We start from the raw sequence: 71,981 nt of genomic DNA on the forward strand, positions 1-71,981 counted from the left end.
CTTTGAGTACTATATTGAATAGGTAGGGAGAGAGCGGGCAGCCTTGTCTAGTCCCTGATTTTAGTGGGATTGCTTCAAGTTTCTCTCCATTTAGCTTGATATTGGCTATTGGTTTGCTATATATTGCTTCTGTCAATGACTTTTATTGTTCCAAGCCCCTCCGTGCCCCCTTCGCCTGCGAAAGAGACAGGAGAGGCAGTGTTCGGGTGGTTACCACAGTGAGGCTTTATTCTTGTATAAGCAGAAGCGGAAAGACCCAAAGCCCAGAAAAGGCACTGCTTATATACACCCTAGAGTGACAGGTTCACTTCTGATTGGCTGTTCACTCATTACCCATAATACGCCCCAGGATGGGCAGTGACTTTGGCGAGCTTTTTGCCTTTTGCACCTGCGCAGTCAGTTGTTTACTAGTGGGAGGACAGGATGCCTGTGCCATCTTGTAATGGCGAATGTTGTCACGCTCACGCGGCTCCTAACATTTTATTAATCCCAAATGCATTCAATCCCAATGTATAATTCATCCTGGTTACTTTTGTTGGAAACCATTTGAATTTGTTATATTCCCTGATAAAAGCCAGTATTCCTATGTCCTACTATTTTTGTTTCTTTGGAGAACCCTAACTAATCCAAGGAAGTGGACCCTCACAATAAAGTTTTAAAATTGGTTTGTTCACATATTATGTATAGTTTTGGTTTCCTTGAGACTGTATTAACTAACTAGCCCAGGCTGTACTAGAACTCATTATATAACCAAGGCTGTCCTAAGATTCATGACAATTTCTTTGCTTAGGTCTCCCTATTTTTGGTATTACAGATATTAGCCATTTTGACTGTCTTTGGGTATTATTGTTTTTTAATAGAAACATAGTACAAGATAGTCACTGAATGAAATGATACCACTATTATTTATTTCATCACCAGAGAATGAAATGTAGCTGAAAGGCCAGGAAATGAATGTGTCTGGTGGGATACTTAGTCTCTATGATAATTAAGTTTCTAATAAAACTTACAGAGTCATCTGGCATGCTATTATAGCTTTGGAAATCACACATAAGGAAAATGTACATTAAGAGCATGGATAAACTGAATTAAAGAAAAGCAGTTCTTCATAGCAGCTTGGAGAAAGGAGCTCCTCCTGTCTAACAGTTGTGCAGTAGTATTACATTGTTCCATTACATTAGTGAGATTATTTGAACCTGTAATTGAATGATTTCTAGAAATGTAATAGATCTGGAGCCTGAAGTGTGTCCCTTGATATACAGAAGACCTATCTGCTATTGTATCATCTAAATATGGGAATCAATTGATTGTACTCCCACCTATAATAAGGATAACAAGAACATCTGTAAGACACTATGTATACCTGGGTAAGGCATGGATATTGAAAGAAAAAAAACTATTGTTTCTGTGCTATTCTTTGCAAACCACAGCCCCCCACCTCCACACACACAAAAATCAATACTAGCGATATAGTTAAATATCATCAATTTGACAGGATGTAGAATCACCTGTAGATAAGCCATTATGTAGGTATGCCTGGGTGGGGGGGGGGACCATCTAGATTATGTTGACTGAGGTGAATGGCATCATTCCATGTGCTGAGGTCCTTGGCTGAATAAAAAAGGAAAAAGCAAGCCGAGCATGAACATTCATCATTAGTTTCTGTTTCCTGATTGCAGTTGCAATATGAACAGCTCAAGTCCGTGCCTCCAGGAGTTACCTGCCATTATGGACTATAACCTGGAACTGTGAAGAAACTCTCCCTCTGAAAGTTTCTTTTGTCAGGGTATTTTGTCACAGCAATAAGATAAGCAACTAACATGGGAAGGAAATCTTCTTGACTATTACATTCTGAGAGACTGTGTCAACTTCTTATGAAGAATCTGATTAACAGAACTCTTCTACCTGTTTTTGAAGAACTTTACTACATTGCTTTTATGCAGTCTCTCCTCTTCTTTATGAAATCTAATTTTATATATAACTGTGCCCATGATATTGTCTCCCTACTTCCTTCTAAATTTCACACTTAGCTAAGTCTCTGCTTCATTTTGAATATCTTATTCAAACAAATTTTAAAAATTTTTATTAAATATCATTTCATACAGTATACCTTAAGCAGATTCCTTTCCTCTCCCTAACTCCTCTCAGATCTTTCCCACTTCTCTACTTACTAAGCAACATGCTCTCTCTGTCTCTGTCTGTCTGACTCTGTGTCTCTCTCTATCTCTATTTCTATCTTTCTCACAATACAAACAACCAAAAATGAAAAATCAAAATAAACAAACTGTAAAAAGAACACCAATATAACAACAAAACAAACCCCCAAATCATACAAACACAGAATAGCTTTTGTGTTAGTAAACTATTCCTGGGCATGGGGCCTGTCCTAGAGTGTGCTTGATATACCTAGTGACATACCTAGTGATATACCTAGAGTGTGCTTGATAGACCTAGTGACACTCTAGTGACACTCAGGAAACTGGTTTCCTCTTTCCTAGAAGGTGTCAATTGCAATTAACTTTTTTGGCTAGGGGTGGGACTTTGAGTCCACTTCACCTTCTCAGTCCTGAAATCTTTTTCAAACCAATTTTTAATTAATTCATTTTGAGACAAGTTCTTACTATGTAGCCATGGCTGACATTGGCATTGAATACGCTAGGTAGACCAGGCTGGCCTCAAAGTCACAAAAATATGGCCAACTCTGTGCTCCCCCATCCCCAACAAATGCTGAAATTAAAAGTGCATGCAGCATCTAACCTGAACCAATTTTTTGTTTAGATTTATTTTATGTGTGTGAGTGTTTTGCCTGACTATCTTTATGCACCAGATTTATGCACCATATGAATGCCTGGTGCCCACAAATTTCAGAAGAGGGCATTGAGTCCTTTGGAACTGGGGTTACAGGTGGTTATTTGTCAGTAGATGGGTGATGGGAACTGAACTTGGGCCTTTTGCAAGAGCAACAAGTGCTCTTAACCACTGAGCTGTCTGTCCAACCTCTAGAACAACTTTCAAAAAAAAAAATCTCTAGTTTAACCTCCAGCTTTGCTTCAACTGGGGTTGTATTTATTTGCTGTTAGTGTAGTTGTACTTCTGGAAATTCTATTTGAATTTTTAAACTAGCTTCCAGTGGTTGGATAAAACGGTCAGTCTTGTTTTTCTTTTTATATCTTTGAATGTATTAAACAGCAATTTTAAAGTCTCTCTGAAAAATTGTACCATCTAGATCCTTAATGTGCTCTTTCCATTGTCCCCTGGTTATGATAATGTGGTTTTGTTTCTTTATGTACCTACTTGTGTTTTATTGTGGCCTTAATGCATGTGAAAAAAATATAAACCTAATTTGTAGCCTTTTGTTAAGGTTTCTATCATCCAGAAATAATGGCTTTGTTTAGTTTTGTTTTGTTTTATAGCAGCTGCCTAGAGGCATCAGTGAAGTCAGACCATCGTAATCCAACTGCAGGGGTAAAGTGATTTAATACTGAACTTTGGTAACTTCATAGCTCTGGTGTTTTCTTCTTCGCCTTTAATCCTTAAGGTTATTTTCAACCCAAAGTATGATTTCTTTTTTTCGGAACAATTTTTATTGAGGTTCATATAACCATAAATTTTCTGGGGTGATCATGGAATGATTAGCTTTGTGTAAAGTTTCTTAAGATTTTTAAAATTAAATGTATTTCTTGGATTTCATAGAGTGGAATTTCTGAGGTACAACAGGACACGAGAACACCACAATAGTGTATAATGTTTGCCCACAGATAGGATTTTTTTTCTGAGGGTGATAGGAGCTTAGTTGAATTATGGCATATTTTCATGAGTGTTGAGCCATGCAGTTTTCTTCAATAGAGTATCACTGGCTATATCAAGCACACTCTAGGACAGGCCCCATGCCCAGGAATAGTTTACTAACACAAAAGCTATTCTATGTTTGTTTGTGTGTTTGGGGGGTTGTTTTGTTGTTATATTAGTGTTCTTTTTAAAGTTTGTTTATTTTGATAAACTGACACTGTTTTGGAGCTATATTTTCATTTGTCTCACCTACAGAAACCCCCAAAGTATGATTTCTTACCAGAATTCCCCACCTTGGCATGCCACAGAATCTAATTACCTTATGTCTCAGCTCATCCACAGCTTCTTGGCACCAGCTGAGAAACTGATTCAAATGCCACGTTTTGCTGTCTTCCCATTTTTTTTGTCAACATTGTTAGTGAAAAGATTGATGCTCAGTCTTTAGTTCACCACTAGATAGAATTTAAATCATTTATAAAATGTTTTAAATGCTTTATTACATAAGATTTCCCAACACTAATTTGAGACCTACTTGTAATCTTACTACTTAGGAGGCTGAGACAAGAGAACATGAGTTCCAGGCCAGCCTGGACTGCAGAACGATTCCATTTAAAACCATCACCACAAATGTAAGCAAAAAATATTTAAGATAAAATAACTCTTTAATGAATTGTTAGTATCTGTTACATACCTGCAATCTCAGTACTCTGGTAGCTGAGGTAGGAGGATTGTGAGTTCTGTAGAGTCTGTCCTGAGTTTCATAAGCGAGACCTTGTTTCAAAAAGAGGCAAACAAACAAAAACTACTTGAGCAAGGATGGCTTATAAATATTTATAGCCTAAAACCAGATCAAACATGTTTAGAAAAGCAAAACCGTGGGTTTCGCTAAAAAAACAGTTTAAAGATTTTCATTTGAAATATCTGGCTAATTTACTTGAACACCTTTTCTACTTTATTTTTTTTCCTACACAACCATATAAATAAATTTAAGGATAGGCTCTATAAAGATGAACACACATGTCAGTAAGCTCACGTCTATGGTTTTCTAAAGCACACATGCACTCACGTATAGTTTAAATAAAGTTATGCCACACTCAGCTGATAATCCTCTCAAGAGCCCCAGACTATGCAGCAAAACACCCCAGTGGAAGCCAGAGATCAATATTGATATCTTCCTTAATTGCTCACATGTTAGTTTTTAAAAGCAACTCTCTCCCTGAGACCTGGAAATCACCATTTATGCTACACTGACTGACTAGCAAGCTCCAGGGATCCTTCTATCTCTGGCTCTCCATCACTGGGATGTATTAAGCCATATCCCCAACCCCATATCCATTTATACCAACCATAGGGTTTTTTTCCTGTTTGTTCTATAAAAGGGGAAAAAAAAATCACATGGGTAAGTCATGACCAATTAGGCCTGAGGAAAAGACTCCTGGAGACTAGAAAGATATTGCTGATGTTCTGAAGACAAAACATAAACACCGTTACTTCAGTTTCTCCTACTCGGGTCTTCTGCTACTTGTAGCCAAAGGAGCATACTAATAAAATTACAATGATTTAAAGTGCATTCTCAAAATTATTTGATACTTCTCTCATTGAAAGGTCATTGAAGTTGCTTATAGAATGTGTGGGCGTGTTTCCTTGAACATATGTGCGCCTAAGGATTCCGTTAACGTCTATATAGGCTTCAAGTTACTTCATGTCTCTTAATTCCTGTTTTACTTTCAAAGTAATAGAAAGGGATTAGAAAACTAATAAGCCTTCTGACTTTGATACTGGGGAACAAAATAGAAGTCATTGTGTTGGGCTGAATATGTTTCCAAAACATATCGACATTTGAATCCCAGAACCAAGCAATGTCTTACCTTGCATGGCAAAAAGCATTTTGTAGGTGTGGTTAGGACTGATACAGGAGAGGTGGTGGTAACTTTGAAGCTGTAGGAATGTAGACAGTTACTAAAAGTTGTAAATATCGAGAAACTAAGTACCTGCTAGCGAGTGGTTCCCAACCTTCCTAATGCTGCAACCCTTTACTACGGTTCCTCATGCTGTGGTGACCCCTGACCATGACATTATTTTTGCTGCCATTTCATAACTCTAATTTTGCTACTGTTATGAATTGCAATGTAAATATCTGTTATGCAACCCCCAAAGGGGTCATGACCCATGGGTTCAGAACCTCTGTGCTAGTGCCTCCAGAACCATTTTAGATATGTGACCACCTTTAGAACTACAAAATAATGGTTTTGGTGCTTTAAACTACTATGTCTGCTGCGGTAATTTGTTACAGCAGCAACAGGAAGCTCACAACACTGTTGAGGGACTTGAGCTTTGAAGTCAGACTGCAATAATCAGGCTGATAGACCTCTTCTGCCATACTGTGGCCTTGGGTCAGTTACTTCCAATTTCTGCATTTTAGCTGTACCAACAATAAAGGGAGGAAAAATCTGAATCACTGAGAGTTTGAGGAAAATCTCAAAATCAACTGCACTTAGTAAAGTAATACTAAAATAAATATAAACACAGTACTTCTAATAAGGCTTATAATTCCATTTAGGGCATTTGCTTCTTTCTCGAAAGTCTCACACACACACACAGTCTTAATGGAAGAGGGGCATCAACTTTACGAGTTGTGTGTACAATATCTTATTTGATCTTTAAAGCAAGTCACAAAATAGAGGGTTTTTTGTTGTTGTTTATGATATGGGAAAACTAAATCTGTGGAGGTTTATATTTTTCAGAATCAGTAACTAGTACAGGGAGAAATCAAAGTTACTCGCTCAGCTGCTACACTCATTTGCTGGATAACTGTGGATGAATTAATTTTGTGCACAGGACCATAGCAGGAAGCCCTAAACCACTTGTGCTGAGTCTAGTCGGGCTGACACAAGGTTATCCTAACTAATCCCCATGGAAGCTCTTGGAGCTCTCACCATGCTTCCCTTATTTTCAGAAAACCAGCCTGGTCTGAAGTGCACTCTAGACCTAGCAGGTACCCTTAGCCCCGCTAAAGGGCTCAACTCAGACAGAGTCCCTCCTCCCTGTCCTTTAACCCCGCCCTCGTCAGGTCCTGCGACAGAAGGGCGGGGCCTACGTAAACAAAAGCCCTGGGTCTTGAGTGGAGGTGGGGCCTCCCCAGAGGCCAGTAAGCAACTGAGGAGCTGGACCGAAAGTTTGCTCCGCCCCCGGGACGAAGAAAACCATCATGGAAGGGTACCAGCGGCCTTGCGACGAGGTACCGCCCCTCTGGAGCCAGGAAGAGCCCCTCAGCCCTCTCTGACTGGCTGTGGGGACACTGCGGGGTGGTCTCTTAGTGCTGGGAGAGTTAAGATTCAGCTTCTTTTTAGTCTGGGTCCGCGCTGCGGGGCCTGGATCCTTCTTCCCCTTAGGCGTTTCCCTCTTCCCCTCCCCCTCCTCCGAAATCCTTAGGGTGGGCTGAAAGTCTCCCTGGTCTGAGTGACCGAAAGCGCTTGGGGGCAGTCGTCGGGGTCTACGAGGGCCGAGGGCCGGGTGGGTGTAGGGAAGGCCTATCTTGGGATACACTGGCAGGCGTTGGCGAGCCCCGCCCGTTTGCGATCCGGGCCTGGGAAACCGGTCTCTGATTCCTCCACCCTTCTCAGTCTCCTTGAGCTGGTGCTGCAGTGTGGCTCTAGTCCTGGGAACTCTCCCCAGGAATGGCTAGAGGAAGTGCTTTATGGATTAAGAGCACTTGCTCACTGATTCAGAGTTCCCTAAACCTCATCAGAACTCTAGGATGTCTGTTATTTTTCTGTTACTGAAGGTAACTGACTTTTTTATGGCGACCAAGTGATAGGCCCCAAGTTAAAACTGCTAGGAATGACAGATCTTCCATTTGAACCCAGGTCACTGACTTCATACTTAAGCCCTTATTTCAAGGACTTGGAGGATGAGGCCTGTTGAATTGTTGCACAGCCTATAAGAGTTTGCAATGACAGAGTAGACAGATTTTTTTTTTTTTTTTTTTGCCCAGCAAGAGCCGCTGGTGAGTGATACAGGAAAATAAAAGATGAGAGGTACAATGTGACATGATCCTTGTAAGGAGCTTCTGGTCCAATGGGAACTTTTAGGGTATGAGTTTCTGCACAAGATTCTGGGCTGCAGAGAGCATGCATACTTGTAGGTCAGTGGTGAAGCATACTGATGTTAGAAATAAAAACTTGTCCCCTCCCCCATTTACAGGGTTCTTCCTCAGATTTACCTCCTAGCAAAGGTGCAAAGGGATCTGTTTTCTACTACTTCCTAAATACATGTAATTTCAAAAGAAATAGGAGTGGAGAAATAGTCCTCATGTGCTTGGCTAGCACATGAGAAGCTCTGAGTTCATAGCACCAAAATAATATGCATCCATATTATTAGGTAACTTTCCAAACTGTAGTGACATGTACATCCTTTATTTCTTAGTCCAATTTTTGGATGCGATTTTGAAGTAAAAATGATATTTTATTATAGGACCAAAATATGAGACCTCTTTTCATAATGTCTCCAACTATTTAGATATTTGTTCCTTGTTTTTTTTTTTTTTTTTTTTTTTTTTTTTTTTTTTTTTTTTTTTTTTTTTAGGGGAATGGTGGGAAATTTTATAGGATAGTTAACAGAATTAAAATACGGAAATCTATACTTAAAACATAACTCTGGAATTTACTTATTTCAAGTAGTTTGAAGTTGCACAGTGGTTTTGAAAACACAGAAGTGCTACTTTCCCAATGCACCCAAAATATCTTCATGGAAGTAATTTTGGTATTACCTAAAGCATCTTGGCTGGTATTTCAGTCTTATCACATAATCTAGTTCTGCAATAGAGGACACTTAGATGCTATTGAAAATTGCTGTTAATCTAAGGTTCTAACACGCTACTAAAAAAAAAAAGAAATAGCAATTTATACAATTAAAATAACATTAATTTCTAATGACAGAGTATTGCCACAATCTTTTATTTGGGAAAGCAATGGTTTGCCTCACATCAGTTCAAAACAAAATTGGAAATGACAGTTGAGTATACTCTTATGGTCTACTTTTGCTGAAATGATTTCCTGTATACTGATAGCACACAACAGACATTATTAATAGCTACCGAATGCCAGTATCTTAAGCTTTATTACGCAATGATTATCTAGAATATTCATTACACTCACTATTGTAAAAGCACTTTTCAAAGCGATATTTGCCTATTCCCTGCCCAATGGCTCCAAACCTACAGGGAATAGGTTCAGACTCCTCAGTGGACCCAGTGCTCCTAGCACTATAATCTTCTGTTGCTATGGTTTTCTTAGGCCAGATGAGGGTATCCTGAATATTGCCTATGCTGAAAGCAGTTTTATTGTGTTTTCTTTTTAGGTTGGCTTCAATGCTGATGAGGCTCACAATATAGTCAAAGAGGTGAGTTATGTTTGCTGTTATCTCACAGCTTGTTGTGTTCCTGGAAATCTCGTAAATTCAATTAATGTTAAAATACCAAGATGTAAATTATTTATTCCCTCTTTGTAGGGGTGTGTATGTAGTGCAGGCAATGAGGCTTACTTGGACTTTTTTTCTGAAAGACCTGCCGAAGCTCGGTTTCAAGTCTACAGAAAGAAAAGATACTGAGGCCCCTTATTGATCCTAGCGTTATCACTATAGACTACACTGTGGGTGAGGTACTTTAAGAGTACGCTAGAGAGTCATCATTAACTCTGCCAAATCCTAGGTTAAAAAAAGAAAGAAAAAACCCTGAGCTGGCTCAGGAGACTGGCTTCAAATTGTGGGTGTGGCTCTTGGGGCCTGTGTCCTAGCAAACCCTGACTGAGTTCTGTCTGGGCAGGATTGACTCCACCTTGTGTGTGTGCGCTCGAGCTCGCACCATCAGTTTCCCCAGAGACAGTTCTTGACTTGCCTGACTGCTTGCTCTAAGGGTATAGTCTCATCCCGAGCTCAGCTGGGCTGACCCTGTAGAAGTAGGATCATCAGTTTAACATCTCAGAGGGCTAGGCAACATGAAAAAAAATTCTGTATTTTAATAGTTGAAGAAGACTTATTAGAATATTTAATTATTTGAAATATCCAGACTATGATATATAGACGTATATTTAACAATATTTAATTAAAATAAATGCATATGCATTCAGTGCCTTCACAATGTCAGCACAAGGAAGAGCAATTAGAGGGAGATACAGCAATAATCTTATTTTTTTTAAGTAGAATGTCAAAAGACATTAGTCGTTAATTGTTAGTAGACATGAAAGAAAAGATGCTGAGTCCTTGGAAGAGACACTTTAATATATTTTCCTTACCCAAATTTTGAACCATATGAAGAGGCAAAAGCATCACTTGAAAGAGTGAAACACAGCGTTTATTGTCGATAAAAACTAGGTTGATGACTGTATCATGTTATACTAACCCCTCCTTAGTTCAGAACTTGCAATACTGGCTTTGCATGCACACAAGGGAAAGTTTGAGTCAGCAGAGAGAAACAGGATAATGTGTCTCTTTGGTCTGGGCGGGGATGGAAGGAAAAATGGAAACCCAAGTTCATGACGCCTGGTTTGCTCAGGTGAGTCAGATAGAACAATGCTGACCACTCACCAACCGGATAACTTATCCATCTCCCTAGGAAGGAATGATGGATGGAGTAAGAGGTCAAGAATGTTAAAGGCATGTGTGTGTGGGGGGAGTGCGGGTGTGTAAGAAGTATGTTTCTATCAGTGTGAATATGTTGAAATCTACTGAGACCTCTATCTTGAGAAGAGGTGGGGGGAGCTAGTAGGGAACTAAATGTTCAACTATCATAGGAGTTCTAGACAAGCCTATAGCTCATAAAGCAAAACTTAGTGGTAGACATATTATTTGGAAATGTATAAGTAATTAGTTTTTAAACTGGTATGTGTGTGTGTGTCCATCTCTGTCTTTCTGTCTCTGTCTGTCTGTCTCTCTCTGTCTCTCTCTGTCTCTCTCTCTCTGTCTCTCTCTCTCTCTGTCTCTGTCTCTCTCTCTCTCTCTCTCTCTCTCTCTCTCTCTCTCTCTCTCTCTCTGTGTGTGTGTGTGTGTGTGTGTGTGTGTGTGTGTGTGTGTGTGTGTGTTAGAGGGGTTAGGTAATATTAGAAACTACCAAATGCATTTTTATTTTTTCTCTTGTTTCTTGTTTTGTTTTGTTTTGTTTGAGATAGAGTGTTGTTAAGTAGCCAGAATAGCCTGGCTCCTAGTTTTCATATTCCTGCCTCAGACAATCAACTGTTAGGATTCCAGGCACACACCACAGCACCTAGCTTACTAGATAGATACATTTTACAGTAGGACTCTCACTGAAACATTTCTGAGAATGTGGTTAGCTCTATAAGCCATTTAACTGAAAACAGTTTGATACCAACTGAACTTGAATTCTCGACATGAAAGATGGCACTTAGGAGAAATCTGAGGCTATGTACATGTTGCTTTGGGGAACTTGTGTCTGGTCTCCTTGGTCTTTCTTTCCTGAATCACCTTTCTATGCCACTAAAATAGTTCTGTTGAAAAGCTGGAAAGGCTTAAAGGTACAAGTACGGTTTTAAAACATTTCAGACCATCCTAGATAATTCCATAATTTCAATAGGCATGTCTGTTTTATTCCATACTCCGTCTCGTTCCTTTAATTTCAGAGTTTGATTTGGTTTGGTTGGTTTGGTTGTTTTTGTTTTTATTTTCAAGACAAAGTGTCTCTGTGTAGCTCTGGCTGTTCTGAGATTTACTCTGTAGGCCAGGCTGGCCTTGAAGTCCTAGAGTACCACCAGCCTCTCTGCCTTTGAGTTCTGGGATTAACAGCATGTGCCACCACTAGCAGCTTCTTTTAATTTCTTGCTCTGAGTTCTCTTTCCCTGTCAACTTACTTTTACTACTGAGCTTTTAGAACCAGTCATGTACTAGTACCAGTAAATGTACTAGTACTCACTAAATTAAATGTCTTATTTAATTTAGTGAGTGATTGAATTTCCCTCATGCCCAAAATTTCCTCAGGAAAAAAAATGATGTTTTAAATGACATAAACTCATGACTTAGTCTAAAGCATGTTCAGTTTAGACTATTCAGAAAGTACATTTAAATCAGTGTTGCTTCAGCAACAAACATGTAAGTACTTAGTGTGTGCCCAGGTCCTAAGCTTTGCTCTGGAGGAATACAGAACTGTTTACAGCTCTGATTTGTGTAGTGTCTTTCAGGGTTGGTGGTAATTAGTTAGGGATTTCACTTGGCTCAGGGCAGTGAAGGGATGAAGAAAAGACACACACATACAGACACATGGCCAGAAAAGCTGGGATCAGGTATAGTGGGCTTAAAATCGAGGGGGCTGGAGTGATCTACAAGATTATCCAGTCGTATTGTGACATTAAGGGTTAAGCAAAGAAGCATCTGTTGGAGGCTGGGCCTTATCCAGGACATCTGACTTCAAGGCCATTAACTCTTTCTCCTATACTTCTGGTCTGAAGCTCAGAGTGATAAGAGGACAAAGGAATTAGTTCTTGGGCCTGGGACCATGGATTCAATTTGACCCTGCCAGCAAGATAAAGAAGTTATCCCTGAGATGGCTGGATTCAGAAAACTGTCTCCTTACAATTACACACAGTCAAGGAAGCAGAGTTATTATATATAGCTGTTCTTTATTCAAGAGGCAGCCTTAGCTAGTCTCAATAGGAACAGTTTCTGTAGGGAAGCAGTCTTCAGGCTTGGGGAGAAAGCTATGATGGTCATTTTCTGCACACTGTCAACATCTACAGATGACCAGAGAAAGGTTTTAGCATCTTTCTGAGCCACAGTTCGGGAGTTGGGAAAGCTTTGCAATTTTCCCATGAGTCTGAGGCTATGGAGTCCTTGTCATGGCTGTACCCATGTCAGAAGCACACACACATTCAGTCGGGATTTCAGTCACTCCAGGTATTGCATCTCTCCCCACAGTCTGGGAACTGGTGGCTTAAAAGGTGGTAGGTCATTAGCTAAATGGTTTGAAACAGCCAGATACAGATCCTGGCCTTCAAACCCAGGACTGGGATACGAAAGCCATTGTTCTTAATCGGGTATCAAAAGTGGATGCAAGTAAGCACTGTAGTATATTATTTGACTTTCTTTTTAAAAATATCTTTATTCACTTTCACTGGCAGGTGTATTGATTACTTTATAGCTAAGCAATTATATATCATGATGGGATTCCAATTCTAATCCAGAGAATTGTTTTTAAATTAGCCCGTCCTTTGTTTTGCACACACAAACCCTGGTTTTAATCCCATGTGTTTCAAAGCCACTCCAGCCAATTAGTGCCATCTTCCCTTAATCCTGCAGTCATTTTTATCACTTCCTGTTTATGATTTGTCCTTCCCATGTTCTAAACATTAGAGCTCTTTGATTAGTGCCTCTGCTAGAGTAAGCTTTTTTTTTTTTTTTTTTTTTACCACAAAGGCATTGGCAAATTTACCTTTGTATGACCTGTAATATTTCATAGAATGAGAGAAGACGCATGGAAATGCTTAGAAAACTCTTAAAGTTACAGACAGTGCACAACAAACATGTAGTAGATGTGTGTTTTCTGTTAATGCCTTAGCAGGCGCTGTCTTGAATGGTTTTCTCTTGTGGTGTATGTCCAATTTGGTTCATCTGGGTTAATTGAGCTGTTCTCTCTCCTAGTGTGTTGATGGAGTCTTGGGTGGTAATGATTACAATCAAAATAACATTAACCAGTGGACCGCAAGTATAGTGGAACAATCCATAGCACATTTGGTCAAACTAGGAAAAGCTTACAAGTATATTGGTAAGTGGTGATTCCGTGTCTTTCCTCACTAGTTGATGTACCTTTCTCCTTCTGATTTTCTCTGAATTGTGAGAGTGTATCTGAACAGTAGACACTGTAGTTGAACACTCATAGTGTAAGATGCACTTCTGACATATCCCTTCAACATAATACACAACGGTGTGGGGAAAGGAAGGGCTTTCCATCGAAAGCAGTTTGAACGGCTTGCCGTTTGCAGCAACAGTTCCCTTCGCTTACTGAGACCCTCCAGTGCTGTCCTCCTCTCATCCACCCATGCTTCTGCATAGGCCTGTGAAGATCCACACAGCAAGTACAAAGTGAAATACTCCCCACATTTCTGTGTGAAATCTGTTAATGGCACAGAGCACACAATTTGATCCAGAATTTTCCTGCCATGTAATCGTTGGTACTGATAGTAGTGGTCCGTGAGATGGCTGACTCCCATGAAGTTAAGTTCAGGATGGTAGTAAGTATTCAACATAGGAGACTATTTTAGTCTACTGACTGAATTGCTTTGTGTTACTTTTTTCAGCTTTTTGAGTTCTAACACAAACACTTCATTCAGCCTTGACTCCTTCCCCCTTTTCAGTAACTGCCGTTCTGTGCCTTTCTTTGTAGTGACCTGTGCAGTAGTCCAGAGGAGCCCATACGGATTTCACACAGCCAGCTCCTGCTTTTGGGATACAATATCTGATGGTGAGGGACTGTAAATGAATTTACCCAGAATGAAAGTTCCAGCAAAGTCAGGCTGGAGTTATTACATAGCGCTACTTTAAGTCTGAAAAGATAGTATCAATAGAATTGCTTTGTATGTATTCACAAGTATGATTTCAGGCCAGTATGAAATGTGAAGATACAATGTGTTGCAGGAAATACTACTAAAAGTGTGTGTGTGTGTGTGTGTGTGTGTGTGTGTGTGTGTGTGTGTGTGACTTAGTGTCTGGTAATTGTGAAGTTTTCCTAGTATATGAAAGTCCTCTTCTTGTATGCTTTCAGGAACCTGTACCGTGAGATGGGAGAACCGTACCATGAACTGCATCGTTAATGTTTTTGCAGTTGCAATTGTCCTATAACCTGCATCGTTAACGTTTTTGCAGTTGCAATTGTCCTGTAACCTGTAATGCACTAAATGTGTTGGGTTAAGGCCATTAACTTAAGTTTGTGAGTGTATCCTTTCTAAAAAGAGTAACAATTACTTATTAATGTGCTAGATGACAAGTGTGCAATATGCTTCAAAGCTATCAACAGAGAACTGAATATTGTAAGCAGAAGTCTAATAGGAAGTTGGCAGATTATCTCATATTCTATGCTGCATCATTTAAGGACATAAAATGTTAGCCAACAATTAATGCAGAGATATGGCTGACCTGAAAATAGAATCTTCTACTAATACAAGCCTTTCACTGGCATTAGGTTCCCACAAAGATGGGGGAATCTATTTAGATACTAACATTATCATTAACTAGAAAACACAACAGGGATAAATAAATATAAGAACAAAAAACTACAAGAAGAAATGCAGAGAAAATGACATGAATTAGCTAATACCTTTCTGGTTGAAGGTTTTTTCCTTTGTTGAATTGTATATAGTATAGTTCATGGAAAGTAAATTTCTCTGTCTCTCTGTCTCTCTGTCTCTCTCTGCCTCTCTCTCTCTCTCTCTCTCTCTCTCTCTCTCTCTCTCTCTCTCTCTCTCTCTCTCTCTCTCCACCCCCCCCAGCCCCATTGTAGCTGCTGTGAACTAAGCAGTTTTGTTTTCCTGCAAACTGGCAAATCCATTGATTTTTAATGTCAGTTTCTTACATTTTACACTTGAGATGGAATTAAAGATGATCAACCTAGTTAAGTATATGATCAACAGTATATGACTCAGACAACTGCCTTACAATCCATTCCTTCCACGAGGGACGGATATATACTGACTGTGTGCTCTGCAGGTTTCTCTGCCAGACAGAGAGCTCTTAACGTGGTGTTCACGTGTCAAGTTTGTTTTGGCAGCTGTTCAGTTGGAAAACCAGTGTTTATGTTTGAAGGAGAACAAAAGAAAGAAAGGAAAAGAGCCTGACCATCCATGGAAAATTAACCAGAAGGAAAGCACTAATCGGTGACAGAATTATAGATATAGTTTTTAAGGGTTGCTTCCCACAAAGTAATACATCAAATATGCAACTCTTCCTTAAAGGCCTTATTAGTAGTCTTAGCTATACAATAATAAATTTTATCATTGAATTAATTTCAACTATGTGTGACTAATTTAAAATACTTGAGGTAGAATTAGGACAAGTGGAGTAGAATAAACATTAAAAGTGAACAATCATTAGCAGGTTATCTAATATCTCAGGGCTTATGAAATATAGTTCAATTTATTAAAATCAAAGATAAATATTAGGATACACAGCTCGCCACCAAATGCAAAGTCAGTCTGCCATTTAACCTAGAAAATGAAATCAATTTCGCCTATTACCATCGTCACACAATCTGTGTGAGCACTGGGATCACATGTCATTGAATTTTTAGGGTAAGGAAAAGTTTAGTATTAATGGAAACAACATTAAGACAGGATTCTTGTATGAGGACTACGCACATGGTTGACATTTTACAGAATAACTGTAATGACAAGGATGCAAAGATAGGGTTTAATGAGGTGACCTGTAGCTTTGGCACATCCGGAGTTCTTTGTCATTACCTTTATGTTATTTTATGCTGCTGGCTCTTGTACCTCGGGAGATTGTAACAGTGACCAAATTATCTGTGCAGTTAAGGCTTATTCTTTGATTATTGTTGTTGAAGGCTCGTTTTAAAATTATCAAATCATACCTCGTGAGCTTGCTATCTGCTGTTTCTAGTTAAAAATATAATAAAGACTATCTTATTGTGCTGAACATCTGGCTCTGGTTGATCATTCAGTGGTCAAGAAATCAGGATTCTGCTTACTTGAATAAATTTCCAGCAGGGTAAATGAAGGAGGAAAATAAATGTGGGACCACGTAGATATATTACAGAAATTAATACATCAAGACTCAGTTACCCAACAAGACTGTGTCTACAAACTATTGCTACCCAAATCTAGTCTTCACCATTACAGTATCATTAATAACTTCTGTTTCATGTATTTTATTTATGATCTTTAACCCAATGTTTTTCTTTAAAGCTAATGTAAAACATATTTTGTAACTACTTTTGAACTTGTGATCATTATTGTTAGCACTTCGTCTTGTTTGTCAAATTGCAAATGACATGTTGCTTATTTCCAACAATTAGGGACTTCAAGGAGATAAGAGTACGCACATGTAAGCACTAACTGTGGTTTTTGTAAAGCTGTAATTTTGTGTTTATAGAGTCCTAATAGACTGCCTCGATAATAGCGACATCGCATTACACTTTCTCTTGTAAAGAGCACTTTTCTATTCTTCTTCCCAAGTTGGGTGTTACTTAATTATGAGCCACTGAATGGGTTTTCACTGTGTGCATTCATCATTGTAATTGATAGTGATCTAAGGATAGTTTTAGGGTTGTGTCTTCAACATTAGAGTAAACATAGTTTACATGTTCTTCATAGCAGTTTATTAAAAGGGATGAGAAGATAGTCACCTATTTGGGGGAAACTGGTTAAGTCTCTTCTATGGCACATATGAAAAGAGAGTTAAAGGTGAGTTGAAATTCTTTCCTCACGTGCTACAAATTGTATTGTCCCTTGGACAATTACAATTTGTCCAAGGGTGATTTGTTTTATAATTCAAAGGGCGGAACTGTATTTGTGACTGAATCATCTATGGCCAGTGTTAGATAGTTCTGTAAAGTTCACTCTCTACCCTTTACAGTGACTATTTTAAGTTAGCATACAAAGTAATAGGTTTTTATTATGACATTCTCATACATATGTGTCATACTTTGTTTTTGTCTGGTGTTCCCACTGCTCCCACATCCTTCTCCCGCACCCACTTGCTGGTTCCCGTCCTCTTCTGATAGTCCTTCCTCCGTCTTTCATATTACATGCATTCTATGCAATAATCTTAAACATCCATCCCTTATAAGATGTAGTATTTATTTTATGGAGGATTGAGCCCGTGGCTTTATGCAGCTCCCTTGGTCAGCTTTCTACCACTGAGCTATATCTCTAGGGCTCTAGCAGGCTCAAGCATGACAAAAACAGGCTCCAGCATGGCAAACATGGAGCTGGCAGCTTTTACCTAAGGCCTATTCCCTTATTTGGCTACTTCGTTATGCCCGACTCATTCCCAAGGCTGATCACCGAGGTCCAACTATCCAAACATCAGTTCCCAGCAATCAAAACACATCATTTTGTCTACCCTGATTACAATACCCGATCAGAACTTATCAACACATCCTAGCTCATTCTAACACAGACCTCCCTCTTTCCCCTGTTAAAATTAACACTTGCAAAGCTATTTGCTGCTGTTTCTGCCCAGTTCAGATTCAGCCTACCTTGTTTCTTGCTTTGCTTAATTAAGGGATCTTTTTGTGTTTGGTTTGTACTTGGAAATTGGTATTTGGGTGTGGTCTATGACTAATCCAGGATCCAGACAGGGCACACTGAAGTGGGTCCCTTCACCTACCCCTATTTGGGGGTCTTATTATTTTATGTGTACAGGTTATTTGCCTACAAGGATGTCTGTGCACTACTCGTATGCCTGGTGGTGCCTGTGGAGGCCCAAAGAGGGCATCAGATCCCTTGGAACTGGAGTTAGAGACAGTTGAGAGCTACCATGTAGGTGCATGGAATCAAACCTCGTTCCTCTACAAAAGCAGCCAGTGCTTTTTAAAAAGGCTTTTAAAAATCATCTCTCCAGCCCCAGTTTTCACGTTTTATTTTGAGACAGGGTCTCCTTTTGGAGGATCTAGGGATCTTTCTTCTGACTTTTTTTTGTTTGTTTCTAGAGGCTAATTGAATTTTGTGAGGGTGATTTCAATAATTCCAACCTGTATCTTCAAAGCCACTGGAGCAGCATCTTCAGACCCCATCTCTGACCCCTAAGGTTTTGGATTTGGTTTTTGTTTTGTTTTGTTTTGTTGTTGTTTTTTTCCTTTCTTGCTGATTCTTCTTCTTGCCCTATTATATCATCTTGAGAATACACTGAGTCCATTCAGGATTATCTCCACAAGATCATTAATCACACCTGCATAGTTCCTGTTAACCAAAACCAAAGTCACAGGTTTCAAAAACAACTCATCACCACATGATGCTGAGTATCAACGGACTCTCCAATGTAAGTATCAGAAAAGTAAAGAGCAGGTAAGTAGTTGAGTGATAGACTGGATTGCACATGCGCTATTCCAGGGAAAGTTACAACTTTGTCTGCTGTTTCTATTAAGAAATGGAGGCTCAGGTATGGCTGGCTAATCTTTCAACTTTACAAAGAAACACAAGTATTGGTTATAATATGAAAAGACTCACAAAACTGGAAAAAAAACCCTAAACATTGACTTTTGATTTAAACAAACGCAATAAATAGTGTTCTTATTCTGCAGTCCCTAACCTCCTTCCCCTCCCTGGCTTCCCTTTCTCCCTCTGCTATCCCTTCCTCCTTTCCTTCTCTACCCTCCCATTTTCCGTTTTGACAGACGGTCTTGTTAGGTAACCCAGGCTGTCCAACTGACCTGCTTCAGTCCACCAGGTGTCAGGATTGCAGGTGTGCTCTGTCATCTCCAGACCCTTACCTTATTTGTGAACCAGTTAGGAGATGAGAATGATAGAATCATAGAAAAATGACACCTTTCCATCCCAGGTTAGGAATTTTCTGGAGCAACTGGTCTTTCTTATTCAATTCCAGTATTAGAATCTCACTTCATAAATATAGGAACATGCTGTTTCTGGAAAGCCAAATACAAAATCAAAAGAGACAAAAGCATACCAAGGATGGCAGAAACAAAGGAGTAAAGAAATATCAGTATGTTGTAGAAAGGGATGATTCTGTTCACAGAAAACCACAGGGGGAAAAAAAAAAACTACCATAAGTGAGGATTAAGCTGATCCCTTAAGGTTTAGTGAGATTGTCTCAATTTCATAGTTTTTAGTAGTTCTAGGCTCCTACCGGCCCCTCAAGCCTCATCCCAGCAACCTCCATTGGTTGTATAATCCAGTCGCACATCATATTTATTCGACCAATGAGCAAAGCACAAGGAATGAAGTTAGCTACAGTGTGGGCTTAAGGCCAAGTCAATACTGGGCACAGCTGCTGTAGTTGTCACCATTGCTAATGGGGACCAGATATTTCAACAGAATTAATGTCCTATGAATCATTAGTAGGTTTTTAAATGGGGGTAATTTAGTGACATCTGTCAAATTTTTTGTTGTTCTTCTATCATGTGAATAGTTCTTTGGCCCACTGCTTGCAGAACTAACAGCATAGCTCATAAATGAAAAAGTGCAAATAAATAAGGCTTTTCTCTTGAATAGTTTTTGGAAAGTAAATTTTAAAAATGAAACTCAGACCAGGGGTGGTGTTAGCACAGAGGAAGCAAGCAGAAGCGTTAGGACTGCAAGGCTCAGCCCGTCCTACCTACCTGTAGTGCCTGTACTACCTGTACTACCGTCCTGTAGTGTGCTGCAGCTCAGTCTAAGGTCCATAACAAGACTCTCAAAAGCAAACAGAAAACGAAAACCAGAGTGTTTATCTACCAAGAGGACCAGGGATAAATAACACCTTTGGCAAAAAGCAAATTACATCGGTTGAAATAGTTAAACGACGATTAACACACCTTCAAATTTATAGTAGATGTATTTGTCAGCTCTGAAAGTTATCAGTCTCAAATGAAGTTCTTTGTTGTCCATAGTGCAACTAACTCTCCCAAAAGTACAAAAGTCGTAGACAGTGGGCCTGATTTGGGGGAGGCATGCTTAGGATATGGTATCTGGACCTGGACAAGGAAAGATTTATTTTAGCTCATGGTTTCAATACTTTAGTCCATGGTCCCATGCTGGGCCTCAGACAAGGAAGGTTAGAACATCATGGCGGCACAAGTCCGTGCACAGTAGAGCCATTCATTTGGCAACCAGAAGGCAGGCAAAGCAATCTCATTTCATGATCTACAAGAAGCAGAGGACCAGATACACTCTTCCAAGTCATGACCGCTGTGAAGTAAGTTCTTCTAAACTTTTCACAAACTCCAAAACCAGCACCACTAGTAGGTTAACAGCGTTCAGCAAATGAGGGGCTGTAGAGGGCATGCCATTTCCAAATCACAGCATTGGTAGTTTGCACATCAACTTAAGTGGGAAGGCCTGAAGTGGCGGAGGCAGCTATGTGAAAATAACCAGACTCCATCTTTGGCAAGCTTAACCACAACTGGACTTTCATCCTCAAGGGAACTCTGCAACCGAGGCTGCATTTGCATTCTCTCTGTTACACCTTAGTTTCTTTCCTTTTCCAATATCCGTTCACTTCCTTTGATGACTTGTGACATTTTCTTTCTGCTTCTCTCTTGGGTACAGAATCTATTCTTTCTGTATTCTGATTTTGGCCTTTGCCAAGTTGTACAGAGTAGACTCTGGCCCTCCCTTGGGATCCTTCAGAATGGCTCAGCCTATGTGACAGAATCCTAGAGTTGGAGAGCACTTTGAGGCTGCTTATGCCAGCACTCCAGTCACAGCAGAAATCCTTTCTACAAACACTTAGCATAAGGCTAAGAGAGAAGGTTGCCAAGACTGAGCTGCATTGCACTCAAGCAGACCTGTGAGGGAATGCCCTCTGTTTAACTGGCTCCTTTGATATTGAACTCAAGAACACAAAAGGAAAGATGATCAGCCTTCCTTTGGAGACCTTTATCCCAAGAATCCCAAGAAGAAACACACGCACACGCACACGCACACGCACAGATCAACATACATACGCATCAATGCACGCTATGTATGCGCGTGTATGTGTGAAACTTGCTTTGAAATAAAGCCTAGCTTACTCATTTTTAGTTTGTCTCCTCGTGTAGTTTAGCACTGCTGCCACCAGGGGGCAGAAGGGTGCTATTCGCCACTGATTGTACACTTGGAAGTTTTCTTTGTATCAGATGGCGAAGTGATGGGTTTTGGTCCACTCCACCCCCTTACCTGCAGTGGATGTTCATAGATCCCCAGCGTTTGCTACATAACAGCCTTCTGTTAAGTAGTTAGATTATGTTAGACTCTAAACTCAACGCTGCAGCCACGTCTCATAGGCCTCACTGTATGTCGTAGAAACGGGAAGCGTTTTGGGTTTGTTGCTATTCCTTCAAAGAAATTACCAGAAGTGTGATGTCTTTTTCTTTTCCTTTGGAGCCTCTCACATGTATTCTTGTCTTGGTGGCTTTTTCCACAGACCTTTCCTGGTCAATTTCTACAAACATGTGAATAGGTACTTAATGTTTGTTGTGTATTCCAAACTCTAGGAGGAGACTTAGACCTCTTTAAGCTATTTGTGCCTGATTAGGGGTGTTGGGTTCCTTGGGGCAAGTCCAGTCATCATCAGAATATCCACAGTGCAGCAATAGCAATAGCAAGCCAGCAAGCCAGCAACAGCAACAACAGTGTGGACCAACAGCAGCATGGAGCATGGAGCAGCCGCTGCCACAGGCTCTCTCAGGGGTCTCCTGTTTATATCCCCTCCGAAGTCCCCAGAATTAAACTATCTGCAGTTGTCAAAAATCATGCCCTTCCTACAGCATCAGACCATCATAGTTAGCGGCTGTGGACAAACTGAAGCAGCCCCATATCCCATAGCTGGGATTAAAACAAAAACATATTCACATAATATAACTGTGTTTTTTTTTTTTTTTTTTTTTTGAAACCAAAAGTCTCACTATACCGCTCTAATAAAAATTCTATTTCAGCTGAAACCTGAAGGAAATGAGAGGGAGTAAACAACACATATTTGAAAAAACAATGAGTTCAGGCAGAGGGGCCACAAATGTAAAGACCTAGAAGTGGAATCAAGCAGTATGTTTGAGGGACAGCAAAGTAGCCATCGTTGTAGGAGCCTGAGCAAAGCAGAGAGGTATTCATCGTTCTGTGCTTCCTGAAATGTGAACAGCTGGGTCCTGTCACCATCCTGCCACTGAACCTTCCCTGCCACAGTGAACTATAGGGCACCCCTAGGAACTGCCAAACTAATGAGCCTAAAAGGATATGAGAGAAAAAAAAGATGTTCTTCTCTTAAGTGGAAAATATGTTGTCTTACAAAGAAAATTGAAATTACTGGTAGAATTGGAAGGTAAGGGACCTTTAAAAGATGGAAATGGAAAAGATGTAGACTTTCACACAGACACCTTGCCCAGCTGAGAACTTTAGTTTATCCGAATGAGTTCCACGCTCCATCATCGTATCTCTAAAATTATGCTGGACAAGAAGACCGATCCATAAAAGCCAAGTGTAGCAATCAGTCCTGGGCTAGGTCATGATGTGACAATAAACAGTCCTCAATTCTTAGTGGCTCAGCAAGCAAAAGCTTTTCTCCCCCCTTGGCTTTCTTTGTTAGTTGTCAGGAGTCTGTGCTCTCTCAATGACACGAATTGCACAAGGCTCATCCTACCCAAAGTACTTCAGAAGAGTTGGAGTATTCTCATCTGCTCCCCTGCCAGGATCCACGGTGGCCCTTGACTCGGAAGCCATACACACTGCACTGTATTTAAAGATGATGCTTTAAGCATTTTGTCAAGTAAACTGATTTACAAAATTATAGGTGTCTTATTCTCACTCAGCTTTTAACTATTTAACATCACAACATAATTTTGCTTTTATTTGCCAGTACTAAAAAAAAAATCTAGCTTTAAATTAGCAATATCTCCTAAGGTCAGTTTTTGAGATCAACTCCTAGCCACATTTCCCATGAATGCCAGCATTTAAAGTCATTCATATTGGTCCTTCATCATTTTTCTATAAAGCCACAAGGTAAGCTTGTGGGGAAACACAGTTAGGATTCCAATCTTAACATGCCCCCAGGTGTGTCATAGTAGAGAAAGTAGGTAATATCTCTATACTTCAGCATCCTGGTCCTTAAAGAAGAAATAATGTCCTGAAAATTAAATTAGATGAAATATATAAAGTTCTTAACTAATGATACTAACAGGAAGATGGTAGCCTGGGTCAGAAGGGGTTCAACAAGTCCCTTGTTCCCAGTCAATATGGAATGGTCATGTAATGTGACCATAAAATGACTTCTGTTGCTTCAACTCATTGAGATTAAAAACATCTTTGAGAATTTTGTATAATGTATTTGGACTATATTCAATCCTCTTTCCCTATTCCCCATAAATCCACCCCAGTTCCCTATCTACCCAACTTTTTGCCTCTTTTTAAAAATCCATCAAGTCCTATTTCTCCTGCCCATATACACTTCGATACAAGGTCATTTGCCAGAGTGTGGTTAGTTAACTGCTCTGGCACAAATGCAAATAACTTTGCATTTCATTTTCTCCATAGTTACGTCATCTGTGATATATCTATTAATTGTAAAATTAGAAAAATTTAACATTTACATTATTATGGTTTTTTTCATTTTAATCTAAATTGTTTGTTGTGATCACTATAGATCTATAGAACCAAGTACTAAGTATACTACGTAAAGGGAATAGTTCTATTAATGGAAAGGGATACAAAGTCACATTGAAGATCATGTGAATTCACCTCTTTAAAAAGCCAATAAAACAATCTATACTCCAGTTACTGATGATAGCACCTATTTCTGTTCTACTGTTTCCTTCTACCCCCATCTCCTGGCCTTTGATATATAATAGCCTTAAATAGAAAGCAGAGGATTTTTAAAAAGATGTATTTATGTTATGTGTGAGTACACTGTTGCTGTCTTCAGACACAGCAGAAGAGGACACCACATCCCATTACAGATGGTTGTGAGCCACCATGTGGTTGCTTGGAATCGAACTCAGGACCTCTGGAAGAGCAGTCAGTGCTCCTAACTGCTGAGCCATCTCTCCAGCTCCAGAGGTTTTGTTTGTTTGTTGTTCTTGCTTTGTTTCGTTTTGTTTTTATGTATCTCATATGTACCAAATAGGAATTCAATTGTGTTGATTATCTTTTACCAAGGAAAAACACACTCATCTAAAAGGTTTCCTTTGTGATTTGTTCATGGTCAAGTTTACTGTTGCCTTTGATCTCAGAAAAAGCCAGAGGAACTCTAGCAGAACCGAGAGCTTTGTAATGAATGTAGCAGGTAGCTGACAACACAGATGTCTGAGTGACCATTTCAGCACAGAAAAACAGGACGATCCTCTAGCTCTGCAGACCCTTACACACCAGGTATGGACTAACTTGCATGTGACTAGAGTGCTCTGATGGTTTTCAGCCAACTGAGACCCAATCTATACACCAGGATAGATGATTAAATAATATTTTTTTCTTATCAACTAACATAAGCATAGCTGAAATGTAGTCTACGATCTTTGGGGAAAGATAGGCGATTTGTTCTTATATTTGGCTCATCCCCATCTGACTCTGAAGAGTGATTGTTACCTTTGTTTTTGCTAACAATTATATTGTTACTCAAGTGGGGATTTCATAACTAAAAGGAGGACGTGATGCTTATCAATGAAGTAATCCAACATAATGGGGAAAAACTGGTGATTATTTAATATTTGAATGCAATTGTAGGATTGATAAAGATGTTTTGAACTTAACGTTTTACTGTAAATCAGATTTGCTGACTGTGTGATCTTTTCTAAAGAATCAAATTTCAGAATATAATCTTTGGGGATTTTTTTTCCAATAATTAGACAAGCACAATCCATTTGTTGTTAGTTCCCAGGGTAAAATCTCATAAGTTAATTCACAGTGGCTTCTCATGTGTTGCTTCTCTTAGTACTGCCTTTTAGTCACAAAACAGTTATTTGGGGATTGAGTTCTTTTTAGTACAATTTGAGATCTTCTATTTTCCTGGTTGTTGGTAATATACTGCCAGTAACTGTGTAGACTAAGTCCTCATGTGCCAACACAATACATAAGACTATAGCACTCAGACAATCTCCAGCCATACTTCACTGGTTGCTCATTTCCCACATTTTAGAAATCACCAGCCACTGTCAGCATATTTTGTTTGTTCTGCAGAACAGCACTTAATGTTGAGAAATCCTGTCATTTTAGAATCACACTTCTTCCTCGTGAAAACGTATCACATACATACATGCACATGAGCACGCACACGCATACTTCAAACAATGGCTGGTCATTCTCTGAAAGACATGAACGCTTTTAAAGAAAATAAAATATACAAAAAGGACATTTAAATTGAGTCATTAGATCTCTCTCTCTCTCTCTCTCTCTCTCTCTCTCTCTCTCTCTCTCTCTCTTTTTTTTTGGTCAAGAAAAGTAACCTTTTCTTTGTTTGTGGGGGATGGGGTTAAAACAGAGTCTGGATACCCAGAGCAACCTAGCCTTGCATTTATAATTCTGACTCAGCCTCTTGAGTGCTTTATTGCGTGGATGCACCAGAATACCTGACTCCACTTCTTTTTATAATCCATTTCTATATATTTTAAATAAAATTCCATCACTCTAACTTTCCTTTTTCTCCCTCCAGCATCCTATTTTATTTGAATTTAAAAGTGACATACCAAGATACTTGATCTCTACTGCCACCCTTACCCAACCATTCTCAATGCATATTTTGATTCCATGAACCTTATTTAATTTGCAAGTGGAAAGAATGTAGCAGAATATTTTTCCCCTGCTACATTTTACAATAAACTCGGTAATTTGGAAGAGCTAAGGTGGGAGGAGTGAAGGAGAGGGAGAGGAGAAGAAAGAGGAGGAGGACCTACGAGGGGAGGAGAGATGTAGGAGCCATGGAGAACCAGGCATGGGTCCAGGACAGTCCTGGGTAACGATTTATATCTTAAGGTTAGATATTGGGAAACAACTCTAATTGTGTAGGCAAATTGTTAATTGAGCATTTCTAAAGATAGAAAGCCATTGGATAATAATTAAGCTTTAGAGTTTCATTTCTACCAGGTACCACGTGGATGGCGGGTATTGTCTGGGGTTCAGCCAAACTTTGTGGAGACAGCATAGTAGATTGGCAGAGCCACCTCCTACACCCCACACCACTCGCTCGTGGCCTCGGGCCTTGCCTAGTCGGGAACATGGCAGCCCCATAAAAACAAGCCAGATTGGGTGCTGCCGATTAAATATTACTGCAACAAAAGAACATAGGCCCGATTGCTAGAAAATGGAGATTTAATGTTGACGTATCCATCCATTAACTGTGGGACCTTTGCTTAGCAATCATCTTTCCTTGGATAGTTTTCTTATCAACAAGGTTAGGATTAAAATGGCATTGTACTGTTGCTGAGGGAGTAGCTGAGATGTATGTAAAATGTTTGGCATAGTAGTAGTTGCTCACTAAATAGTTGCTATTTCTGTTATTACCATTTACCTTTGGTGATGTGCTTTGCATCCATGATAACAGCAAACGACCAAGCCCAAAACATATGCTGATGGCTTTATGCATTACCTAGACAGGGAGGGCTGTAACTGACGGACACGTTCAGAACAACCTTCATGATGAAAGACAGGATGATGAAAGACAGGATCTTTGCTAGTTGGATTCACCCTTTAATGATAAGTTCAATAACAAAGACACAGGGAAAGCTCACTGATTTCAGCATCAAAGCAAGCTTTAATAGTTATTTCTAAAAGTTATCTCCAGATCATCTTCTTGCCCGCCCCCCCCCCCAGACATTCATATACAATGGCTGAAAATACTCAGATTCCATAAACATGATATTGCAAAAGCGGGAAAAACTAAGAAAAGCATTTCTAGCCTTATTTTCTCATTTTAGATTTGTTACTGAAGACAGATCTCAGTATCTGTTACTAAATTCCAAGAACTAAGTATGGAAAGAGCTATGCTGGCAGCTGGCGGCTGGGAGCTGGGGGCTGGGGGCTGGTGGGTGGGGGCTGGGGGGTGGGGGCTGGGACCTGGGAGCTGGGGGCTTCGGAGGGAAAAGAAGGAAGTTCTCAAACAAGAAGCACATGTGCACTCATTTTCCTTCTCATAACCAGAATAACTCAGGATAGATCTCTATTTTGGGAACTATGTCGATATCAACTATTGCTTGCTTATGGGACCATTTTCCTCCTACTGGGTTGCCTCATCCAGCCTTGATATGAGGGTTTGTGCCTTGTCTTATTGCATCTTGTTATGCTGTGTTCAGTTGATATCCCTGGGAGGCCTGCCTTTTTTTTTTTTTGAAGGGAAACAGAGGAGCAATGGATCTAGGGAAGGTGTGGAGCAGGGCTGGGAGAGGATCTATTGAAGAATAAAGAAAAAAAGGAAAAAACAGCAAACTGGAGAAACATTCTTGGAGCAACAAACAGACTCATAACCACCTTTGTTAGAAAGTTATTTTCAGAGTCCTTGTAACTGAGAGCTCTCTAGCTCAAACTTCGCCACAAATAATTAAAATGGACTCATATTAATTATACCAAACAAATGTATGTTGAATAAATGAACTAATGCCTAGGATGAAACATGAAGGCTCTGGACCTTTCTCCAAGGGCAACAAATTTTGTGGTGCCATGTGCACATTACATCTAGGAAGGCCTTACTTTCCAGAACCAGCCTTCAGTGCTCTAAGGATGTTAAGAGAACAGGGGATAACAGGAATCTAAGGAGAATCTGAGCCCTCACTTCGTCTAGTCTCTTCAAAATGTCTATACAATAGCAAAATTTGTGACCGGAACTGAAACTGTGCAATACTATATGAAGTCAAAACAAGATGAGCACGTGCATCCTTCAATTCAATTACATGGGATACATATCAAATAGAAATGGAGGGTGAATCCCAACCACCATGAGCCCCTTTCCCTTTCTCTTTTCCCATTTGAGTGTTGTGTTTTCTTTTCTCTCCTGTTCTCTCTACAGTTTCTCTCCAACAAGACCTCTGCCCTCTACTCTTCCTTCCTCATCACCAAAGCTGAAGTTATAAATCTTTTTATCCCTGGTGGTGGGGCAATCAGAAATGCTTTTAGTTCCCAGAAACAGGAGAAGGTTTTTTTTTTTTTATTTCCACATGTGACTCCTGTGGCAGTGATCTACACTCTGCCTTGCACTTCTGGATACCCATAAAATAGTGGGTGTGATTTTACTATCAACCCAGTTATTTGGGGATGACAGTTTCTAGGATTTATATTTCAGGAAGATGCTGGTAACTAGTGGTGATGAAAATGCTGTAATAAAAATACAAGTTGTTGTCTATCCACATAGATCTATGTGCGTAGGTATTTAAGCCAAAGAAGAAATGCATTCTAAGCAGGATATGTATCATCAGGTATACATTTGCTAGAATTCAGTTCAAAATTCACAAGGGTTGGCTCAAGCAGACCTTTTCTGTCAGTAAATGAATGTGTCTTTTCCTTTAAACTAGAAGCGTTAGCCAACATCATCATAGGAGGATAGGACTATGAATTCATCCCTCCTGCCTCCAAATAACAGTTGAATGAATACACTAAGTCAGGCCATCCTACTGGTTATCTTTCTCTCTACTCCCAGGGGAATCAGGGTATTTTGGTCTGTAAAAGTAACAGAAGGGTAATTTTGTCTCTGGCCATGCATTCCATTCTGACATAGTTCTGAATGTTTGCATCATTCATTTATTCATCCATTCAATAAACTGATCTTGAACAGTCATTCTGTCAAACAGCATCATAAATGCTACCTTAACTCCAAACAGTCTAATATTTCTTAGTAGGAATAATCTCTCACCCAGTTATGCTGTTATGCTAGTTAAACTGGAATATACTTCTGTGTCCTACCATCATTAGTAAGTATTAAGTCACCATCACTATCTCCTCTATAAAAAAAAAAAAAAGTCTTCTTTATTATGATGCTAAGGTTAAAGATGAAACACAAATGAAGAATGATAAGCTACTCTTTGATTTGCATTTTTTTTTGTTGAGGGAAGAGTATAAAAACCGATTTTTGAGGCAAGCTGATATTAAATATGAAAAGGTGACTACATTCAGAGTTTCCTGGCCTAGATCTCATTTCAGCTGCTTAATCGGAAGGAAGGGGCTGAACTCATTTGAACTTCTATTGTTTATCCTAGAGAAAGTCCCAGAAAATGCTTTTGCCTTGCCCTCTTCTGGCATGGAAGAGGGAAATATGAAACAATGCAACATAACAATGTTTATAAAAAGTGCTCTGAAACTATGAAGCTCCATGTAAATATGACCTATGACTCGCAAATAATCTTTGGAATTCTTTTTAGGGGGCCCGTGTCATTATGGTTTCCTTTCCTCCTCCTCTCCTACAATCAACTGGCAATATCAGGGCATTTGGCAGCAAACACTGGTTTCCTGGTGAAAGAGCTGAGTTAGAAGTTTTCCTTGTTGAAAATGAAGTGGACTCCACGAGGGCCGGACTCTGAGTTGGAGATGCTCTGTTTACTGAGAGTTTTAGCCAAGGCTTCTGGGCCACACAGGAAAACTCCTATTCTGGTGCTTTGGAGAAAGAAAAGAAAGTTTCAGGCTTTGGCATATATTGGGCAATAAAGAGGGTGGGTAAATTTCCTATTAAGTAGAGGTCACTCTATTCCTATTTTTTTCCACAAGTGACAAAAATGTTCAATTTACTCACAAGGAGCAGGCCCAACTGAGTATTAGAGACAGCTGGCAAACTCAAATGGAGTTGACATCCCCAGAAAATGAAATCCAAGCAGGGGTTCTGGAAACTTCTACCACAAAGATATCATGGTGTACTAGCTAGTTTTGCATGTCAACTTGACACAAGCTGGAGTTATCCCAGAGAAAGGAGCCTCGATTGAGGAAATGCCTCCATGAGACCCAGCTGTGAGGCATTTTCTCAGTTAATGATCGGGGGGAGGGCCCATTTTGGGTGGTGCCACCCCTGGACTGATTAGTCCTGGGTTCTATAAGAAAGCAGACTGAGCAAGACACAGGGAGCAAGTTAGTAAGCAGCACCCATCCATGGCCTCTGCATCAGCTCCTGCCTCCAGGTTCCTGCCCTGTTTGTGTTCCAGTCCTGACTTCCTTTGATGATGAACAGCAATGTGGAAGTTTAAGCTGAATAAACCCTTTCCTCTCCAACTTGATTCTTGGTCATGATGTTTTGTGCAGGAATAGAAACCCTGACTAAGACCCATGGCTAATAGGCAAAGCTTAGGTGTACTTTCCTGTTGGACTTGAGCCCCCCAAATATTTCTAGTATTTTGAAATCAGTAACAAATCCTCACTGGGTGCCTCAACTCTGACAGCAGCTTCATCCTCTGAAGTCTTACAGTTGAAATCCTTGTTTTTCAAAATATGGTCCCATGCCATCTCAAAAGGCATCATGTTTTTAATAATCTAGGTTTCTGGGCCCCACTTCAGACCTAATAAATCAGTATCTATATGTAATAACATAGCAAGGTAATTTATGTGCTCATTGACGCACATTAAAGCTCATTACAGCAATGGTTTAACTAAAGCAGGCATATCAAGCCTGAGGCCACTGGGCCCCATACATATAAGAATAGCTCTGCGTGTAGCCTGGCACATTTGTAGATCACATCATGTTGCAATGGCAAGTCATTGTGTTTGCCACACCTATTTGAAAAGATATATTTAGAGTAAGATATTGAATTTCTCACGTGTTCTACGTGACAAGGAGATTTCCTAAGGGTATCAGGATGGCTAAAACTGTAGTGACAACAGAAAGACACCATATCATCTGTCATCTTATAATTTTAGACTCAGACACTTGATCTGAAAGTGAAGGTATAATAGTCTTACTAGTAAGCACACGCTGTACTCATCCTTTAAAATCAATATATGCAATAGTGATATTTGGGCAACTAAAGAAGGGAAATGCTATGGGTCAGGATGTTGAGAGAACTACTCTCCATGTGATTTTGCTACGATTTAAAGATTATTTCTAAAAGTCAGAGCTATCTGATGTCTGTTGGATAAGAATTCAGCCCTGTCACAGCATTATGAAAATGTTAATGGTAACTTTTAGGCTACAAAGTACAGTCAGTGCTTGGGAACTGCTGCTTTATGCAGACCACAAGCTTCGGGAACACTTAAGCAGAGGACTCCTTACTTAGGGTGTTCATTTGCAATGGTCTTGAACTCATTATCCCAGTTGGGCCGTCCATACAGAGTCTTCTGTTTTAGGCCTGTGATCACATCTTTCTCCTCATCGTGGTGCACAGCAAAGTGATTGGCCTGTAGCAAAGGATGTGCATTCAGCAAAAAAGAGACATGGGAGAACACATTTCACAAATCAAGCTCTTACTTAATACACACACAGAGAGAGACATATATAGGTTGTGATGGTAGAGGGTGATATTCTTCAGGAAGAAAGGGGATGAAAGGGTCCTCTGTAGCCATCTGCTATCAAGATATTACTAGACATGTGGGTATCAGTAAGTCAGTTCCTTATGAGACATATGGCATAGTCAATGGTCAGTAACTCCCTTTACAGAATGTGCCTTTGTAAAAAGCTTTGTAAAAGTTCAGGTGTTGAGGAAGAGACCATTTGAAGCAAGGCTGCATTAAAGAGAAAATCCCTCTTTTACAATCCAAATAAGGCCAGCCTAAATGAAAAGGTAATGGAAATAGAACACAAAGATGAGATGACAAAATGAGAAGAATAACTGTTCCCAGAACGAGATGTGTCCTTTGTATACACCAAAAGCTCAGCCCCCTAGAGGCAGGTGCCTACAGGGCCTTCATTGCTGGGCCAGTTAGTGTAGGCAGTGGATTAGTACATTTAGGAGGAGGTGGATTTCAAGGCTATGATGGGAAACCTGCCAACTGCTGGTAACTCAGTTTCAAATGCCGAGCTTCCATGCTGGATCAAAAAGAAGTCAGCTCCAGCCTCTCAGGATATGATCTAGACATGTGGCTGCTTGTGACTCCTGGAAGGGTTCCAGATGAACCAATGGGAAGGACTTTGAACACTGACAGAGCCAAAGGGAAACTGAGGACAGTCACTTGATGAACTCTTCTTTCCTGGTCCTAAGCTCACAAAGCTAAACAGTAAAACGACGACTGTAAATACAATCAGTCATTATTCTTCCCTGTCTTAGGCATAGCCTGACATCAAGGTCGCATAGAGCAAGTGTTGACTGACTACTAGGCTAAACCAAATAACAAGAAAGTTAACCATTTTCTCCCTGGTTGACGCAAAAATGTGAAGTTCTGTTTTTGCCCCCAAGGGCCTTATCACCCTCTAAGAAAGGCAAATTCATACTCCCGGGAACCTGCACTAGTTTCCTTTCTTGTCTCTCTCACAAAGTATTATGAGAAAATTTACTTAGGAGAGAAAGGGTTTATTTGGCTTACAATTGCAGGTTATAGACCATCATTGTGGAGAAATCAAGGCAGCAGGAACTTGAAACAGCTAGTCATATCCACAGTCAAGGGGAGGAAGAAAGAAATGCACCCATGCAGTTTGCTCTCTGATTCTATCTAAGCTTTCTTCTGTCCTATATAAGGGTCTCCCTCCCAGGGGCTGGGATCACCTACAATGGGCTGCATCTCCCCATATTAGTTAGCAACTAAGACAATCCCCGGCAGATATGCCTATGAGCCAGTTCAATATAAATATTTAATCAGTTGAGACTCTCTTCCCAGACTGACATTTATAACTAACCATACAGGCCCTAATGAGGCTCCATACTGCATTCCTTAGCCTTGTAAATTCTAAGATGCTTTTATTGCTAAATGATCCTGGTGGGAGAATATATTGCATTCAGTTGAAGACAAGTGACTTATTTTAGTAGTCTCTAAATATTTGGCATGACATATATTTATATACATTTCTGCATATATACTATATATCCAACTTTCTTCATCATATATATGTCGATTTATTTGTTATTAATAGCCATGAACTACTGGGAACTGCCGAGTGCATTTGGACACTGCTGTTCACTTGCTGGATGCCTTTATGCAAATAAGCTGATCAGTTCTAGGCTTTTGATTCTTTGTCAATAAAATTTGGAGAATAATAGTCATTACTTCATCATAGGGTTGCCGAGAACATAAAATTAGACAATCTGCATAAACACTAAAAACAATACCTGGAACAGGACCCAGTCTACAAAGGACTGTAGGATCCCAATCCTTTGACACCCAAATCCATAAGTGCTAAAGTCTCTTACATACTTTGAATCATATCTAGATTAATTATGACACCTCAGGCAATGGAAGGCCTATGTAACTAGTTGTTACACTGTATTGTTTAGGGACCAATTGTTTCCCCAAATAGTTTGATTAGGTTGATGGAACATACAGATGCAGAACCTCAAGTATATGGAGAGCTGACTGAATATAAATGTATTGAATATATCATACAACATAGAGAACATACACATTAAGGACTGAATACAAAAGAGGGGGATAGATTTTTCCTTCCCATTACCATTTGATGAATCTTGTCCACCTGCCTTGAGATTCTAGTTCTTTGGTGGCAACATTGTTATAATATCAACATAGGTCCCTTAGTTTGGAATCTAGTCTCAATGGTCTAAATATCTTAGGATGATATTGAGTGACTGTGAGCAGGCTGGGTCACTTGAGTGTATTAGCTGTCCTTAGGGGTTGTGGGGAGGAGTAATGTATGAAATTTTCTTTAAAAATAAAAGGAAGCCAGCATGCTCTGGACATACAATAAAAGATCTGAGAACTGGATTCTTGTCCTCACCTGAGATTCATCCCAGCCAGTAAGATAGATGTTGTAGCTGAGAAAGTTGGCATTGTTCCTTTCCTGCATCTGGGTCTCCAGCAGCTGCAGCAAGTCTGCAAACCACTCAAAGGCATGGGTGTCCCTGCACAGCCAGTAGAAGTAGATCTGAAGAAGGACAGGCCATAAATCAGATTGTATCAGCTTCAACGAATGGGTTTCTAATGTTCTAAACCTTTTCATGGTGCCCAGAATGCCTAGAAACAGGTTCGCAGAAATCTGGAGATGTTTGCTTGGAGATATAGCCTAGATTGACCCTAGTTCAAACTTGGGATCCTCCAATTTCTGCCTCTCAAGTGCTGGCATTGTGTGGGGGGCACTGAGCTGAGAGACAACCAGGTGTCTGGTCGAACAAGCTTCTGAACCTCGGAGAACCCTTTAGGGACGGTAGGATGTTCAGCTCTGTTCCTGGCCCCCTAGCTTTCTCAGCTTCCGCCCTTCACAGCCCCTCCCACAGAGAGGTTGAGAGGTCTACAACCATTGACCATCAGGTCACATAGGAATGGTGCCCCAGGCTCTCCTCACATGCATATGAGGCATCCCCAAAAACCTCAGACTAAGCCAATGAGGTTACCTGCTGCTAAAACCTTCACCCACCCCAAACTGTATATATTGAGCTTAATTGAGAAGTAAAACACACACAAGAACCGTCCTGTTGTCTGAGAGCTTCCGTTGTGGACCCTCCCTTCTTCACCAGCTAGCCGGCTCCAGAGCTGTTAACACTGGGCAAGGGATCTACTGCCTTTCCCTGCTACCTGGCCGGCACTTCCCGGCTTAGAAAAGAGCTGTAACACTTCAGAACCCACCGGTTCCTTCAGAGTGCTCCTCTTTCTACTACCAAGCCAGCACTTCCTGGCCTAGCAAAGAGCTGTAACACTTTGGAACCCACCGGCTCTCCGGAACCTGCCTGGGACATCAGGCTGCCTCCTTGTCAGCTAGTCGGCTCCTTATCAGCCTAGCCCGAGCCTGGACTGGTTCACCACGGAGGGAGAGACAGGGGCAACACCTGGGAGAGACCAGTCAGCGACAGGGCGCCAGAGGCAGCGGCAGAGGCTGGCAATCTCCCCTCCCTGCTCGCACCCTGTCCCCAGCCGGGAGATCGTCGTGGGACACCCTCCAGAACAAGGGTCCTAGAATTGTGGATGTGTATAACCAAACTATATATCCTCCATAGGCTAATTTACACAAATCTTCTCTGACCTTCAAGCAGGCAGATCAGGAAATCATTTTCAGGAGCTGCTAGAGAAATGGGTCATTGGGTAAGATTGCTTTTTGCTCTTCCAAGGCATCAAAGTTCTGTTGCCAGAATCTGTGTCAAGTGGCTCACAACTGCCTGTTACTCCTTCTCAAGGGCATCTGATACACTCTTTTAGCTTCTAGCTGCACCCCTTCATATCTCGTGTGTGCGTATGTGGTGTGTACTTGTGTATACACACACACATGTACACATGCACACAAACAAGCACATGGACATAGATAAAAATAAATATTTAAAAGTAAATCTATAAATTGATGATTTAGGCTTACAAATAAGTAGCTGACCTTCACCTTCTGTCTTGCTAGTTTCCTTCTGCTGGTGTGCAGTTCCTCTCCCAGAATCCCTAACTTCCTTATATCTGCTCTGAGAAAGGCCAAAGGAATCAACACAGTGGCTGCCACAAGATGTCTTCCCTGCCTGGGACTTCCAGACTTTCCCAAGTAGTCTTACTAATACCTTCTTCACTAGAAAAAGAGTGAAATGTGAAGCTGGGGTAGAATGACCCTATCAGAATCAATCTGAACAATTACTAGAATAACTTGAAGTTTACAAGGCATCTTTCCTCAAGTAACATGTAACAGTTCCCTGGAAATTCATCCCTAGGAGACATCCATAAGCAAGTAAAAAGTTCCATGTCTCCTGCCCTATTCTGCTAAAAGGTAGTAGATTGAAGAACTGAAAGTAGAGTCAGTGTCATTCTATAATGCAGGATGACAGGGGAAAAAATGTTTTCAGTTTGGCCTGCTGCCACTGTCCTATCATCTCAACAGGTCAGGTCTGTAACCACAACTGTTTTGGAGACTGAGGAGGGAGGATCATAAATCAAAGGCCTGCCTGGGCTGCACAGTAAACATACGGCTAGGCCAGGCAACCTAATGAGTCCCTGTCCCAATATAAAAGGGAAAAGAGTGTCAAGTTGTAGCTCAGTGGTTCAGCATTTGGCTAGGAGCTGTAAGTCCCTGGGATCCATCTCAAATCATGCTTTCCTTTCTATTTAAAAATTATGGAAAATGGGTTATTGAAATATATATATATATGTATCTATGTATGTATAGATACATATATACATATATAGATACATACACACACACACACACACACACACACACACACACATATATATATATTAAAATTTCTAAAAGTATGGAAATTTGCAGAGGGAAAACTAGAAAAGAATACCCCAGGAGAAGGAGGTATAATTCGGGGTAGAACATTTGAGGAGCACACTTGAAGCTTTGGCTGCCACCCTCAGCACTGCTTGGTGTGTGTGTGTGTGTGTGTGTGTGTGTGTGTGTGTGTGTACATGTGTTCACGTGTATATGTGCTCATGCATATGCACACTCAGAGTGTAACTATTAGGCTGGGGTTATAACTACTTTCTCTTTTTCTCAAATTTTATGAATTTATAATACTGCCAGACAAACACAGCATATTGCTTTTACTAACAGGTCTGTGTATACACACGCACACTAATGTACCTTCTACTCTCTTGAGGCAAGCCTGCTGCTCTGGAATCACTTAAACCTTTTCTTCATTTCCCCCATCCCTGAAAATCATTCAGAAAGTGATGGTTAATCCAGGCCCTCCAGCAAGTAAGAAGAACTTACCTTTTTGAGTTTCAGATTAGTGGCATTATCACAATATTTGTACCAGACGGACTTGAGAATGGAGGCAAAGGGCGTGACTCCAATCCCGGCTCCCACCAACATCACCACCTCATAGCTGAACACATCTTCACTGGCTGTACCAAAGGGCCCATCAACTGCTATCCTGAATGGAAAGGGAAAAGGATGGTTGTGGCTGTATAGATCTGCACAGTAGAATACCCACTGTGCACTAAGCTGACTCTAACTGAGGTAGTATTATGTATGGGAAACCTCTATAAAATGGCTTTCATGGAAGTCATTTAATGCCACCACTGGGGCTGAAAGTAAGAATATTAATGATTAGCTAACTGAAAATCTTTGCTAGATTGCCATGGATATTTTTTCATTTTCTTCCTCTTCTTTCCCTCTACACACAACACCTATGCCTCTTTAGATTTAATTTCATCACTTGCATGTGGGTGTTTTGTCTGCATGTATATCTGTATGCTCGTGGAGCTATAAAAGGACGATGGGTCCCCTGGAATGGGAGTTACAGATAGTTGTGAGTGCTCAGACTCGAACTCAGGTCCTCTGGAAGAACAGTTAGTACTCTGAGTCATCTCTCCAGCTCACATCTTTCTCTGGTTATGAAAAACCATACTTGTATTTTTTGTTTTGTATTGTTGTTTTGTTGTATTTGTTTTATTGTTGTTGTTGTTGTGTGTATGCATCTGTCAAAGAGAACATGATATCAGAGGACAACTTTCAGGAGTTTCTCTCCTTCAACCATGGGATCTGGGGGACAGGGGCTGGACTCAGGACATCTGGACTGCACCGCAAGCTCTTACTCATCGAGGCACAGCTCTGTGTTTGCTTGCTTCCTTGCTTGCTTGCTTGTTGGAACCAAGATCTCTTGTATGCCAGGCTAGCCTCAATGTTTCTATCTAGTTAGTGAGAACTTTGAACTCCCGATTCTCCTGCTTCTGCTTCCCAACTCCTGGGATTATAGACCTGGGCTCCATGCCTGGCAGAACAATCTACATTTGAAAATCCTAATTGTATTACACACATAGTTTCTACTGAGTCCTTGACATGATTTTTTTTTTAAATGACATCATTTATTTGTGTTAGGCAACTGGAAAGAAGGATGCAAAGCAAATAGTATGTTCAAACAAATGATATCATTTGAAATTTAAGAATAACCTTGACATGATTTTTGTTTCTCTGTAAAAGTTAATATAACTTGGCCTTGACCTTTATGTGTTAAAAGAAAGTTGAGGGTATTACTAATATTTGATCTCAATACTTTATAGTTCACCCAAGATATCTAAACATATATATAAACATACCACATGCAATTGTGAACACAGAAAGACACCCATACATTTTGTGAACCACTGTACTTTGTCACTCAGAAGATTATGTTAAGATATGGGGAAATAACAACTATGTAGCCATTTCTCCTAAACACATACACATTTGCAATATGTGTCCCGTACTCACTTAGGTAGTTTCCAGGCATCTTGGAACTCTTGCTTATCACAGCCACAAGCATTGAATAGCCCCTCGGTCCAGTCTCCCACAATACGGATATGGATGCTAAAAAAGTCTTCCTCAGGAGCAGAGGTCAGTGTGAATGGGTGCCACTCTAGCTTGGATACCTTGGGGCACTTGACAAAAATGTACTGTCCCACCTCCATCTTGAATCCCTTCTTCTTCATCTGAAGCTCGATGGTTTTGAAAGGGTGAGTGACCACCTGTAGAATAAAACGACCCTGAAAACTGCATGTCCACAAAACATTTGCACTTTCGGGATCCATATGGATAAAAGACTTAATTATGATGCTCTACCTGTGCTTTTTTTTTTTTTTTTTTTTTGGGACCAACACAGAAGGTCCATCATCAGATGTATCTGCTATTTGGGATTTGTCCCCAATTGTAGCTGACGGCTAATGATGGACTGAGGAATGGACACCAAGTCCTAGTCTTCTCCCTTCAACCTGAGATAACTCCAACACTGCCTTGTAGGATCTGACATTACAGCTGCAACCACATTGTAGGCCAGCCCAGCCCTTCTCTCTTCCTCATTCTGTCTTCCTTAATATTTTTAATGTGTTTTTTTTCTTGTTTGTTTTGAGACATGGCTTCCGTGTGTAGCCCAGGATAGCCGCCAGAAACTTGTGATGTAGCCTAAGCTGGTCTTAAAGTCTTGCTCTCCTACCTCAACTTCCTGATGACTGAGATCGTGGGAATGTGCTTGCTACCACATCTGGGGTTTCTTTTCTTATGAGTACAGTCCCCGAGAACGTGCTCCTAAGAAGCATTTTGCATACAGTTCTCTGTTTCACAGTCTTTGGCAGGAAATTGAAACTATCAGTCTGTTGTGATTTCTCTCTCCCCGTCTCTCTCCCTTTCCCTCTCCCTCTCCCTTTCTCTGCCTCCCTCCCTCTCCCTCTATCTCTGAAGCTAAACAAGATACAAAAAATAGAAAAAAGAGGTCTCCTGTTCACTCTGTCTCCCCAGGTCATGACAGAGGACACTGGCAGCTAGACAGAAATATGGAGCTTTCACTGACCAGGTATATTGCAAGAGCCCCAAAATGAAGCTAACCATGCTGTCTGCTCTTGTTCTGAATCACACTTAAATATGCCCCATTCCCTGCATTGTTTCTACATTTCTCCTCACTTAGGGAGAGCATCATCCATTTTTCCCCAAGCCAGTTACTATATTTATCCTCCATATATGCAAATGACTACAGAAAATCTATTCCAATTATGTAAACCAAGTAAATGGATGAATTTAAAAGAGAGCATAATAAAGGAAACAGAAAGCAAATATTCTTTCTTGTCAAGAAGACAAACTCTCAAGTTTATTTCAGCACCACAGCTAGGATCTAGAATCAACCTCACTATACAGAAACGGTGGATGGATAAAGACAATGTGGTGCACCTACACAGTAGAATGATATTCAGCTTAAAAAGGTGAAATCTTGCTACGGTCAGATTGTATGATCCTAGATGATACAATGTGAAATAAGCCAGACACAGGTGCAACATAATTTCCCTCATATGATGCAAGAGTTCAGCTCATAGAAATTGAGTGTAAAATAATGGTCACTAGAGGATAAGGAGAATGGGGGAGAAGGAGATATGAGTGTTCTCAGGCACTGAGTTACAGTCAAGTAGGATAAATAGGTTCTGGTATTCTGGTGGACAGTAGATATGGTAAATATGGTGAATAATACACTTTCTATTTTGAAGCTTTTGGGAAGACTTCGGATATTTTTGTAACAGTGAGATCATACATGTTTGAGTTGAAAGATGTTATACTTAGTTACACAAGTATAACATAGGAGAACACTATATTGTAGCCTATAAACACATACAATTCTGAGCTAATGGAAAATGAAATCGAGCTTAAAACTAACTAAAAAGGTCAGATACTTTTCCTGCAAAGATGCCTACAATAGCTAGAAGAATTTCAGAGGTCTGGGTTCAGACAAACCAAAGGTCATCAAAGGATGGAAAGTTACGGAGAACTGAAACAATGCTCACTGATATTGCTGGGGTTTTCTTTCCAAGAGTGGACTGAAGAAGTGTGTCATTCCTATTAATAAACATTAGCACTAAGGCTGTAGCTAATTGGCAAAGCAGATGTTTAGCATGTGTGATACCTGAGTTTGACCCCCAGTACCACCAAAAGAAATGGAAAACCATTTTCAAAACATGGGATTTAAATGTATCTTATAGGACAAGGATGCAAACACTGTCCTCTTCTCTGAAACAAGGAACTGAAAAGCATCATTGTGAATAGAGAAGATTTTGTTGAAATTTGTCATGTTGTAATTTTGTGTGGTAAAACAGTTTTTCTCAGGTTGCAATTTTTTATGATAAACACAAAGAGGACTTACTAAATAAGATACAGCAGCAGACTCACTGGCATATTGTTGGATAACCCCTGTTTCTTATATTTGCATGAGAAGAAAGTGAACATTTATTTTCCTCACAAGATAACAAATTTGCTCTAGAAATAAATATTTGTCTGGTTCGGTCATGTCTTATTTATGAAAAGAAAAATCACAGCTAGGTTTTTTAAAAAAATAAAACAATAGAAATAACATAAAAGAAGGGCTGCCCATTCCTACATTGCAAGCCTCGCAGTGGCAGCAGGACTAGATCTACTGCGACTCTTCGTAGGTACCAACCGAAAAAATTCTAGTGGGGAGGACAGAAGGAAGTTTGGTGCCTTGCAAAAAATAAACTATAATACTTTTCGTAAATACTTTCAGAAGCGAATGGAATCAAATTTTATTTAACCAAAGAATCTTGTTGTGTGCTTACTGAAACTACAAGGAACTTTTCTATCTATCAATCACGTATCTATCTTCCTATGCATCTGTCTATCAGAAGAGTCTGTCTAATTGTATATCTGTCTCTTTAGATTGTAATGATAAACAAAACATGGGAGAATGGATAAAAAGCACTCCAGACTTGGAGTTGGGAGAGCAAATGCATGGTGTAGCTTATATATTCATCTGCTTGATACTTCAGACACTGAAGATCTAATTAATATACAGTGATCACATATAAAGAATAGAAGAAGGAACTAAGGAACTAGAAAGTTTCAACATTTTATGGGTTTGGGGGGTTTTTTTGGACATAAAATTTTTGTCTCACTAACATATAATGTGTGTGTGTGTGTGTGTGTGTGTGTGTGTGTGAGAGAGAGAGAGAGAGAGAGAGAGAGAGAGAGAGAGAGAGAGAGAGAATCCTAGAAAGTGATACCTTTAGTGTCTCTCTTATAGAGCAATCCATTTCATCCTTAAGTTAAATGCATTAAAACCAACTGATGTATGTAGGACTTCTGTTTTCAGTTTAATGAAAAGAATGTGGTTAAGTGACCTTTTAGACCAACAGTATAGAGAACTCAGGGAGAGTTGCTCATATGGTAAGTAGCTACTACCAATAATTTTGCATCAGTGAATACCTTAGTGATGACCACCTTCTGTTGAGATCGCCAGAACCGGACCAACCTCTCACAGAGGTACAGGAACATGGGACCCACTATCCATTTCCAAGTCTGTAATCACATCAAATACAAAAAGGACAAGTGTTAAGGGGGCGGTGACAGCTCATGAGAGACTCAGAAGGAGCAAACATTTTACAAGCCAGGTTAACCTTTGTAAGCTTGCCGAAACATTTACTACTGATAAGGACTTTTTATAACAGAGTCTATATGAAAATATCAAAAGTTAAGATGAACTGTTAAGCCAGTAAAACAGCCACATTGGGGTTATATGTTATATATTATATAATCTGCATCTGTAGTGTAAAACTTTCCAAAGAGAAACTTCCTGCAAGAATGAGATTTGCTCTCACTGTCAGTACATGAACTTGGGCTAAGCCTACAACAGAACAAGGAAGGCTTCAGAATGTCTCATTTCAGCACTATGATATCTTTAATGAAACACTGCAATTTTTTCTCTGTCATTTAGTCTGAGATTAATCTTTTGCAAGATGACAAATGTTGTGCAAGACCTCAATATGTCTTCAATATGCTTGGTAAATTCTAGGAGCTAGGCAATGCTTTTGCTACAGGGACACATATGAAAACTCTAAGACTTCTCTCTGAGTCTCTGGGCAGAATATGGAAATTGCTTCATAAAGTTGTAGACTCTCTATAAACATTTAGGCCCAACAGATCTATCCAATTTGACCAGTTGGATTCCTAACCTAATATCTGACGTACCAAAAATGTAAAAGATAACCTCATCTAAATGGACTTTGAGGTAGAAAATAAAGAGTATGTTTCACATATGTCCTGGGTCATTTGGGTGGTGGCTGGTTGTTTCTTGTCAACTTGACACATGCTAGAGTTATCTTGGAAGGAGAACTTCAATTGAGAAAATGCTTCTAGCCAATTCACACAGTAGACAAAAGTCGATAAAACATCCTAATGGACAACATTTGTACCTGTTTCCTGAGACTGACAGTAACAGCATTATAACAGAAGCAATACAAGTATATACCATGGGAGGGTTTCCGGCGAACTTTGGTACTGGGCACTCCTTTATTTTTCCCCATTCTTTGATTTTGTCTGCACAGTAATCTAAATTATGCTCTTCCAAACTTTCCGAAGTCTGTCCACGTACAATTCGTCTGGTAAATTTAAAAACAAAATAATTCCACATCACTTAATAACAAGACAATAAGCTGCTTGAGTATTGTAGGCTTTTGGGATCCAGGGTCTCACATATGCTAGGCAAATACTCCAACAAGAACCTATATCCTCTATGCTGATCCTGCACATATTGCAAATATCTTCATTGGGAGCCCTGTGCTTTTTAACCAGTAATGCCCCTTTTCAGTAGGTCAGGGAAGGAAATGAAAACACGTGATCTTGAACAATAGAAAACTGTGCATATGGTACAAAGACCATTGGCATTAACATTATAGAGTGTGTCTTGGGTTACCAACATGTGCCTTGTTAAAGAGAGAATGTGCTCCTTTTCAATTGCCATTTTTGTGTATAAACAAACAGAACCTAGAAAAATATAATTCTTAACCGTCTTACTGTTAACCCAGGGGATGCCTTTGTGCAAATTTGAAAAGGTTTCTCTGTCTGTGAAGAAACTTCTACAAGCCAATCATGTGGCCAGCAGAAAGTAGACTACCTTTCATCTTTTAGACAGGCATTGGTATATACATACAACCATGCATAATGGCTTTGAGGTAACAAAGTGCTTTATTTGTAGATCCCTGACTTTTGTAGGCCAGGCATGCTGAACACCTGGAATCCCCATATGCTAAGGCAGAATGTGACTTTGAGGATTCCTAGGACGCCTCGTAATGAGATTATATCTGAAAAACATTTTCAAAATGATATCTTTCTGGGAAAATTTGACCATCCTCACAGATATGAGTACTGCATTCCTTAAAGTGCACAGAGCCTATTTAGTTCAACTCAATAATTATTAAGTAAACAGATGTTAGAATATTAGGTAATTCTGGGTTAACACAAAATGAAGTAAGTTATTTTAAAGAATGCAAATGACATGGTCTTCAAAATATATTGATAGAAGAAACATGGATATCCATTTGTAAACTTCAATTGCAATATCTATAATCTAACATATCATTTAGTATGTTCTGAAAATGATTTAATTCAAGGCTATGACCTACACCCCCCCACCCACCCTTTTGTAAAACAGGGTCTTATTAAGTAGCCCTAGCTGGCCAGGAATTCACTGTGAAGACTAATCCCTTCACATTCCTAGGTCTCCATGAAGATACTATCCTTGGTTTGGGTTGGCATGAGGAAAAGTACTATCCACCAATTATCTCAGTTAACCTACGGAATAAGCTTGAGAAGCAAGTATTCTTTTGAAATTTTACACCAGGGTACTAAAACAGCATAATTTGTTGAAAATAATTCTGTTTTTGACCCAGATAGCCTTGACCTCAAATCTCAATTCGACGAATTTATACTTTGGTAGTCTTGGTAAAATTAACTTCTTTTGAAGTTCCTCCACCTGAAAAACAGGTATATTTCTTCACTAAAGGCTGAATTTAGTGCTCAATGGATGTGGCTTGTGAAAAAACTTCAAGTACAAAGAAGGAGTCTGAAAAATAGTAACTACAAAGGGTCTTGATTTCCTATTCATGTGGGGAATAAACTGGAAGCAGAGGGATTAGTGAAGGGTGTGGGGGAAGACATGTTTTCTCCTTTGAAGGGTTCTCTGAGAAAGCTGGATTGTGAGCAAGTTAATTGAAAGGCACTCTGTTGCACTCAGGAGATTCTCCATTCCTGCAGACTTCTCAGTGCTTAGAAAGAGTTTCACAGCAGCACAAATCAGGAAGTAGGTGAAGAACACACACAGAAGTTGGCCACAGTTGCTTTTCCTCATCCTTCCTCTTTTCACTCTCAAGACTTGGTCACCCCCAGGTTACTTGGCTTGAGCTTTGCATATTCTCTTGCCCCTCCCCTGTGTTCCTGGAACTCGATACCCATCATGGAATGTTTCTGGACTTGGCTTCTATGTGCAGGTGGTGTGAAAGAGTAGAAAATTGAAACTTGATCTTCAAGCAGACTTTTCCGAGCATAAAGTCAAGCACTGTGTGTCCTTATGCGAATTTTCACCACAGCCCACTCAAAACCACCCGTTCTCTAGACTACTCACCAGCATGGCATGGCTTGGCCCACATTTTACCATTTTTACCTTTGGGTTACACATCTACACATGAGATGGAAAAAAAAAAAAAAAAAAAAAAAAAAAAAAAAAAAAAAAAAAAAAACCAAAACATCGAATGTCAAGTTCTTAGAGCCGGACATAGAGCTTGGTAGAAGTCAATTATTTTTTTTTATCATATTTGAAAGTCTGAAGGCAATGCCTAGCTAGCATTCCTCCCCCAATTCCTGAGGTAGATAAGCAATGTGGTGGGCATCTAAGACAGAATGAATGCTTTAAATAAGGTATGGTCACACAGAGTAGACCACCTTTCTTCTCTTTAGGTGGGAATATAGTGAGAAATCTACACAAATAGTGGCCTTGAGACGAACCATTACCAGTGTGTTTTACATACGAGGTATATATTTCAAGCTTATTTTAAATCACCCATTATGAATTGGAATGGGAACAACAAGAAAGCAAAAACTATTGCTGGTTTTTATTTTGACTGACCTTAGCTGTTCTCTACTGTGCCTCTCCTTAGTCAATACATCTAGAAAGTGAACCGAAAGTATTTGGCAATAGAGTCAGAAAACTCACTCCGCTCCATGGATGGCAAGACCAATGAAGAAGATCACAAAGAGATGGTGTGTATACCAGAACACTTCAAAGTAAGACCTCCGAATGGTTTTGGTAGAGGATGTGATGATCAGTATGAGACACAGTGTGATGACAATTCCTGTGATGCCAGCCAACCGAGTCACGGCCACATACAGGCCCCCTTCAGGGTTCTAGAAAATAGAAACACACAGGCTCAGAACTGCGGGAGTATCCATTTTAAAGCTGGTTTTATAAGGCATTTCCTGTCCCTTTGGCTATTGTAATCATATCTCTCAGAGAGATCTGGTGTTGGGATTTCCAAATTTAAACTGTCTCACATTATTGGGGAGTCACAGATAAAGAAGAACATTCAGATGATTCTAGTGGAGTTCAACTATAAGGAACTGAACCTAGTTAAAGATGTCTTCAGAGTGTCTCATGCTCTACCTCTTTGATTTGGAAAGGCTACAGTACATAGTTAGCCAATGAATTCTTATTACACCTGCTACCTGAGGCTGGGTTTACTATGAGTAGACCCTTAGATGAGAGGTTTGGGGCAAATGACTTAGAGGGGATTTCCAACAAAAACTTGTCAGTGAAGAAGGAACAGGTCAGAGAAGATGAAAAGTTAGGCAAGGGGAAACACGCACAACGTCTCACAGGGACAGCTTTAAGTTGACCTTAGAGATGGTGTCTCATTATGTCTACTTCCAGGAAACTGAAAATAAACATGGTAAAAACATGTAGTCCCAGAGAACAGGTGCTCTAGAGCAGGCTGGGATGCACAGAGATGCACAGGGTCAGGGCGAAGATATCCCTGCCCCGACGCCCTGGGAGATTGCACCCACCTTTTTTGTCTCCAATCTCAGAGAATTCTATTAAATAAAGATGAGAAATATCCACTCTGGCATACACAAGCCAATCTGAGAGTTAAGTTACACATCCTAGTTTGCACTGACTAAAGGAAAAGGAGTTACATCTCGAAGCCTGCATTCATAGGTTATTTGCCTAAGGGTTCTCAAGGAGCAGTGATTGTCCAGATGTTTTCCAATTTCATCTTTGGACCAAGAGCTACTGGGAGCCTCAAGGCAGTCCTTAGAAGAAGAGGGGGCTTAAGCGATTGAAAAGGAAAACATTCTGGAGGAAGCACAGAGCCAGTAAAAGTGACTCAAGAAAATCTGGACAGATCGTGACAGTGTCAGTTCAACTAAAATGTTCAATATATGTCATTGGGGAAACAATGAACAATGGAAGGAAAAATTATCCATGATATGACAGAAACAAAAGCATGAGTCATGCCAGCTTTTTTCATGTCAGTTTGAATGGAAAATTTGGGGCAAAATTAATATTCTTTGATTTACAGCTGTTTTTGTAAACATGGGGAATGTGTTTGAAATTCAACTGGGGAACTCAACTGTCTCCCTAAGCCACTGGATTCATAAAAATGGCATGAGCTCCTGCCATGAGTATATAAAAGACATGTTTACACTTATATTATAAACTATTAGCAAACTTTCTTTGGTGGTTTATATAGACAAATTATAGGTTTATTTTTTTTCACTCAGGCAAACAAAGTCATTGGTTTTTAATAGTCTAGCAAACATCGGAATCAGAAAAGGGAGGCTTACCTTGATTTTTTCTCTGGCAAAATTGAGATACTCTTCATTGTCATTGTCTCCAATGTCAGAGAGTGCTACCGAATATGGGTCAGAAATCCCCATTCTGGCATTCACACACCACTCCACGTTGAACAGATGTGCAATGGTGTGAATGGCTGAAGAGGACAAGGAAGAGACACAGAGAGGGAAGAAGGGTGTACCACATCAGTGGAATCTAGGGTTCTGGCCACAGCCTCTGGCTCTCAAGAGAACCAAAGGGATGGGGCCTAGGATTCAGTAAACAAACTGGGCCCTAATAACGAGAGAAGGCAGGCAGGTCTAGTAGGTCAGCTTCTTTCTGCCTATGCTACCAAGGAAAGAACCATACAGCCTTTCTGGTATTGGTTCCCTCATTTGTGAAATGAAAGGGTTGAACTAACATTTAGGGAAAGCCAGCCAACCAAATTTTTTAAGAGTATACACTTGATAGATTCACACCTTCCCTTCTTCCCTAATGTGTTTGTGCTCAACCGAGAAAAGCACCATGTGATGTCTGCTTCATTACCTCCAGAGAGTGGTAGTGGGCATAATGGAATTAATACAAACTGATGGTCATCAGCATGAATCTTGTAAGTTAAAAAGAAATTGCTCGACTAACTGGGCCACCTTGTCTGGCCTCAGTGAGAGATCTGCCTAGTCCCGCAGTGACTGACTTGCCAGGGTGAGGGGATACCTAGCCAGGGCCTCCCGCTTCTCAGAGGAAAAGGGGAGGACCTGTGAGAGGGAGGACTGAGAGGAGAGGGGAGAATAATATTGGGGTATAAAATGAATACATTAATTTTTTTATAAAAGAAAGTGCATTCATTATTTCACTATCACTTGCCTAGAGCTTCCTAGGGGCCTGTTGTGTTTCACAGTCACTCAGTCCTTACATTAAACCAATGAAACAAGTATGTTTACTATCAGCTCATCTAAAAGATAAGGGAACTAGGGCATCGTTTGCTTTAGAACCTTGCCCAAGGTCACTTAAGCCAAGAAGAAACTGAATTAGGAATCAAATCCAAGCTGTGTGGCACACGTGTCTGCATTCTTACTGGTATAACATGCTAATTTCTAATAGGATGCTGTCACTCATTTCTTCTAAAGCTTTCATTTACCACAACTCATAAGTCTTGCAAAATCTGGTAGAAGAATCGGGAGCCAGTAAAACACCTCTACACTCAGTTTATTTTCCTCAGTAAGAGATGTAATCCCATAGGCAGAGTAAAGGACCTTTCTGTTCATTGCTATGCATGTCTATTTTCTGGCAAATAACTTATGTAAGTGAATTCATGGAGATTAGGTAACAGATCTAGGAACATTCTTTGCCACACCACAATCGTGATATACTATATAATACACTACATATAAATACACATTGTATGCAAACATAGGATGGAATAGTAATAATCACAAAGGTATGCATGTGATAAGGGTTTTCTGAAGATATTTTCAATTTATGGCTCATAGTCCTGCAGGTTTATTGCAAAATCCACAAAGTCCATATCTGTAGCAAAGCATTTGTAGGATGAATAGAAATGTTTGTGTTCACTTAGCAGACATATTTTTATACTAAAATAATAGGGAATGGTGAGGACAGGAGGACAAACTGTATAGCATATTTTAATTTTATTTATATAGAAAGACCCTATGGTTTTAAAAAAAATTCCACTCTGGGTATGAATTCTAACATCAGGGGAAAAAAAAAGTTTGAATGCTTTTGACCGAAACTCATCTGACCACAACCTAATGTACCTGCACACACGTATCCAAGATCACTCTCTGCATTTCAAGTGTCTTCTAAAACTTACCAGTGTGAAGTGCTATCATCCAAGCTACCATCTTATGGAAGGTGAGGTTCCTGTCCAGTTGTCTTCGAATTCTGGTAGAGCAACACTTTGGATGGAGAGAAAAAAGAATGGTAGAAATTTTTCATGTGAACACTTTCTATGTCCCAGACAGTTGACATGTAAGTCTTATAACCACTCTATAAAGATAGATTTCCATCCATTTGCTTGATGGCAAGACTGAGGTAGGCATCTCTCCCAGTTCTCACAGCCAGCTTAAGTCATATGTTTCCTTTTCTCATACTAGTGAAATGAGGCCTTGTCTCAAATATATTTTTCACTGTCTAAAGTTCTGAATTTTGACAAAATATACTTCTAGTTTTAATATTTAATAAACAAGGTATCTAAAACTTCTTGAAGAGTTGGCCTGTTGTCACATTCCTAGGAATCTGGTGGGAACAAAAATGAGTGAACTCTTCTAGAACAAGTGAATATGTCTTTGCACAATTGCTCATATACAGTATAGGAGGGGGGAAATGGGCTCACATGCTCATTTAGGCTAGAGACATTACAAGGAAGATCATTGTCATATATTAATAATAATAACAACGAAAGGAAAACCATAAGGATTCCAGATAAAGGAGGAAAGTAGCCTGTGTCATCCAGATAATTTACCTATCACTTAATGCAACAATGCATGTATTCTTGTCTGTGTTATAGTTAAAAAATGAAAACTTCACTTTGGCTGGGATTCCAGTCTATTGTGTATCAAAAATCTATGCCCCTTTCCATGAAGTCAGATGCAAGGACACCATCATTAGTGTTCTAAGGTGTCTCAAAATCAGACTTAAGAACTGAAGTATTGGGATCCTTAGTGGACAGTGATCAGAGAAGGTGAGGGTAGATGAGCAGGGACTAGAAGGGCAATTAATCAATGAAGCATCCATTATCATTCAGCTACCACTATCCTTTAACAGTGGGCTCATTCAGACCAGCAAACTCCTTTATAGGTTTAAGGAAATAGCCTCCTGTTTTCTTAACTGCCACGTTCCTCCAATTTTAAAAAGTCCTTTCGGTAGGCAGAATTCTGGAAAGACTTGTGCAATCTTCTTCCCTTGAGTTTGGATGGGACTTGTGTGGATGACATGTGGTTTTGTTATACTGTGTGATGACATGGATTCTGTAGATGTAAAGTCCAAACTTGATTTAAAGATGAAGGTTTTTCCCCCTTAGGTGATCAGACACTATCACATAAACTCTAGAAGTCCAAAATAAAGGAAGTCAGAGATTTGAAATACAAAAAGAATTTAAGGTACTGTTGCTGTCTAGAAGATGGGGTCAGATACATGGGAGGGAGGTGTGGGATCCAAAAGTGGCCTTAGGATGACTGCTAACTAGGAAACAGGGGCCATAGACCTGCAACTATAATGCATAGATTTTTGAAGAAGGAGCCTAGAAGATGTTTTGTGTTTGTTTGGTTGTTGTTTTGTTTGTTTCATTTCATTGTACAGAACTGATAGTGGAACCCAAGGCCTTTGCATGCTAGAAAGATACTGTATCTCTGAACCTAGACTTTCAGAAGGCTTGTATTTTTCTCTCAGTCTCACAGAAAGCAGAACCTCTCTGCTTTACACAACTTTCAGCTTGCAAATGAGGCTTGTTCTAAGCCAATGCATTTGTGGCAATTTGTTGCACAGAAGTTACAATTATTAGTATCCATCTGGGTAAACTGCTTTGGACTCTTAAGAATCATAGGGTGGACCAGGCAGTGAGCAGTGGTGCTCCACACCTTTAATTCTAGCACTCAGTAGGCAGAGGCAGGCAGATCTCTGTGTTTGAGGCCAGCCTGGTCTACAGAGTGAGTTCTAGGACAGCCAGGGCTACACAGAGAAACCCTGTCTTAAAACAAAACAAAACAAAGCAAAACAAAAACAAAAAGAATCGCAGAAAGGAAGTTAATATAGTTTGTTGAAAGTAGTGATGAATTATTACATTTGAAAGTAAGTTTTGCCTTTACATGTATCTATCTATATATAGTGAGTCACAGATCTACCACATAACTGTAGGACAGGTTTCTCACCTATTTAATCATCAAAGCTCTTTTCTAGGAGACATGTATTCATTGAGAGAGATTTTATATTAGAATCAGATGTTGTTTTGCATTGTTGTGTACCTAAGTTCTCAACTACCGTAGCCTGGCTCTCAAGCTAGAGGGCAAGCATCCTGAACAAAGATTAACATGCTACGTATTTTTAAAGTTTCCATTATTAATTACTTGGTCATACAAACAGACCACACTTTCACTGCCTCGGAAATAAGATCACTAAGCCTGTCTGCATTCGCTGTTGCATATTTTCTATTTTGTTGAAGGAGGGGTGGAGGAAGAAATTCACTAGCTCCTGCATCATAACAAATTTGATGATGAATAGTATGGCTTTGTTAGGCTCTCTATTGGCATCACCTCAGTCCTGTCTTTATCACTATCATTAGCATCGATAAAATTTGAGAAATAATAGATCTTGATGCCCCTTACAAACCTTTGATGCAAACACTTAGAAAAAAATAATAAATGCAGTGTCAGAAGAATGGAGTGATCTGATTAGGTAACACAGTACCCATTCGGAGGTAATCATCACGGCTTAAGATCTAGTGAAGGCAAAGCACAGATTTTTTATTCAAAGGAGAAACTAATAAGCCAGAGCAACAGGTCCCACCAAGGCAGCAATCCTTCATTTTTCCTAAGTGCTTCCCCTCCCCCCCCACCCCCCACCCCCACCCCCCCGTGTGGTCAGGAATGGTGAAGAAGGCATGCTGACACTAAGCTTTTAAGAAAATGATCTTCTTACCACTTCCTGAAAATGGGGCAGGGTGATCAGCTGGTAAGATTTGAAGGAAGGCCTTCAAAGAGAGTTCTTGGATTGCCAGGGCCCTTTCTGTTCCTCCTTAGCCTACAGATAGCATGTGTGTGCTTTGACTCACCTCTGAGTTATTGCCAGCCAGTTCCCAAATAGCCAAGCTCTCATCACCCCCTAGAGCTTCCTCCAGGAACTATCCCGCTGCTATTGTCCACTGACTCCTAAAAGGAAGTTTTTCTCTTACTGTCACAAAGAGCCTTGCCCAACTTCAATCAACTATCATTATAATGCAAGGGCAATTGTTGGGACATCTTGGCAAATTTCTATGCTGTATTGAAACTGAATTTCAAAATAATGAAAAGTGGAAGTAAAATGAATTACATAGTTAACGGGGTATACTGTGGGCTTTTGTAACTCCATCGTATGTATACTTGGTCTTACAGGTGAAATGGCAAGAGCTAGGCTTCCATCTGCCTATAAAATTCAGGCAAAGAATCTGACAGAAACATCTGCACATGGTGACAGTAAAAATGTGTGATAAATATAAAAAATGCCACTTTGCATGGAGCTCCTTCTACGTTGGAAATCTCATACTTAGTCTATATCCCTTCCATAAAACTTAAGCTCCTTAAGTTTGTGGTCATCCATTCGTCCTCAGGCATGTCTCCAGCATGTCTCCAGTGTAAAATTATCAATGAATTTTAATTTAATTGATAATTAGTATCTTTTACTAAAGGTATACCTATTCATTCTCCTTTTTTTCCCCCAACACTGGGGATGGAATTTAGCACCTTTCACACTTGGCATGTTCTTCACTGCTGAGCTGCAGCCCTACCTAGGAGAGTATACTTATGTTTAAATTTGCATTATTTGGCCTCCTTCCCTGTTTTTTTAAGCACAAGTCTCCCTAGGAGGCCACATGGTTAGAAGCAGAACCAAAGAGGCAGAAGAGGCCGTCTGATCCTGAGACTGTAGAAGACAAAAGGCCTTTTCACCTTTCTGTTTGATTCTGATCTGAAGACTAGAACTGTCACAAGTTAAAGTTGTTTTACACATCCAGCTGAGGTTATTAAAAGTTCAGCAGGTGGTTCTGCATGATCAGGCCTAGACTCTTCTCACAGTTTTGTTGTTGTTGTTGTTGTTGTTGGTTGGTTGGTTGGTTTCTTGGTTAGTTGGTTGGTTGGGTTTTGGGTTTTTTGTTTTGTTGTTGTTTTTGTTTGTTTAGTTGGTTTGGTTTGGTTTGGGAGGAGGGTAAGGTTCCACAGCCACAGGGCTTTTTTTTTTCCTCCAGGTAAAACAGAAGGTTACAAAACCAGAGTCTGCATGATTCAGACCTCTAAAACAGAACTGAAATTCTATGGCTATTTAGTTAGCACAATGTTCCATTAGCAAGTTCTTAAGTTATTATAGCCTGATCATTGCTAGAGTCGGTTACTTAGCAGGTTCAAATATGCATATTAAACAGAGCCATGGGGACAGTTCAAGGTGTTTAGTTGATACATACAAAAGCAAGTAGGCTCGGGGAGCAAAATGGCCCAGCTTTGAATCCCAATGCTCCTACTTGTGTGCCCACCTCACATTCTTGACATGAGTTCCATTGAGTCTTGGTGAGCTTCAGCTGTCACAATTTCCAACCCTAGTCACAACATACTCAGTCATTAAAAATCCCAATCAGAAAAGGTAGTTTCGTTTGCAAAGTCTGTCTTTCATATTGCCAGCCTCAGAAGGAAGAGCATGCCATACCGGGAGCAGATCCTTGATTTTGAGGGAGGGGAAATGGGAAGAGTAACAAAAGTGGTGGTTCAAAGGTACCAGGAGCAATTAGAGGGGAGGGAGAGTATAAATGAAGATGGAGGGGAGAGAAATAAGGAGAAGAGGTGGTGGGGCGGCTCATCAACCAGAACTATGTAGGTACAAAAATGCCCTAAGAAACATTATTTTGTGTGCTAATTTAAACAAGTAAATAAAGTGGGGGGAATTGTTCTGTGTGAAGATGTATTGGGTTACAGAGCTTGGCTTTTCCCCAATTTACTACTGCTATTAAAGATTCTCATGAGGATCTTCACCCGTGGGCTACACGATGCTCCAAAGCTGATATTTTATATGTGTTACTCATGAGACATGACCATTCAAGGCAACACAACTCCGGGTTATGGGGTAACAAGGATTTCTTAACTGACCACCTCGGTGAAAACACTGCCTGTTTTTCAGGCTTTAGTTCCTCTAAAGAAAATGTATTCGTACAGGGATAGGGAGATTTTTTTTTTTTAAGTACCCAAATCATGTCTCAAAAAAAATAATCCGAAAAGATATTGCACAATGGTGTTATTTAGCAAGCCTTCATCTGCCTCTTGTATTATTTCAAAGATGGGTAGCTTGGTAGTTAGCCTTTCAATGCAGTGAGATTTCATCTCCATGGATTCTTCAGTAGATTCTTCAGAAAGCCTTATGATGAATGGCTAGCATCAAGCACTGTGATTAGCTGTTGCCCGGGTTTGCAAGGCATAACTGTGACACATCAAATTAATGACTTAAATAAAGGAGCTTTATCAGAGCATTTTCCAGAGACAAGGGATTTGGCTCTGTCCAGAGAATCTTAAAGGATTTGTCAACATTCTTTCTTTGGTTTTGTTTGTTTGATCTGTTGTTTTGCTGCTGGGCAAAGTGACTCTAACATTTTGTTCAACTACTTATGGATTTGCAGAAGTGAGGTTGGGTTCCGGACCTCCTGCATTCTAGGTTAATGCTGTACTACTGAGAGACAACCCCCGCTTCTTCCCAAGTCTTCATGTAAAATGAGACCCCTGAGACTAGAGTTTAAGGAGTATGTTTAAGACAAAATGGTACTTTATAAAGTGGTGGGTAATATTAAAGTTTCATTGCTGTCCACTCATCCCATTTGAGCAAGCTGAGTCCTGGCTGTTTTTTTTTTTTTTTTTTTAACTTTTTTTTAAATTAATAGGAATTTTATATGACTAGGGAAAGTGAGGCAACGTGAAAGGCTGAGCTGTACCTGTGACTGACAATTTACTACAGATATTTGGTAATTGTCAAACGAAGTATTACTTCCTTAACAGTACATTTAACTTTCCGGTTTCCCCAGCAAAATTCTTGCTTTCTTCTCCAGGCTTATCTTAGACATTTGCCAGCTAAAATTCCTGTACTCTCATGGAAAAATAGTTTGCTTTCCATTTTCCTTTCAAAGCTATTTTAACTTAAATACTGTAGAATTTAGGAAAGAGAAAGACAGACAGAGGAGGTGGGTAGACATATTTGTGTGGTAGCCAGAGGTCAATGTCAAGTGTCTCTCTCTCTCTCTCTCTCTCTTGTTCTCCATCTTATTTTTGAAGCAAAACCTCTCACTGAATCTGAAGCTCACCAACTCTGCAGAAGTAGCTGACCATTGAACTCCAGGTCCCAGGAGGCACCAACCACTTATATTTTTCAGGAATAGCAAAACATCTAAAGTGAAGCAATGACTTGCTGATATTAGGTTTTAAAGACTAGTTACACAGAAATATACCCTAACCAAGTTCAGGATGCTACATGTCCTTGGCTTGAGTGACATATTCAACCTGTCCAATTCTGTGCACTGTTTCTATATTTTTTTCCTATTGAAGAAGTGCCTCATCCCTCCTTCTCTCAAGCCAGATAGAAGCTGACTGTGTCCATCTTCATTTTCCAAGTACAGAAATGCTCATAAAAGCTAAAGAAAAACAATCTAGCCACCAACTCATACACTGGGTTGGCAGGCACTATATCACTAAGCTGAATCTCCTGTCCAATAAATTTAAATAGAACAGAGTAAAGGTTGAGACAGAAAGTATTATATTATTTCTTTTCTTTTTTTTGAAAATAAGATTTTCTCGCCATCTTCTATGCTTTTGCCCATGCTATCTTCTCCATATATAATACTTTTTCTATTTCATCAGCAAATTCTAGATGTTGATTAATCCTCACCTGCCCAATGTCAGGCTTCTTTTCCTCCAAGGCCTTATTTTATGGGACTCACCATGTCTTGCTCTGTATCACATTTATTTGAACATGTGTGCTAAATAAGTATCAATAACTTAATTTTCATCGTCATATAATGTTACCAGTAAAAAAAAAAAAAATACAGGATCCTACAGTTTAAAAATACTTTTTCTACATCAATGTAATCATCAGTTTATATGAAGACAAAGGGAACCATGGACATGTAGAATGCTCTGAAATCTAATCCCACGGAGCTAGCAATTCTTTGCTCTTCTTTCTTTCTTTTTTTTAAAACAGGATCTCACTATGTTGCTGAAACTGTCCTAAAACTCACTATGTAGCCTGGGATGGTCCCAAATATAAGATATGCCTGTCTCAGGCTCCTCATTGTTGGAATTACAAGCATGTGCCAACATAGGAATAAACTACTCCTAATTATATTTTCTAATAGTATGTTGTTTTGTGAAGTGATTGAATTTGCTTGTGATGTTATACAGAGAATGTTTTCTCGGACATGATATTAAAAACATTCTAGAACTCTTAGTTCCTAAATGTCGTATGTTTGGCTCATAAACCCCTGTGCATGTATATTTACTTCCTTACTATTGCAAGTATATAGTTTGTTTAGCTGCTTTTTAAATTTTCCAAGTTAAATAATGTTCCAGGAAACTCTTCCCTCAAATAGTATAATGTATGTATGTATGTATACATATGTATACATATGTATGTATACATATAAGTTGATGTTGATGCAGATGTCCATCATGTATATCACAGCATATGACAAGACACAGCTCATAAGTATTCTACTGAAGATGAGCTTCACAGAGCATTACTTGGCTTTTCCTTGGAAAGAGCATTTGGTGTGATGTGTTTGACAATTTGACACGAGACAGAGTGTTTGCTCTTACCGCACTGGAACCCCTGAGGAACGAGAGCAGATTCCGACACACTGGCAACAGGATCAGCATGCAGTTGAAATTCAGGCAGGCTGCAGGTGCCCGGGCCAGAGCCAGTGCTGACTAGAGGAGAGAGGGGAGGCAGCAGAGAGGCTGGTGAGCAGAATACTGGTTCTCCTCTTCCCCGGAGTCTCATCATGGGACCCTAAAAACCTTCTCTAAGAGGTCAGGGAAGGAATTTTCTCCGCAGCAGAGGAGAATATCTTAGGAGCTGCTTGTATGTTTTCTTGTAAGCTCAAAACTGCCTTTTTTACCCCAAGTCAACATTTTCAGTTTCAAACCTGAGAAGTGGGATATGTTTATTTTGAGTTCTTGTTTATTCACCTCCCAGACTACAGTTTTTAAATTTTCCTATGCATGCTTTGTCACCGACCTATTTTTCCACTCAGTTCTCCATCAGAGAATATCAGGTGTCTCCTATATTTGCATTGCTCTCGGGCCTTATCCTCCCTGGGACAAGGTCTCACCTTGCACTGGAAGCTCATTGCCTTTTGTCTAGTCGGTGTTCAGCAAGCTCTAGAAATCTTACTGTCTCGACTACCCCCCTCCCCTCCCCTCCCCTCCCCTCCCCTCCCCTCCCCTCCCCTCCCAGTAGTGGAGTTATAGGTGCATGTGGCCACACTTGAGTTTTTACATGGAAACTGTGGATCTAAATTCTTGCCCTCAAGCTTGTGTAGCAAGAACTCCTGCCCTTGGGGCCTCCTCCACCTCACCTCTAATATATTCAATACATTTTAAAGTAAGTGGCACGCCTCAGCTTACTTCCTCCTAAAGCTCCAAGCATATACACCATTAACATGAGGTCAGTAGTAAAACTAGATCTTTGATTTGAAACAAAATCCCCTTAGCACTTAGACCTTTACTGTAACTCAAGTTGGTATGGTGTAATACTTGGGCAAAATTGGTTTAGCAATATCAAAAGATGTTCCCTATGATACAGAGAAAACAGATCGGCATTACTGCATTAGAGACCATTTTAATAATGTCATGATTGTTTGATATGACTTATACATATGATTATAACATACTATTAATGTAACAAATGATGTGCCCCAAATGATGCAGACCGCCAAACTTAGAAAACAAACTACAGAAAAAAACGTCAATTGTCACACCAGCGCCACCCCTGTACAGATGGCTCCCAGTAGGCTGTCCATTCTAGAGATTCCTATGTTAAGCTAAGCATATATTGGTGGATAAGGGACATGGCTAGGACCCTCCGCCCTACCTCAGCTTGTCACCCTGGCAGGCCACAAGAGATTCTTGCCAAAGAATTTGCAACTGGGGCAAAAAGCTGGTGGTGTTGTCTTAGTTGTTCAGAAGATATGTTCCAAGGCTTAAAAAGGAAGACATCTGAGGACAACTGACTGCTAGTGTGGGCTGGCCAAGATGGTGTGAGGCAGAAGGTATACTCACCCCAAGGAGTTTCCGAGTATAGTTATATTTAGGCTCGTCATCATAAACCTTGTAGTACTTGACAAAGAGGAAGACGTTCAGCCCCAACCACACCAGCTGCACAAACAGAAAAGGTCAGTACGAGGTTTATATCTCTCAATAGCTAGGTTCCGTATGAGACTGGAGGCAAAAGAAGGACAGGACTTCCCCACGTTCAGACTCTGACATAGGTGTCTGGGTGCACCCAGCTCAGTGGCAGCTCTTTGCTATTTCCAGCACCTCTACACTTTTCAGGACCTGACTTTACCTTCCTTTGTTGTTTTGTATAATTGCTTCACTACCTGGTCAACATAACTGAATTAGTGTCAGTCTGTCTCGTCTCGTCTCATCTCTTTCCTCTTCTTTTCATCTTAACCGGACAGGTAACAGTAATGGGAGAGTAGAGAGCAGATGGAAATAAAGTATTGCTCTTGATTCCTGACCTGTAGGAACTTGAACTCCGTGCTCACAGCACACACAACTTGCTATTCTGTTGAATGAGTTTTTCCTTAATTTTTAAAGGAGCGGGTATTGAGCTTGGGCAAGGGGTGAAGGCCATGGAATTTAAAAATAAAGTAAATCCTCTAGGTTTTAAGTTCCCATTTGATCCCAACAACAACCTTATCAAGGAATGATACCGCTCGGTCTTCTACTTCACCTCTGTGGTGTTTTTTCTTAAATAGTAAATTATCAGTTGTTAACACTAACTATTGAACACCCATGGATGCTTCCTAACAGTCTCTCTTTACAAAGAAGGTTGCTACAGAAACTCCATTTCTTCCGTCGCTATGCTCCCTAAGTCTGTTTCTAAGCCATCTTTTACTTTCATGTATATGCATAGATAATTGAAAAGATCACTTTCTGAGAAAACTGTAATTAGAATAAAAGGTTCAGCTTGTTCCTTAGCTGAGTAACCTGCCCTTAAAATGGGAGCAAGGACTCAAAACTAGAGTTCCCAACCCTCACGCTTCTATCTTGCATTAGCGTGTTGGCATGAACTAGGTTTCAATAAACTATTTGTTGTTTTAATTCTAAGCACGCTAATACTTTATTAATATCTCCAGAACTCATACTCTGTGCATTACTTGGTTAATCTTTACAAAACTTCCATTTATGAGTAATACTTAATCTTGTGTTTCATGAGCTGTTTACTAAGAATATTTAGATAGCACATTTCTTCCTATTTCACTCACCCATAGTTGCTTTGCCGAGAACACTAACTTAAGAGTTCAGAACAGAAATCAATTCACTATAACCTCTTAAAATTGTTTCTTATATACAGTTCTATATTATATACATACTTTATATGAACATAAATACATATAATACACATACTGCAAAGGTATGAGACAAGATGGTTTATTTCAATTCTTTTACCTCTATTTGTTGTAAAATTCACAAGTAACTCCAGTTCAGACTGCATAGAAAAAAATGTACATTATTTTTTAAAGAAACTGGAGAACTTTGATTGTTTTGGTGTTATGATTGAAATAAAGCCAACTTTCCTATCTAAGAAATCCATAAGAACAAATGTTATTCAGAAAACAGTAGAGTTTCAGTTGACCATTTAATGTAGTTAATATAAAAAGTGAAGAATCTTACCTTTGAGTAACTGAAAAAAATTCTCACAATTGGAGATCTTTAGCATGAAGTATGTTTTATTCTCTCTGTTAAATGCTGGCTAACTTCATAGTCTTAGAAACTCAGAAATCAACTATGAAAATGAGAGCTGCTGATGCATATTTTTAATTAAGAAGCTTGCGATGGGAGAATGAACTGAATCTACCAACACAGAGATGTTTGTTCACAGAGTAAGTACATTTTTTAAGCACACAAGAATAATCAAAGCCATTGCTCTATTTTAACTTCCAAGAGAGCTCTGACATATCAAAAAATATTAGTTACCTGCTTTTGGTACTTACAATGACGAAGATGGAGAGTCCCTCATTCACAGCCCAGTTCCCCATGTTAGCCAAGGTTAAGTGTGCTGGCTCTGCCTTTCTTCTCTACTGTGCTTCTTCTTCTCATGAGGAAATGAAAACAGCAGCCTTGGGGCAATATGTTTCCTTTTCTATTATCAGAAATTAGCTAATCATTGGCCAACTGAAAGGCTGTTTCCATAACAAATTTAAATCTTCAAACCACACAAAAACTACAGAAAGAGAAAAGATCTTGTGATTCAATCACATGTAAATACACTGGAAAATGAAAGCTATTGCTACAACTGAGAGACTGTCAAGTTTTAAAACTTGTTTTTATTCTTTATCAGATTATTAGTATAGTTTGTGGATGTACTGCAGACAGTGAATTTTTTTTGAAAATAACTAGTTATCTACTTGGAATTTTCAAGTTATCCAGCTAGCCATGTCTTGGTGCTAGGTAAATCACATTAAACACACGTGACATCTTCTCACAGGCTCTTCCAACAGTTTTGATCCTCACTGGGTAAAGGAAAAAAAGAGTGATAGATATTTATAGGGTGATTATCATATACCAATTTTATATCCTAAGATGGATCCATATCGTGTTTGTGCATTGTAAGATATATATAAATACATATGTATGCATACACAAAACCATACTTGTACACACATCTACATCAAGTCATTTGATTCTTACAACTCAATTCCTTATAGAGTAGGTCCTATTTCATGATTACATTTATAGATGAAGAAACCAACAGTAAATGTACTTGGACCCAGTTACGGTGCCAAGGAATAATACAGTTGCTTATTTGAAGTCCAAGCAACCAACATCACCTGTAAGTAAGATACCCCCCCAAAAAAAATAAAGCTTAAATTAGTCACCTCCACCCTAAATCACTCCACATAGGACTACAGGGAGGGAAATACCAAAATGTTTAGATAATAATCATGGTCCCAGGCAGACATTCTATATGCTAAGTTTGTAAACATGGTCAGATCGATGGTATGTCAGTGTATGGTAGCTACTAGAGCTAGGTGAAGCACAAGTACTTCCTGGCAGCTATTCAGTCTTTAAGACACGAAACGGAGGTTGTGATGGCAACCTGGTGGTGTGACAACTGACTGCACAAGCATAGCTCTACAGTAGTTACAGCCAGTAGAGAAGTTTAAGAAACAAACTGGATCACTGGGAGACGGCAAAATGCCAAAAACCAAGAGACACAAAGTCTTTCAGTTGCTCTCTAACTAAAGTATATGGACAGCCTCTGGGCTTGAGACAATTACCTTTGTTCACTGCACGCTAGTTAAACAAGGGTATTCTGACAGTCTCCTTTGCAATTAGAACATGTAAAATCCACACGAAGGCAAAGTGACCTCCTGGGTTCATCCCCCAAATAGATAGAGTCAAAGAAACAGGGTGAGAAACATCAGAACATAAGATAGTTATGTGCTTTCTTTTCCCATGATCTGTTTGTCCGCCGCCCTCCTTGCATGTATTTCCTTGAGAACTACATTTGTCTGCAGCTTAGATTGATGGCTTCTGGCTGGTTTAGATAAATTGGAGGAGAAGAGAAGCCACAATGTTTCTGTCTGCTGATTTTTTTTTTTCTTAAACAGGCATTCACCAGGTGGCTGCACTGCTGCCGGGCATCCAGCTTCCCCCAGTTAACCAGTCCTTCAGTGTCAGGAGCACCTGCTAGTCAGTAGCACTGTAGGGCCCCATGCTGTTGGATGGCCCCTGCTGCTCAGTGGGGGTAGTGAATTAGACAGCCTCCTCCCAGTTCCTCTCTTGCTGAGAGGTAACCACTTCCTGCCCTTGTTCTTTTTATATGTTGACTTTTGTCCCCTGTTGGGATTCTCCACTTTTCCATCATCCATGTAGCACTTTCCTGGTGTGAAAGTCCCTCTGTTGAAATATGGTGGTTTCTGTTTTTTAATTGGATTGTGAAACAATTCAACTTAAATGAGTACTTGCCTGGGACCTATCCCCTGATTGGGTCCTCAGTGAAGCAGCCTAGGGGGAAGAGTGTCAGCCGGGGCTTGGTCTGGTAAATGTAGAAGTTCCTTTCTATACTAACATATGCCTGTCTTGACTTTAAATTATTCTGAGGCCAGAAGCTGCAGGTCTCTGGATCTATTGACACTTGTTGCTAACAGGGGGTGATTAGGTAAAGGATTTATTGCTTTTGCTCCCTTCTCTGTCCAGGCAGCCAGAAGCCTCTCTGGCTAGGCTGGTTAACTCTTTACGAACCAGAAAGGAAGGAAAGAAAAATAATTAAGATGCTTTATATGGGCAGATATGCACAGATACATATACATTCATACACAGATTTACATTTTCACTTACACATTAACACATTCACATTTTTGTTGGGTCCAACCACCTGTCTCATACACTCCACACGTATTCATGCATGCTTACATATATACACACATATACCTTCATACATATGTACAGACAAACAGACAGATACATTGGATGGATGGATGGATGGATGGATGGATGGATGGATGGATGGATGGATGGGGCAGAGCCCTCCAAGCCAAACCATTCAACCATCAACTTTATTTCTTTTCTCTGGCTTTTTTTATACCTTCTTAGACAAAAAGTTATTTAGAAAATCATCTCAGAGATAAAATGTTACATAAAATGGGAGTTACAGAAGGATGTTGATATTAAGTTCAAAGCAGTGTTTCATTCTAATATACTGGTTATAAGTTCAAAGCAATGACAATGGTTTTTACATGGCTTTGTCTTACCATAGCGCACACCCGTGGCTTTATCCTTGGACCTAAATGCTTATTCCTTGAACACAAATTTGTCCCAAGCCTATATCTCTTTTCAGTGCAATTATGAAAGCTCACTGTGTTTCTTATTATGTAGCCTTTACTTACTATTATGAGGACTGGGCACATTCTATTCTTGATTCTAACTTTATTACACCTTTCTAGCAAAGCAACTAGGATCATCTCTTAAAAATTTCTTCCTAAAATTATCTGAATCAAATCAGGAATTCTATAAAATCATTAATTCATCTAAACAGCATTAATTCATAAAAGTTCATCTTTATGTTGGTCTTCAGGAAATCTGATCAATAGGGTGGCCTAATGCCCAGGGATTGTTATATTAATTTAATAATGACAGGAAAGGCATATCAGCTGCAAGAAGCAATCCTGAGATGCAGTCTTTTTGGGACCTTGTCATCGAGCTCACCTGTCATAGACCATGCAAAAAACGGTGGGCCACCACCTCCAGGAAGGCCACCTGCTAGCCTTAGCGTACCCTGGATGCCTCCTGACGAGTACTTACTGTTTCATATAACTAAAGAGTCATATGTGCCTCAAGAACAACAGAACAGCATAAACATGGATTCTATTTATCTTCTCCACTCTCAGACTCTTTCTAAGAATGACTTCAAGCTTTTCAAAATTCAGTAAGGTCTTCTCTTCTCTACCTTCACCTCTTTTCTCTTTCTCTACCTAATGGTTCCTCTTCTCTTGTTCTAGCTAAGACTTCACATTTCCCACCATTTTTGATCTGCTTTCTGAAACCTGTGCTCTACTGTGGAAGAAACAGTATTTTCTACTTTTTACAAACATGTTTCTTGAACATTTTCCCCTCCCTTTCCCTCCCTCTAAAAGTTCAGAAGAAAAGTCAGAGAAGGAAGTATTTTTTTCCATGGCTAAGCAGTCATTCCCTTCTATTGTTTTTCCCCTTTATGAAAGTTGCCACAGCACTCTGAGGAAGGAGCCTTTCTGTGAGTCTTAAAGAGCCTCAATCAGGTTCACAGATGAGAAGATCACCTGCAATGAAAAAAGTAAAGTCTTTCTTCCATGAAAACTAATTGCCCTATGAGGAGACTTTAAGAAAGATACAGTGTATGCTGCTCTTAGAAACATGGGTGGCAAAAAAGAAAGAAAGAAAGAAAGACGGGTGGCAAGGGTGACAAAGGAGCAGTGGGATTAGCTGTGTAGCACAAACTACACAAGGAGAATGAGAAGAAATTAAACCGCTGTATTAGCTAATGGTTATTAACTAAGGGTTCATCTTGTCCCAATCCCCTCAGCTTCATTGTGTCTTGAAACTGTTGACATTCGGTTAGACTATGGAAAACTTAAGCATGAACTCACAAGCCTCTGAGACTCGGAAGAAAGGAAGTCCCAAGTTTCAGAATAGCCCCCGATTTCACTTCCCGAATATGATTCTGTCTTTCTGTCTTGATAGCTCAATTTGCAAATTAGAATTCCCACAATATTAAGAATGGAAATTGCTATAGAATGGGAGATGTGTAACTACATCAAAAGTCCCAGTAGATTTTGTTCCTGTGCTGATTAAAGTGTGTATACCTTCTTTTGTAGCTAGCTTGTATATGTTAGATTTTCCAGAATTGTCATGTTCTGACAAAACTGGCATCTATAGGTGATGTGGTCCCACATTCCTTGCCTAAGAATTACTACTGAGAAATCCCTTGGGTGATTGTCCTACTTGGGGGTCTCTTGATGGAAACAAAACCAATCAGTGTTTTTGCATCCTGTGGTAGACTTTTTATTTTGGAGGAACAAAAATAAAACCTTTTTCTCTTCCTCTTAGTCAATGATATATGCCCAGTGTGACCACAGTCTGTCTCTCATATCATGTGCGAAAAATCTGAATTAGAATTATACCAGGTCTTGGAGGAGTTTAGCTAGAACTGACTGGGAAGCCTCCTCCCTAATGCATCAGCATCACAGCATCAGAAGGCATGATGAAACTACTGAGGGAAAAAAGCAATCAGAAGTCCTACCCAGATGTAAAGCTTACAGACCACAGACCAAGGCAAGATATCCTGAATGGTGCATTTGTGGCACTTTTATCTCTGAGGTAACTGATGGCTGTCTAATTACACTAAAGATACCTTTATTAGGAAGGAATTTGTGTCTGTATCGTGAACTTAGCCAACTAATTGTGACTGGGGCGGTCACATTTTCCAAACCCAATCCATTTGTAACTCTATTCTCATCATGTATCCTTATACCCGGATAAGTGTAGCTCTCCTCCCTCTCCAAAGAATCTTCATCTTTGCAGCAACAGCCACTACAGAGATCCACAACTATTCAAAGCTCAAAGAACAAGTTATTCTTAGTGAGTGGGTTTCCTAGGAAGCAGACTCTAAAGGAGAGATTGGTATGTAGCTTTATTAGGGGGAGTTCTTGTAGGTAAATGCCTAAGGAAGAAAACAAAGACTAAGAAAACTCCTTATGTGCTCCCAGGCGAACCATGACTCCAGCTGTATATGTAAGGGAGGATGGCCTTGTCAGGCATAGGTGGGAGAGGAGATCCTTGGTCTCATGAAGGCTGAGCACTGAGTGGGGAGGGGGATTTGAGGATGGGGAGGTGGGTGGGGGGGTAGATGGGGGCACATCCTCATAGAAGCAGGGGGGGGATGGGATAGGAGGTTCCTGGGTGCCGGGGGGGGGGAATGGGGTAAGGGGATAAAATCTGAAATGTAAATATAATATCCAATAATAAAAAAAACATACAAAAAAAGAAAAAGAAAAATCCAAACCTAAAAAAAAAAAAAAAAAAAAAAAAAAAAAAAAAACCTAAGAAAACAGGTGTAGGGCACAGAAGAAAATGAATTCTCATGCAGTAACACCAAGAGCCCAGCAATCAAGTGGAGAGATCTGAAACTGGAGTAACCTTGGGGCATGAGTCAGGATTTTAGTTCCTTGGTTTGGTTTGAGATGAGGTCTTGTAACTAACTCCAACCAAAACAAGCCTGAAACTCACAATGCTCTTCCTGTTTCAGCCTTCAGCGTGGGACGCCACCCTGGAAAAGATGTTTTTTTGTTGAGACAATCCCTGTAGGTATTTATAGTATGGTGGAGATAATATGCCTCCTCTGTGAGCAATCACTCTGCACACTTGGAGCTGAAGGACAAGCTCTTTACTAAAGTGCCTGGCATGCTGGGGCTAACGCTCAAATAACACTCAACCTGGAATGGAAAAGGTCCCTAACTTATCAGTCAACTTGGAATGGAAACGGTCCCTAACTTATTTACACCTTAGACTTAAGAACTTAACATACATACTGTCCTCCTTAAATCTCTTTCAGGTCCTGGCTACACTTTGAACAGTTTGATCAGAGACAAGGAGACAGAAAATCCGGTCACAGATGGGACATTGACATAGCAAAGATATTGCCAGAATTCTTCCTTAAGCACACCAGTGTTGTTCTGAGAAGTTGTTGCCCTGGGATCATCTTACCTACTTGGCAGAATTATGTTTTCTGATAAGCTTTTTAGGGCTTAATTAGCATATGTAGAGTCTTAGTTCAACCTCTAGTTCCCTGACAAATAGAGGAAGAGAAACAAAGAGCTCAAGTGAGCACATTGCAGCTGACAGTGGATTTATCTCTAACCAAGAAGAAAGAGACCAATGCTGATGGTCTTTCGAGCTAGAACTTCTAGCACCAAGTCCTCTTAGCATATAAGCTATGTTTTTTTTTTTTAAGTCATCCAGTTATGTAACATTATGACAGCCAAAACTAACAGCTAGGTAGAACAGGCCTAGAAGGCCCCACAGAAGTCTGGGACTAGATGTGTGTCCAGGAAAGACCTAAGAAGATCACAAGGGCTTGTCGCTGACTGATTTCTAGGCTCAGACCAAGTAGAAAATGAAGGTGGTAGTAGATAGAAAGGCAGCTCTGGGAGGGACTGATCAATGAGACTGCCAGAACAGGACAGATAGAACATACAGTGCTAGTAATTCCAGATGGACCAGCTCAGGGCCTCAGAAGCAGGACATAAGGATCAATAATAGGTGGTGACGGTACATTCTCACTGTAGGGTGGACCATTCACACTAGCTTCAACAACTTTCTTAACATGCAAGCATGTAGAGAATGCTATTGCCCTTTTCACTAGTGACTTTTTTTACTTCAATACTTACTCATATTTTTACATCTTATATATCCACTTAGAATGAATTTTTGGTAAAAATAGGCTTCTGAGAAATGTATGCCCCTTTCCTGGAAATAGTCACCCTAGAGGAGGGCAAAAAGGAGGGAATAACACAGGAAAAAAAAAAAAGACAAGCCCCATGTCTGCCAGGGGCAAAGCCTTGTCTGCTGGGTTCAGCCCACTCATTTCTAAAGAATGTATGCTTGCTTTTTTGTTTACTCTAATTAAACACTTGACTGATTGCTCTGCCATCAAGCCTCATCTGAAGCACAAGAACCAAGACTGTTTCTGGGTCAAGATCAGAAGAAACTGAAGACATCCCCTTAACCATAACAAAGGATAACATCAAATTGGGAATTTCCTGGTTGATAGTCGAAAGAGTGCCCTGCCTGGACCCAAAACCATGCTTCAAGGACCTACAAAAATGCTTCCTTTTTCCTTTCCTTTCCTTTCCTTTCCTTTCCTTTCCTTTCCTTTCCTTTCCTTTCCTTTCATCTGTCCTTCCTTGTCCTGACCTGTCTATTTTTTTTTAAAATGACACCGGGCATTTAAGAATATCTCTGTCAAATGACCAGATAACTTCTTAGCTAAAGTAAACTAGAGCACACACAGCATCAATGGAGACGAAATATCATCTTTACAGAAAAAGTTTTGAAAGTTAGTGAAAAAAATAACAGTAGGAAGACAACAAAATTCTTCAAAAGGGAAGAGAAACTGAATAATTGCATAGTACTATTAAAAATATCTAGTTTTCCACTGACAATCTCAAAACACAGAAAGAGTAAAATAAACTATTGCTCACTCATAGGAAAAAAAACAAATTAACAAAAATGTCCCCAAGAAATCACAGGTATTGGTCTCAGTCAACAGTATTAAAATATTCTCATGGAGTTAAAAGAAAGCATGAACAAAAAATTAAAGTTATGTGCATCAGGAAATTGTTTCTATATAGACTATCAATTAAGAGAAATAAATTATTTAAAAATATAAAAATTTGGGATCTGGTAAATATATTATTTAAAATAAAGGTGTACTAGAAGATCTCAGAAAAGTAGAAAATGCAATCCGTGTACTAAAATATGTCAAATGAAATTATTTCCTTTGAAGAACAATGAGAAAAAAAGAACAAAAAAAAATGAAGAGCCTGTAGTACATCAGAAACCATAATACATACAAAGTGGGAATTACAGAGGAAATCACCTAGGAGGTAAAGCTCTGGGCATGTCGGGGACTGAGTGTCTACACTGTGTTGAAGTCTAAATGTGGGTAGTACCATTCCTCTGTAGGCATAGTGTTTTTGTGCACTGTGAAATGGTTATCCTTGGGTTATCCAAATGCTGATTTCTCTGCCCTCATATCTTGTTTCAATCCAGACACAGTACTGTTATGCTTATTATGTCAAGAGTCTCCTGTGTCAAGTTTGTGTAAACAATACTCACCACTGATTCTCTGCCTTGTTAATAAAAGTTAGTCACCCAATGGCTAGGCAGACTAGAGAATAGGGAAGGATTTCCAACAGTCAGGGAAAGGAGAGAGAGGGAAAAGGGGAGATTGAGCCACAAGGAGGGAGGAGAGGAATTCATAATAGTTCAGCAGAAGCATGGAAGGTCTTAAATGTAAATATTATTGGGATTTTAGCTGAGAAGTAGCCAGTTTAGTTTAGGGGATTAAGATAGACTGGCCAGGTAGTAAAATAAAGCTTGAAATAAATCTTAGTATCTCTGTGTTATTCTTTGGGAACTAGCTAGAAAAAAGCTGCTGTATTAATTTACTGTATACATTTATATTAAAATTATCATTTACATTCCAAGGGTGGGTGTTACACTGAAAAGAAAAGGGAGGATGGCCTTGTCGGGCATAGGTGGGAGAGGAGATCCTTGGTCCCATGAAGGCTAGACGGAATGTGGGGAAATTCGAGGGTGGGGAGATGGGAGTGGGGGGGTAGGTGGGGGCGCATTCTCATAGAAGCAGGAGGAGGTGGGATGGGATAGAGGGTTCCTGGAGGGGGGAAGAAATGGGGTAAGGGGATAACATCTGAAATGTAAATTAAATATCCAATAAAAAAGAAATAATAAAAAGAAAAGGGAAATTGAGATGAATGTCAACATGCCTTGTTCTCTGATTCCTGAATGCAGTTGTAATGCTTCAAGCTTCTGCTGCCATGACCTCAAATTGTGAATCAACCTAAACTGTTTCTTCCTTAAGCTGCTTCTGCGAGATGTATTTATCACATCAAGGAAAGCAACTGATGGGGGTTGGAGACATTGCTCAGAAGTTAAGAGCACTTGTTGCTCCTGCACAGGACTCAAATTCAGTTGCCAGCATGTACACAATGGTTCACAACCATCTGTCACTCTAGTTCCAAGGGATCCAATACACTCTTTTTGGCTTCCAAGGGCACTAGGTACATATGTGATGCACAGATATACTTGCAGGCAAAATGTTCATGTCTATAAAATGAAGTCCAAAAATATAAAAAGTTAAGTGACTAATGATGTGTTTCTAAAAAGATAGAGAGGGGCAGTTATGTTTTATGGAAGTGTAGCCAGATGTGGGGGAGGGATGTCTCAGCAGGCCCTTGCCAAGGCATCCCTTCTCCCTGAGGGACCAGCCAGCCATGGGGAGGGGGAGTCAAGGCGTAGTAGAGGCAGAGAAAGGCAGAGAGAATTGAGAAGTCTAAGAGTAGAGGCCGACCATGAGCACCTGGAGAAAAGGGGAACGAAATGAGGAGAGAGGGGGGAAGGGGCAGGGGGACAGAGCAGGAGCAAGAAGGCAAGAAACCAAGAGAGCAAGAGAGAGAGGAGGGGGCAAGCGGTCCCTTTTATAGCGGGTCAGGCCTACCTGGATGTTGCCAGGTAACTGTGGGGTGGAGCTTAGACAGAATGTTAACAACTAATATGAAAGAAAAATTTATAAAGAAATAGTGATAGAAAGGACTCCAAATTTGGCAACAGTCATGAAGATATTCAGCTCAACAATCCCTAAGTGTGGTGATGCAAGAAAACAATCTGTTCATGGTGAGTTTGAGGCCAGCCCGGGTTTCATAAAACCATGTTTCAAAACCCCCAAATCTAAACAATAGAAATAAAATCATCAAACGATAATGGAAAACTGAAGGAGTGAAATTCTAGTAGACCTGCCTAATAATAATGGCTAGAATGACTCCTTTCAGGCCGAAATGATAGGTTGCTACATGTAATTTGAAATGAAGAAGCAAAAGTCTCAATAACATTGAGTATTGACTATTTAAGTTTTGTAGGTTTTGCTCCATATTTTATTGCTTAAAGTAGTTTATAATCAGTAAATAAGTTTCATTTTGTTCATTAATTTGAAATTTGTGAGTTAAATAGAGAAATATATATATATATACATATACATGTAGAAGCACATATAGATATTAAATGTGTTAATATTTATCTAACAAAAGGGTTTGAATCAAATCCTGATTTTTTTCTAATTATTTGCTGTTTTATGGTTTGACTTGGAACATATGAAATTTTTTATATAGTTGCCACACAATACAAATTTATAGGTGAAAGACAATCTATTAAAAGTCTATTAAAAGTCAAAGTGGAATGAATAGTCTGGCACGCCTCTCATTTATTTTCACAAAGATCAAATGCAGTTTCTTTTGCTTTTGTCACAAGGAAAAAAAAACAGACCTGTGTGGTAACAATTTTGGAATTTTTGTTTCTTTAAAAAGCACAGAAATACTATGTGAATATGTTTTTGTTTTAATCCCAGGTGTGGGATATGGGGCTGCTTCAGATTGTCCACGGCAGCAGGACTATGATTTGCCTCGAACTCTAGCAGGAGTGTGATTTTGCCAGCTGCAGACAGTTTCTGTGATCGTGTGACATTTGGAATACTGGGGACTTTTTAGAGAGTGTATAAATGCTAAGGGCCCAATAAAGTTGTTGTTGCTAGTGGGGTTTTGGTTGGTTTCTGTTGGTCATGCACAAAGAAGAAACAACAAGAAGAAATTAGATATCCTGACAGCAAAAATCAAACTTGCCACAAGGAACTCAACACCCCTAATGAGCAGGAAATAGACTAACATAACATCACCCTTTTCCCTCTGTTCTTTTTTTTCTGCCCTATCCATCCAGTATTGGGGATGAAAAAGGGGAGGAGAAGGGTGGAAGGAAAAAGAACCTACAAAGTAACCTAAGACCAGCAACAGGCCTATTTTCTGCTAAACATCACAAGGAAACCAAATCTGGTCAAGTCTCCGACTAGAAGCCCAGGTAGTAAGAAAATATAGTCATTATTTTACACTTTCTTGCTGTCTCAAAAAGATAACTGCAGTGGCTCTTTTTATATAAAGTTGCCTAAGAGTTTAGGCAGCAGATTTAACCACCCAGAGGAGCAGATAGGAAATATTAATCTCATTCTTGGAGAAGACTGAATCCCCCTCTTTCATCAGCCACTGCCTAGCTGTAGTTCACCTATGGGGCAGAACCATGTGGGATTTCCCGTCAACACTGGCATGCCAGCAGAGGTTATTATTGTGCTATTCTTGTTCATACAACTATATTGCTGAGATTTCATGGGTGCATTTTTCCTGTCATATGTAGGGGACAGTATCTAGCAGGACATTTCCTGGTTGGCT

At 39.8% G+C, this 71,981-nt stretch overlaps 2 protein-coding genes across 2 annotated transcripts; one reads left to right on the plus strand and one right to left on the minus strand.

The window, feature by feature from the left end:
* The first annotated feature begins 6,882 nt into the window (after nucleotides 1–6,882).
* Dynlt3 (dynein light chain Tctex-type 3) lies at nucleotides 6,883–16,437 on the plus strand. The gene is made up of 5 exons (XM_034486215.2): nucleotides 6,883–7,027; nucleotides 9,148–9,189; nucleotides 13,432–13,555; nucleotides 14,174–14,251; nucleotides 14,552–16,437. Exons 1-5 carry the CDS (start codon nucleotides 6,998–7,000, stop codon nucleotides 14,626–14,628), a joined length of 351 nt encoding a protein of 116 aa, XP_034342106.1. The 5' UTR covers nucleotides 6,883–6,997; the 3' UTR covers nucleotides 14,629–16,437.
* Nucleotides 16,438–27,466: 11,029 nt separating this feature from the next.
* Cybb (cytochrome b-245 beta chain) lies at nucleotides 27,467–60,565 on the minus strand. Its single transcript, XM_034485209.2, has 13 exons — nucleotides 60,426–60,565; nucleotides 58,486–58,581; nucleotides 57,022–57,132; nucleotides 49,305–49,389; nucleotides 47,485–47,630; nucleotides 45,857–46,047; nucleotides 43,118–43,247; nucleotides 42,076–42,168; nucleotides 38,593–38,846; nucleotides 37,111–37,273; nucleotides 34,207–34,353; nucleotides 31,597–31,721; nucleotides 27,467–29,996 (listed from the first exon to the last, which is right to left on the minus strand). The coding sequence occupies exons 1-13, from the start codon at nucleotides 60,468–60,470 to the stop codon at nucleotides 29,870–29,872; spliced, it is 1,713 nt and encodes a 570-aa protein (XP_034341100.1). The 5' UTR covers nucleotides 60,471–60,565; the 3' UTR covers nucleotides 27,467–29,869.
* Between the last annotated feature and the right edge of the window lie 11,416 nt (nucleotides 60,566–71,981).

Source organism: Arvicanthis niloticus, chromosome X, assembly GCF_011762505.2.
Source record: "Arvicanthis niloticus isolate mArvNil1 chromosome X, mArvNil1.pat.X, whole genome shotgun sequence".
Lineage (NCBI taxonomy): Eukaryota > Metazoa > Chordata > Mammalia > Rodentia > Muridae > Arvicanthis > Arvicanthis niloticus.

What these genes read in the sequence shown, in the direction of transcription:
- Dynlt3 (XM_034486215.2), top strand. Translation starts at nt 6,998, where the DNA reads ATGGAAGGGTACCAGCGGCCTTGCGACGAG. An exon ending in CTCACAATATAGTCAAAGAG is followed by an intron (nt 9,190 to 13,431) that starts GTGAGTTATGTT and finishes TCTCTCTCCTAG; the next exon opens with TGTGTTGATGGAGTCTTGGG. An exon ending in AAAAGCTTACAAGTATATTG is followed by an intron (nt 13,556 to 14,173) that starts GTAAGTGGTGAT and finishes CTTTCTTTGTAG; the next exon opens with TGACCTGTGCAGTAGTCCAG.
- Cybb (XM_034485209.2), bottom strand. Translation starts at nt 60,470, where the DNA reads ATGGGGAACTGGGCTGTGAATGAGGGACTCTCCATCTTCGTCATT. An exon ending in GACTCTCCATCTTCGTCATT is followed by an intron (nt 58,582 to 60,425) that starts GTAAGTACCAAA and finishes CTGTTTGTGCAG; the next exon opens with CTGGTGTGGTTGGGGCTGAA. An exon ending in ATTGCAAATGAACACCCTAA is followed by an intron (nt 29,997 to 31,596) that starts GTAAGGAGTCCT and finishes CTTTCTCCAAAG; the next exon opens with CACCAGAATAGGAGTTTTCC.